The 69865-nt window shown below is 32.5% G+C and overlaps 8 protein-coding genes across 12 annotated transcripts; 5 read left to right on the plus strand and 3 right to left on the minus strand.

Annotated features, from left to right (window-relative positions):
* Positions 1–1026: 1026 nt before the first annotated feature.
* Positions 1027–6150, plus strand: LOC108488346 (protein SULFUR DEFICIENCY-INDUCED 1-like). The gene is made up of 4 exons (XM_017792632.2): positions 1027–1241; positions 5014–5226; positions 5339–5494; positions 5571–6150. Exons 1-4 carry the CDS (start codon positions 1065–1067, stop codon positions 5970–5972), a joined length of 948 nt encoding a protein of 315 aa, XP_017648121.1. The 5' UTR covers positions 1027–1064; the 3' UTR covers positions 5973–6150.
* Positions 6151–6689: 539 nt separating this feature from the next.
* On the minus strand, positions 6690–10089 carry LOC108486927 (vesicle-associated membrane protein 722-like). The gene is made up of 5 exons (XM_017791094.2): positions 9630–10089; positions 7943–8084; positions 7736–7856; positions 7520–7582; positions 6690–7066 (listed from the first exon to the last, which is right to left on the minus strand). The coding sequence occupies exons 1-5, from the start codon at positions 9817–9819 to the stop codon at positions 6923–6925; spliced, it is 660 nt and encodes a 219-aa protein (XP_017646583.1). The 5' UTR covers positions 9820–10089; the 3' UTR covers positions 6690–6922.
* A 365-nt stretch (positions 10090–10454) lies between these two features.
* LOC108487080 (guanine nucleotide-binding protein-like NSN1) lies at positions 10455–13887 on the minus strand. Its single transcript, XM_017791310.2, has 9 exons — positions 13760–13887; positions 13426–13670; positions 13038–13140; positions 12786–12959; positions 12448–12662; positions 12035–12299; positions 11481–11660; positions 11172–11383; positions 10455–11016 (listed from the first exon to the last, which is right to left on the minus strand). Exons 1-9 carry the CDS (start codon positions 13776–13778, stop codon positions 10681–10683), a joined length of 1749 nt encoding a protein of 582 aa, XP_017646799.1. The 5' UTR covers positions 13779–13887; the 3' UTR covers positions 10455–10680.
* Positions 13888–20559: 6672 nt separating this feature from the next.
* Positions 20560–28062, plus strand: LOC108489738 (uncharacterized). 2 transcript variants are annotated; one of them, XM_017794457.2, is made up of 9 exons: positions 20560–20989; positions 21341–21664; positions 21836–22055; positions 22699–22839; positions 22929–23053; positions 24116–24320; positions 25458–25711; positions 26704–26882; positions 27632–28062. In XM_017794457.2, exons 1-8 carry the CDS (start codon positions 20880–20882, stop codon positions 26870–26872), a joined length of 1548 nt encoding a protein of 515 aa, XP_017649946.1. In that variant the 5' UTR covers positions 20560–20879; the 3' UTR covers positions 26873–26882; positions 27632–28062. The 2 variants fall into 2 exon arrangements, with proteins under 2 accessions (XP_017649946.1, XP_017649945.1); XM_017794456.2 differs by lacking the exon at positions 27632–28062 and having other exon boundaries at positions 26704–27114.
* Positions 28063–34154: 6092 nt separating this feature from the next.
* On the plus strand, positions 34155–42000 carry LOC108489749 (uncharacterized). The gene is made up of 17 exons (XM_017794475.2): positions 34155–34390; positions 34482–34592; positions 34707–34805; positions 34877–35036; positions 35136–35274; positions 35937–36030; positions 36963–37097; positions 37371–37471; positions 37990–38103; positions 38511–38734; positions 39102–39160; positions 39246–39431; positions 39528–39651; positions 39899–39957; positions 40998–41143; positions 41230–41394; positions 41510–42000. Exons 1-17 carry the CDS (start codon positions 34330–34332, stop codon positions 41813–41815), a joined length of 2283 nt encoding a protein of 760 aa, XP_017649964.1. The 5' UTR covers positions 34155–34329; the 3' UTR covers positions 41816–42000.
* Positions 42001–43629: 1629 nt separating this feature from the next.
* On the plus strand, positions 43630–45795 carry LOC108488591 (probable serine/threonine-protein kinase PBL26). The gene is made up of 5 exons (XM_053021921.1): positions 43630–44101; positions 44191–44399; positions 44481–44670; positions 44776–45167; positions 45270–45795. The coding sequence occupies exons 1-5, from the start codon at positions 43975–43977 to the stop codon at positions 45639–45641; spliced, it is 1290 nt and encodes a 429-aa protein (XP_052877881.1). The 5' UTR covers positions 43630–43974; the 3' UTR covers positions 45642–45795.
* Positions 45796–47044: 1249 nt separating this feature from the next.
* LOC108487024 (thiamine-repressible mitochondrial transport protein THI74) lies at positions 47045–50282 on the plus strand. Of its 4 annotated transcripts, none has more exons than XM_017791226.2 (4): positions 47045–47350; positions 47529–48357; positions 48457–48883; positions 49774–50282. In XM_017791226.2, the coding sequence occupies exons 2-4, from the start codon at positions 47785–47787 to the stop codon at positions 50088–50090; spliced, it is 1317 nt and encodes a 438-aa protein (XP_017646715.1). In that variant the 5' UTR covers positions 47045–47350; positions 47529–47784; the 3' UTR covers positions 50091–50282. The 4 variants fall into 4 exon arrangements, with proteins under 4 accessions (XP_017646715.1, XP_017646716.1, XP_052876872.1 ...); XM_017791227.2 differs by having other exon boundaries at positions 47629–48357; XM_053020912.1 differs by having other exon boundaries at positions 47906–48357.
* Positions 50283–52505: 2223 nt separating this feature from the next.
* On the minus strand, positions 52506–55701 carry LOC108489105 (deSI-like protein At4g17486). Its single transcript, XM_017793389.2, has 5 exons — positions 55546–55701; positions 54935–55027; positions 54660–54757; positions 53638–53954; positions 52506–53060 (listed from the first exon to the last, which is right to left on the minus strand). Exons 2-5 carry the CDS (start codon positions 54941–54943, stop codon positions 52624–52626), a joined length of 861 nt encoding a protein of 286 aa, XP_017648878.1. The 5' UTR covers positions 54944–55027; positions 55546–55701; the 3' UTR covers positions 52506–52623.
* Between the last annotated feature and the right edge of the window lie 14164 nt (positions 55702–69865).

Here is a 69865-nt window from a genome sequence, read left to right on the forward strand (position 1 = left end):
TAGTATGATACTCGTGAATTAATTTTATCAGTTTTGGTTTAATTTTTAAGCGTTCAATTTTTTAAATGGTAATTTTCAATTGTGTTATTTAATTTTTTATAAAAATAATAAGATAAAAATATTATTATGATAAATTTAATTTTAATAATCTAAATATAGTATAGATAATATTATTGTTTTCAATTGAGTCTTAATTTGATTGGTATGGATATTGTTACCAATACAAGAGGACATGGGTTTGATTACATTGAAGCGCATTATTCTTTTATTTATGGGTTGGGAGTGGCTATAGATAATTTTAAATATTGGGTAAAAAAATAAATATGACTAGAATTTTAATAAAATTGTTAAAAAAACATTATTGATTTTTTCTTTTTGGACAAGATAGCATTATTGTTAGCAAGGAAGAATCTAAGGGCTGGCAAGGGCCGGCTTCCTAAAATAATTTTTTTTATTTTGACAAATTAATAAAAGTAAAATTATACTTTAACTTTCATAAAATGATAAAATTTTAATTTAATCTTTTAAAAATTATATTTTATTATCATATAAATTATAATTTAATTTCGACTTTTTAAAAAATTAATTTCACTTCATCGTTATTGATACAAATATTCATATTATAATACTAAAACGGAAAAATAATTCGTGAAATCGACTAATGAGAGAAAAGAAAAAGAATAATTAGTTGAATGCTTTAAATTATGCAAGCTGCAAATAGATATATTATTATAATATATGTTTTTATAAATTTATTAATATTAAATATTAAACGGTATTGTGAAATTTTAAAATGACATCAAGCACGTTAAATATATATAAAAATTAGATGGATTTGATTGCGTTTGGGTGAAGTGGCGCGTGGCTCCCTTCAGCAATTAAAAGAAGGACGTGGCAGTCAGTTTTGTCGTAGGAAAAGATGCGTGGTAAGTTAAGAACATAGCCGCAAAGTCATCTAGGTACATGATCTTTTCATTTAACCAAATCTTCACACTATATATAGAAGGAAAAAATAGAAACGTAAGATTAAAGGGAAAAAAAAAAAAAAAGGGTGGGAGCCAACTATGAACTCCATCAGTTCCAACAACAATCACAGCCAGCAGATGAGGATAATGAGAACCACCATGATGAAGAAGATGAAGAAGAACAGTAACAGCTCAAGTAAGGAAGAAGATCTTTATCATGTTATTCATAAAGTTCCTCAAGGTGATTCTCCTTATGTTAAAGCCAAACATGCTCAGGTCTCTCTCTAATTCCCTTCTGTTTATTTTGCTTTGCTTTGATTTTCTTTGAATTGATTTGATTTGCTCTTCTTCTTCTTCTTCACTTCGTTAATTTTCTTGATTAGTTTCTTTTGTTTTGGAAAAAATAAAAAACCATTAGAGCTTCTTCAGCTCTATTACAACCTTTTTTGCACCCGGAAAATATTAGTATTTCTTAGTTTTTCTTCTTATTTTTTGTTGAAGTTTTGTTAGTAAACTTGGAATATTAAGCTAATGAAGATAATTTTGATGACGAATTACGTATAACATATATATCCATTTAATATCGTTGTTTTTATGGATTAATTGCAGCTACTTTTTTATGGATTAATTAGTTGTTTGAAGGATAAAGCAGCCAGCTGTTAATTCTTTTCTTTTCTCTTCTTTTTTTCCGGAAAAAAATGGTAAGAAAAGTTTGTAATACGAAGAGAACAAGGAATATTAATGGCATATCTCAAAAAAAAAAAAAAAAACTAAGATATGCACCATAGCTGCATGCACGCATACTGAAGTGATGATTATATTTATATATATTGCTTGGAGATCGATCACCATAAATTTTTTTCTCTAATCAACAAGTTAATAGCAGCGTCTCAATGAACAGTTGACTTTGTTTTGTCTTCCTTTTACTCTCTGCAGATCTACAAATCTTCTGTTAAAGTTCAAATAACCAATTTATGTTTATTTAATTTCTTTTAAAAGCTATATTTATGTTTTTATTAAATTTTGAAAAATAATTAATGCATCAAGTACCCATACCTTTACTTACAACTTAATTTACTTTCTAAATCTTAAATAACCTAACAATTAAATAAACTTAATAAGGAAGAAATGAAAATGTTATAATTAATATGTCGATTACATAAAACTAATTTAATGAACACATTAACTTTATAGATGATGAATGAAGATATCATCGTACTTATCCCTTTGTGTTTGGTCCAAAATTCGGGAGTATTTCTTATCGTTGAAACTAATGTCTTTCTTTGGAGATAGGTCCAATATAGAATAATTAGTCACCGTTTCTTCGTTCTTGTTCTGTCACTTCAAAAGGCTTCAATCAAACCCTCTCATGATTTGACACACACAGTGACATATATGAGTTTATAATATAGGGAGCCAAGTTTATACAGTAAATGAACCTTTCCGTTGTTGTGGCCTAAATTGAAATCTCAAGGGTAAATTATTTAGTAGCATGCTACTAGGTTTCATATAACACCTCTCACCCCACTCAAAATTATCCTTATATCACGAGTAAGGAGTGTTACATTTGAACTCTAATGTTAACTTAATTTGATTTTTAATTTTAAAACTTTGTTTTATCATAAGTTCTTTTGAAATTATTTAAGTTATTTTTAAACTTTCTTTAGAGTTTGGTAACAAATAAAATTAAATTGAGGCTTATTTAAGTTAAAACAGGATAAAGAAGGTTAATGTTGCAATACTAGAAAATGGGTGTCACAACACTGACTAATGTTGTGACATTACTCTTAATGTTGCAACATTGAGAATAGATTACTTTTATGACTAATATCATGATACTGGAGACATATTATTCTATTAACTTTAATATCGCAACACTAAAAGTTGGATGGATGGCATGAGACCAGAGACAAATTGCCCAAAACATAACTTAAATACCTAAAATAAGTCAAAAAACTATTTTCAAACACTTTATAACATATTTAAACATTTTTAGGACTCAATCAAATTAACATTCAAAAACTTCATATAACACCTAAATATATCCTTCTAGGGAAGTACAAAATAATGTTAGATATGCTTGACATTGTTTTGGAACCACTTAATTACTTTACAACAAAAATTCATATGGTTCTAATTCTATGTATATGTGAATCTATTATCAATATTTAAGTTTCATACACGTCACTCCTTGCTTGATGATGAGATGAGTATGAGGATTGCCACTTCAAAACTTACTTTCAAAGCGATCTTTACTTGCGCGTTCAAAACGACTCATTAAACTTGTGAAAACTTAGTAAATACTTAAAATTCCAACTTACCTTTATTCAATAGAGTATATCAGTAAATAAGTATTAAAATGATAAACATAATAAACATTACTAAAATCACTTAAAGATAAGATTGACATGATAATAAAGTTGAATAACATTCACTTATCACATTTTCTTCATACATTATCATTCATTTATCACTTACTTTGTTCATTGTAGATTTGAATGAACAAGAAAGATATACGAAATATAGTTACATAGTACACGAGGATATAAGTGTTAGATTATCATGAACACTAATAGTGTTAAAACATGAGCACCGAAGTGCTAAATTCACGAACACGCTAAGGAGTTCTCAATGGCATACCATTTATATATGTCTCACAAGTTCAAAACTTGTCTACAAAGGCTTAATTATTATTATAAACCAAATATTCATTACAAACACAAACAAGTTTGATAATTTCATAGTCCTATATAACTTTTCAACATTTTTACAATTTAATCCTTTTCTCCACACATATATTCACATCAAACAATAACCATATTCATTTACTACTTTCTTGAATTATTCGCATATTTATTAAGTTACAAATACTCAAATTCATGACATTAACATTTATTTTAGTATAAAATTTCAAAAACTTAATTTAGTAAGAAGAATTCTAGAGTACTTAGAAATATTTATTAGGCTGTGTTTTTTTTTCAAACTTTATCTACTTGTTCTGCCTTGTGTACACTCCTTTCATCTTCTTCCTTATCTTTTTCTTCATTTCATAGCAATTCCATAAAACATGAGAAATCAATATACTTATATCATAACATCTTCATGCTCAAATAAGCATATTACCTTAAAACCTTAGTTCCTCATGATTCTCATGTTTAGCTTAAGCTTAAAACCTTAAAACCTAAATCAATATAGTAAATCATGAAAATATTACCTTAAAACCTTGGTTCCTCACAAAATTTACATTTTCTCTCTCTTCAAACATGAATACTCCACTTCTAGCATGGAAACTAAGCTTATTAGATTATAGCCAACTTGATTTAACTAAGATTTCTGTAAAAATTTAGTGATTTCAAGCTTGAAATGCCCTTTAATGATGATAGAGAACTAAATTGTAAAAGAAAAAAAACCCTTTCTAAAGGCTTGTAACATGTAAGAGAAGAAGATGATGATGGAGAATCTTATGATTCTTATCCATCTTTCTTTTAAAATATCATCATTATTATAATAATAAAATATTATAATAGCAATATCAATAATAATAATTTATTATAATTTATTCATAAAAATCTATCCATCATCATTATTCCCTAGATTTTTCACTAGAAAAATTGTTCTTCATGTCCTCACATATTTCACCATAATTCAATTTAATCTTTTTTATTTTTAATTTTTCACTTTGACCCCAATATTTTGTAAAACATTATAATTTAGTCTATGCCTTGGATTAATATCTCTCAATACATCCGCCTTTTAGATTTTCTTCAGTCTCCTACTACCTTCTCCGCTAACACTTATAAATCACATTTTATTTGTATTGAAAAATTTGACTCATAATTACTCAAAATAGTATTGTTGCAACCAAGGGATTTTTTATTTCATGTTTTAAACTTGGCAGCTCAGAGTTCGATCGAGTTTGTTGTGTAGTTCTTATATTACTTAATGTTCCCTTTTACGAGTTTGTGTTAATTTATAGTGAGCCTTTTCTACTATTATATCTTGAGAGGATCGAACTGCGTAATTCTGAAGTATGGCTTGAATGTTGCAGCTGATAGAAAAGAATCCAGAAGCAGCAATAGTATTATTTTGGAAGGCGATAAATGCTGGGGATAGAGTGGACAGTGCACTAAAGGACATGGCCGTGGTGATGAAGCAACTCGACCGAAGCGAAGAAGCCATTCAGGCTATCAAGTCTTTCAGGTCTCGTTGCTCAAAACAAGCACAGGAGTCACTTGACAATGTTCTTATCGACTTGTACAAGGTGTGTGTATATACATTTTTATTCCACAAATTTTCAATGCGTGGTTGGCTTGTCAGTCATATTCAGTACGTATACAATGACATTGATGAATGATCATAAATGAATTTGGCAGAAATGTGGTAGATTAGACGAGCAAATTGAATTATTGAAAAGAAAGTTGAGATTAATATACCAGGGAGAAGTGTTCAATGGAAAACCAACCAAGACAGCTCGCTCCCATGGGAAGAAGTTTCAAGTTTCTGTTAAGCAAGAAATTTCAAGATTACTGGTATCATTTTGACTTCCTCTACATAGGTCGTTAGTAAAATTAATTAGTGACGAAGGCCTCCACGTTTGCATGACAGGGAAATCTGGGGTGGGCTTACATGCAGAAATCGAACTACTTGACGGCAGAGGTGATTTATAGAAAAGCACAGATGATCGACCCGGATGCCAACAAGGCGTGCAACTTGGGTCTTTGCTTGATCAAACAAGGTAGGTTTGATGATGCAGGTTCGGTCCTTGGAGATGTATTGCAAGGTAAAATTCCAGGTTCAGAGGACGATAAAGCCAAGAATAAAGCTCGGGAATTATTAATGGAAGTTAAAGCCTTTCAGCCACCTTTGGAGTTGTCTGATATTGTGGGACTTGATGATGAGTTTTTCAATGGGCTTGAGCTGTTAATGAATGCATATGCCCCTGTTAGATCAAAGAGACTGCCCATTTTTGAAGAGATCTCCTCATTTAGAGATCAATTGGCTTGTTAGGTTAACACGATGGACAAGATTTGTTCTTTTGGGCGAGTGGTGATTTGTGCTTTTTATATAGTTGGAGCAGTACTCGTAGGAATAGATTATGCTGTAAATAACTGTATTTGGTTCCCAAGAATCAATATTGTATCAATACGTGTATTGTTTGTCTTGATAAATTATATATAATTCTAAATTTTTACGTTTATCAATTTTTCATATATATTTGGAGTCTCTTGATAAATAATATATACATTTAAATTTTTTTTTATATTCTAATTTTTAATTTTTAATAGATTATATATTATTTTGGTAAAAATAATTTATATTATACAAATATATCTTAATTAAATTCATGTAAACATATTTACATCTAAATTTAAATTTTAAAATTATTAATCAAGAACAATAATTTAATTTAATAATTATAATTTTAAATATAATTATAAAATAATTAAAATGGTTAAAATAAAAAAATTAAAAGTTGATATAAAATATTAAAATTTTATATCAACTGTACAAATCAAAATTTGACCGAAACGGGCTACAACCTAAAACACACTGCAATTTTAGTACCGATTTAAGACTGGAACAATATGTATTAGTACTGATTTAAGACTGGAACAGTATGTATTAACCGGTACCGGATTGGCATTGAGTACCATAGTTTAAAGGCAAAAGTAACAAAGAGCAAACCGCTAATCCATGAGCTTGAACAACATGTCCCTAACAAGATCATCTGAAAGTACCTTATTTGATATTTTTATATATTTCAAAATTCAATTTCCATAGTTCGAATCTCAGTATATATGCAGAGAGTCTTCTGATATTAGGCTACAGCATAAAAGGACGTGGAATTAAAGAAAACTGTAACTGCTAACTATGAGGAGCATCAATATTACTGGTGACAGCTACAACACCGATCAATGAGTGGGCAAATGAATAGAATATAGCAACTGAGCGATTCATCAACAGTTGAAGCCATGACAGACAGACAGTACGATGATGAGAATCAACGCGATCAGAATCCCGAGCACGATCAGCTTTATTTTCATGTTCTGTAACCACATCTTTCTCCTCATCTGGGTTCCCTGCTGCCTGAAATCTTGTGCCTAGAAACGTTCAAACAACAAATACCCATTTTAAACCAAGACAAACCTCCAAAATATATAACCTCTAACTTTGAATTAATAGTAGGAAAATTATGTAAAGAAAGTCCCAGGTTTTTCAAGTTGAAGCATTCAGCTGGACCCTTTAAATTTTGGGAACTAGTATTGCTAAATACTTTTATGAAAGAACTGAACAATTGGGTGAATAAGCAGTTATCTTAAAATGTGTTTTAGTACTTTATTTCATGCAAATAATATGCCTGATTTATGGTCTACCCAGTACAGCTTTAGAAAACAAAATTTTAAGATACATGCTGGTAGTTTATTTTCCTGTCCGAGGTTAGCATGGTTTTACCAGTCACAAACCCCAATAATGCCCTAATTTTGATCTAGTGCAGTTTTTAAAAACACTGCCCATGTTTCAAATTTTAAACAATATGATATAAATTTACTAACCTGGGAGCGAAGATTTTCTGATTTATCCACCAAAAGCTCAATTTTTTCACCACGGTCCAGAACCTGCAAAGTTAATTTTTAATGAATCAGAAAAGCATGCCAACAATTCGTATTCATGATCTAGAAATTCGTGAAGCTAGATTCCTTACCCACTTAAAGCCATTACATTGCACTCCATATTATATGTGCATAAGGCAAAAAGATAACAACAATTACCTTCTCAATGTTTTCCATCATAACTCCTTTGACTTCTGAAACTTGAGCTTTCACTTTGGCAATCTTACTAACCTCCTCTGGATGATCAATGCAATACTGCATATGCTCCTTCAACTTTGGCCTATAAGAACAATAACAATAGCATAGCATCAATGCACTTCATGACAACGAATATATTCCATTTGATGGCCAAAGAAAAGATAATACCCAAACTCCTTGCTCAAGCTGTTTGCAGGAGCAGCTGCAGCTTTTCCTCCACCATATCTCTTGGTAAAATCCTCCTTAATTCTCTCAAGAAAGGCAATTGGCACCTGTCGCCCAGCGGATTCAACAGCAACCACACAGTAAGCTGAAAAGCGTAAGAAATGTTAATTCAAGGAAGGACTGATGTAGCCATACTTGATAACAGATGATGCAGCACAAAGCTATGAAGAAACAGTAAAAATCATGCAAGCACAAAAATGCACCTTTGAAATGACCGGCTGAGATTTCAGGTTTTCAATGTATAAGTCAACAGTTTTCATTGTATAAGCCAACCTTAAAGGGCCAAACATGCCTATTCTTCTACAATTACATAATATGTTATTAACTCTTTAAAAGATACACACACAGAAGAAAAGTATCTGGACATGTCATCAGCTAAACCATGGAAAATGCTAAACATTTGAATCATACTTTGTTCTGACCACTAGATTTTCCAATATACTTGGAACTAAGTTTAAGGGAAAGCAAGGATCGCTTACATTGATGAAAGTAGTAAATAGCTATGGAACTTTGGACTCTAACATATCATAAATTGAAAAAAGGCAAATTCAGGAAAATATTTGAACCAAAAAGGTGAATCAGAACCAAGCAAGTTTCAGATCACTCAGCCCCAACTCATACAGGTAATCTAGAGATTATGAATGAGTTGACTTAAAAAGACGATCAAAGCAGAGATTTCATATAGTCTAGATTTGGTTATTGTTTTTGTTACTAGCTTTACTGGTACTTACTTTTGCTAGGAATGACCAAAATTAAAATCATATTTTGCTAAGATGAGCAAATTATTAAAATATAAAACACATTCATACATTATCTTTCATTATAACGTAAATTATTGGTTCCGGTTACTTATAAGGGTTCAAGTAAGTTCTTAGTTTAAAAAGTTATTCAAAATGTATTAGTATTTGCTTTGGCATCTGAATGCAATTAATGTTATTTATTATTTTACATCATTTTTATTAAGTGTTCTTGTCCAAAACCTACATTCAACACATTATCCCAACAATGGAATGAGAATAAAACCCTGCAAGATTCTTCAAATACATTGGAAAAAACTTAAGATACTTGTGTCAAACGCACAACATTGACACCCGAGTTTAAGTAATATACGCTAAGAGCACCTTTGTCACAAGATCTATACGCAGATTTAATTCATTCAAAACATTTCAACCTTTTAGTTGTTACTCCTACTCAGTTTTGGAAAGTTTCAATTAAAAGTTAAACCAATGTATTGAATTAATTAATGAATAAATGCACACTTCATTTTTGGCACATAACCAACTCTTCTCTTAAAATAGAAATAACGTAACTGATTCTACCGCCTTTCCCCTTTCAGGCGCACTAAGTTACGCAGAACACAATTATTTTTAAAATCCTAAGAAATTTCACATAACTTAATCCAGAATCACATTCTCGAAATCATTACCAAGGAAAAATAAGAAATTAAAAAAAAAAAAAAAGCGGAAGCAGCTAACAAAAAATGGATCGACAACAGCTACAACTAAAAGAACTTCCTCGCCGGATCACAGAAGCAGTAAAAATACGGATCAGAGATAGATAAACAAACGAAATGAACAAAAAGGGGGAAAAAAAAGAACAAAAAAAACGGAGGAGAAAGAGAGGAGATTACTAAAGCCGTTATCAACGAGATAGTTAAAGGTATGGCCGTCGCAGTTGTAAGTGAACTTGTTGTTGGAAGCAGGAAGTTTCTGGAGGCACTGAGAAGCAATGGAGGTGAAGTTGCCGGAGAACTCGGTGTAGTCGGCTAAAACGACGGTGCCTCGTGCCACGAAGGCGTAGATCAGCGATTGTTGCCCCATCACAGCCCTTTGACTAAGGAAGATTGAATTGAAATGAAAAGCAAGAGGAAGGGGAAGGGTTTTTATCGTCGGAAGGAAGGAGAGTTGTTTCCTTTCCCCTTTTCGCTTAGATGAAAAGCAAGGTAGCGTGACTAGTTTCTTTCCCCCATTTTTCTATTTATTTTTTTAGGCATCTATCGTGTGTGGAAATTTACGGCTATGCCACGCGGTCTGGGTTTTGAAATTGGAATATTTGGAGATTTGATCTAATAGCTTTGGCTTTGTGTCAGTGTTATGCTCTTACTGTTACTAGCTTAAATAATTTTTTCCTCTTTTTTTTTTTTCTTCCTTCTATGTGGGTTATTATTTATAAATTATACAATAAGACCGACAAAATCTAACATTTTTAAAATAATATAACGTGTATTTTAATATTTAAAAATTCGATTTAATTTTAATAAACAATATTTGCTTCTTAAAAGATCAGGATTAATAATATTATACATCTTAGATTTTTAATTGTTTTATTATTAGTCTAATCGTCAGCTTAACAAAACTAATTGGTCCAATTTGAAGTTTAGATGTGAATTTAAAATATAAATCATAATGCGAACACCTTTGGTGCAATAAACCAAAGAAATTTAAGGGCCTATCCCTTTACAATAAATAAGGTAGTTAATCATATTAATTCACTATTAGTTTGTGGATTAGGAAAACAAATATTCAAATAAAGACATTAAAAAGAGACAGCCTTAAACGAAATTAATAAATTAAACAAAATTTCTTACATCTTGCTTCAATTGAGCTGAATTAGACAGTCAATAAAATAAATAAATGAAAAGATGAAGCATTTTGAGATTTCCAGGTATGTTTAGTTTCTCACTACTCATCAACTTCAATACCTGACATTGGCACCCCACCAGTATTTTGACCCTTCCCCTTCACATAATCCACACCAAAGTCATAGTCGTCTTCATCATCCATGGCATCACCCCCTAATGTTGATTTATTTTTGACTTTTTTGTTTCTCTTATTCTCTGCCCTCTTCGTTTTTGGGTTAAACATACCTTCCACTGCATATAACTTCTCGTTTTGCTTGCCTGTAGTATATTTTGACTTGGCTTTTTCAGCATCATGTTCTTCTGAAGCCATTGGCTCATCGGATATAATTTCTTGGCTTTCATCAACTTCAGTTGATGGCAAGGGCCGCGCATTATCCTGAGATCAACCAAAAACCCAACAGATTTGTATAAGCATGACATGATAAGTTCAAGTTATTAGAACTTTTAACATGTGGCAACCAGACCACCAGCCACTTCGCATATGCTTATTGGTCATACCCATATAGAACTTAGAAAAGGGCAATCACAAACCTCTAGTATAGTCTCATCGAAGTTGAGAGGGTGGCTAGGGGGGACTTGAACAGAATGAAAATCGTCTGCCGACTTGAGGCTTCCAATGAATGAAGATTCTGTGCTGTAAACCTCATCAACATTGAACTCTTTTCCAAGTTCTGTGACAATCCTTGCCTCCGAAGGCTCTTCTTGATTTCGGCCCGGGGGCATGGTGTAATAGGGAATTTTACCTGAAGCATGCCAACGGATAGCAATGGGTTAACTTGATTTTCTAGCAAATTGAGACGGAGATAGAGAGAAAAGAAATTTGATAAATGGCATGCATACCTTCATTCCAATCGTGCAAAATGATCCTTGCAGCAGCTTCGACATCCACAATACCACCTTTTTTGAGCTTACCCCTTACAGTGGCTACATTCTGAAGGAATTCGTCAACTGATTCAAAGCCCGGGATCTTGTATATTGTCACCAACAGTCGCTCTGGACAAAGCTTGAGAATCTCTTTCACTGTGTTGTTGACAAAAGGAAAGTTACAAATTAGTATTGCTAACTAGATTCTGGCAAGACAAGTTAAAATTCCGTCCAGTAGTTGAAATAAAACGATTTAAGTGCACTCGATCAATCTTAACATGGTAGGAAATCTTGATGCCAGTGATATTTCCTTTCAAGAAATGTTGAAGGAAATCTATTTTGTTTTCTTCCAATGAAACTATAATATTAAATAGACACTCCACCAAAACTACGCCTAAATACAGAACTACTTGACCAATGCAGTATAAGTTAAACATCCCAACTCAGCTCTCATATCACCTAAACTATGACTCGATCCCATGGAAATCGTAGTCATATACATGAAACATAAAATTCACAGGTTGAATTACCTGGAGCAACCGGATCATCCAACTTTTCTATTCTTTTGCAGTTTCGAAGAGCTATTGATGCATCATTTCCACTAGATTTAAGCATAACAACACCAGGACAGTCCAATAATTTTACATTCTTGTCCAATTGAACCTCTTGCATTGATCTCGTCAACCCTGGAGTAGCACCAACATTGACAACGTGGCATCTTTTCAAGCTGTTAATTAGGCTGCTCTTGCCAACATTAGGCAGGCCAATAACACCAACAGTTATGGACTTCTTTATCTGCAAAAACAAAGTGCGCAACGAGATGTATATTTGTATGAAAACAACAAAGAGATTCAAACTCCAACAAGAATCAGAACAGGAAGATAAATCAGACAAGTATGAAATCAAGTATCAACATTGTGGTCAGAAAAACAACTAGAATCACCTCATGACTTCTTGAATAATTTTTCAACAATTTAATGAGAGTTTCTGCTCCAAGACAGTCGCTGGTTTGCAGAAGATTACTAGGCTTCATTGCTTTAGAAGATTTCCACCCTAAATTTGACCTCTGATCTTGAGTGCTGCACTTAAAGGCAACAGCCGGTAACTCTTCCCTAAGATATTTGAGCCACTTTTCAACAGATTCTCGAGGAACAAGATCTGAAAAACAAGTTTTCATTAAAAACAGTCAAGGCAGAAAACATAAAGGAACACGGAAAAGAAATAATCAAACAAAAGTTATGCCTTGATATTTACCACAAGATGTATGAATAAAGAACTTACCAATCTTATTCAAAAGTAATACTAGGTGCTTATCAGGGCCTGATTTCATCACCATCGTTTCCATGTCGACACAACGGGTACCAAGCGGATCTCTAGCATCAAGGACTTCCAAAATGACATCTGATGCTTCAATTACCTTAACCAACTCCTTGTAGAAAGCTCTATCTGAGTTATCTGTAAAAAAAAAATGACACATTAAAAATAGGAACCACCACCGACAATGTATCAATCTCCACCTTAATATCAACTTACCCCGGGCATTTACAATTCCAGTAGAAACATCAATTCCCTTCACCTCTTCTATACTTAATTCTTTTTCATCATCCTCTAGTAAACCCATCTTCCTCTTTTTAGCCTGAAAAATCATAAAGGTCCAATATATTATAAAATATAAGGTAAGCAGCTTCATAGCAGTAAAGAATTCACCATATTAATAACCATTATTAAGTCAATCAAATAAAAATGGCAAAGTTAAAGGTCATCCTATAGAGACTATGAGAACAATTTGCCTCAGGCCACACTATCGTTTAAATTTTCCAACCAAAACACTATCCAATAACCAAGACGGTGGTAAAACCAATAAAGAGAGTTCTTTTTTCAATAATGATTTTTTTTTTTTAAAAAGGCATTGTAGCAATACCCTCTCCTTGCGGGCAGCTTTCTTTTGCTCCAGTTCTTCGAGCGCCCGAGCTCGACGAGCTTCGAGAGCTTTGAGCTCTTGTTCCTTGAAAGGCCAATCATTGGGGATTCCAGGATCCTTCTCAACCATCCGCTTATGCTTCAATCCCGACTTTTTGGCTTCTTTAGCTTTCTTCTTATGGTGTTCTTTTACTTTTCTTATAACCTTGTACTTTTGTTTCAGCGAAACTCGCTTGCTCTTGCTCTCTGCAAGAATTATATGACCAGAATTTTAAACCGACACTTAGAGAGTTAAAGAAATAAATGAATAACAGAGCGAATTGGACTTTACTTACTTTTGCTCCTCTTCACCATTGTGCGAAGTTCAAAGATTTTGATGGAAAGTTGGAGCAGCAGCTAACTAGCTAAATAAGGTTTAGGGTTTGGGGAAGACAATAATAAGGTTATAATATGCTGTAACTCCTTATATTTTTTAAAATTTAGAATTTAGTACTTTTACTTTTTAGATTTTAAAATTTAAATTTAATTATTAACACTATTAAATTTATTTTATTAAATTTAGATTCATTAGTTTTAAAATCAACGATAACAAATGGATCTTAATTTTAAAATCTAAAAAAATCTAAAATCCTAAAAACAAAAGTAAATGGTAAATTCGATTTTAGGGACCAAAATGAATAAAATATAAAACTTGAAGGAATATCCAATAAATAAAATTGAGTTGATAATTGAATTAAATTATAATTTAGATAGGGATTTAAACCAATTAAAGAATCTTAGCGGAAAAGAGAAAATTGCAAGTTAATTCCTGATACTTTACCAATTGTTGTTTTTAACAAGTAAGTTCGTATGGTGATTATGTTTAAATCATTATGAATTTTATATTGTGAATATATGCATGTTTTTTTAAACCTTGAATTAATTTTAACTTGGCACAAAATAGTGATATTTTGACTAAATTGAAAAAATGATTAAATATGAACTTACATGATGGAATTACCTCGATGAAACTTTGTAAATGTATCATACTCATGGTTACAAGTTGATTTCCGATGATTCCAGGATCCAACATTTGTTGCGGACTCAAAGATACATGTAACATAGGTTTAGCTCAGACAAGTAACCTGATGTCATTTTAAAGTTTTAGCCCGGACATGTAGCCTTACATGTATATACAACTTTGGCGAACTATTTGATATGTCAATGAAAGTTTTTCCTAAACGGGTAACCTGACACTAATATATATTTAGCTCGAATGAGAAACTTGAGGTGGTTTTAAAGGCTCAACCTAAGTGGGTAACCTGACACAAATAGATATGATAACAGCTTTGGCTAAGTTATTTGACGTGTCATTAAAAGGTTTAGTCTGGATGGGTAACTTGACACAAATGGATATGATTAGCTCAGACGAGCATCAGATGTGATTAGTACCAGTGTATTCGAGTTCTATTACGATGTTTCATCGGGTAACTTACAATATGTGAAGTGTGGAAATTAGATTGCATGTTATGAACTTAATGATCAAATGTGGTAAGTGTGTGACTTAATGACAAGTTTGAGGTCATTTTAAAGTTTTAGCCCAAACGGGTAACCTAATCTGTACTTTACAGCTTTGGCCAAGTTATTTGATGTGTCATTAAAAGGTTTAACCTGGACAAGTAATCTAATCTATATTTTATAGCTTTGGCCAAGTTATTTGACGTGTCATTAAAAGGTTTAGCCCGAACAGGTAACCTAACACAAATGGACATGATTAGCTCGGACGAACATCAGATGTGATTAGTACTAATATATTCGAGTTCTTTTACGATGCTTTATCGAATAACTTACAAGGTGTAAAGCGTGGAAATTAGATTGCATGTTATAAACTTAATGATCAAATGTGGCAAGTGTACGACTTAATGACAAGTTTGAGTAGTGGTGAAACTAGGGGTGCTGGCAGGGGCCCCGGCTCCCCTACAATGAAAACTTTTTCATATGGCCCCCTTAAAATTTTTAAATTTTAAAATTAGTAAAGTTAAAATTGCACTTTGCCCCCTAAATATAAAAATTTGATTTAATTCTTTAAAAATTATAAAGATATAGTCTACCAAAATGGTGAAATTGCATTTTTTTATTGTAAAAAATACAATTTAATTTTACCCCCTAAATTTTTTTTATAGTTTCACCCTTGAGTTTGAGTATACATATGTGATTGAAAGGTAAAAGAATTGAATTTCAAGAATATGAATTGATATGCTTAGTAGTTGAAATGTTATATGATTGAATGTGAATCAAACTCACCTTATTGTGATTGTGTTTTGATATGTTAGGTATATTGAGTTATACACACTAGTTAAACATATATACTTGTTATATGAAGTAAGATAACCTTTACATAATATGATCTTACTAAGCATTTTGTAATGCTTACTCCCATGCTTTTCTTTTTTCATGTAGATTTTGATTTGTGGAATGTGTCGATGGGATCCTCTAAGAGTTCACACTATCCATCTCCTAATTCGATAGACTTTTGATCGTTTGAACTTGGTTATATGTGGCACGTGTTTAGGAGTGTCATGTTATTTGTAATGTTAAGTATATTTTGAAATATATTTGTTATAAACACTTATGCCAATTTGCTTATGTTTAAAAATTGGATGTCATTTTGGTTTATATGTATGGCTAGGAAATCAAAGCAAGTGAAGCATACATGAACTAGTTTGTTAAGATGAATGGAATGAAAGTTGTGATTGGTATGAATAATATAACATGTTGGAATACATATGTTTTGTAACACCCCCTAACCCTTTTCCAACATCGGAATAGGATTACGGAGCATTACCGATCACTATAGTTTATATCACGAATCATATAAAATTAATCATTATAAAGTTCAATAATTTATCTTATTGACTCTTAAACAGACATTCGGGGTCCAATGAGGATATTAGAAATAAATCAAGACCTAAACAGAAGCTTATAAAAGTTTTTTTAATGAACAGTACCACACGCCCGTGTGGTTTCGAGACACGCCCTTGTGAACCTAAGTCACGCCCATGTTGTCACCCAGTGTGACTCACACGGCTTGGACACGCCTGTGTCATCTACCTGTGTACCTCTCTGACTTGTTGCTCATGAACAAACTAGTTTTACAAGGCCAAGGCACACGCCCGTGGGGATTTATTTTCAATTCGAACCTAGTGCAATTTTCACACGGCCAGGCACATGCCCGTGTACTGTGGCCGTGTATTTCACATGGCAGATACACATGCCTGTGTCTCTGCCCGTGTGGCCATACTTGAGCATTTTGTTTGCAAAATTTTTAGATGCAGTGGACACACGGTCTACTCACATGCTCGTGTAAGGGCCGTGTGTCTCACACGGTCTGATCACACGCCCGTGTGCCAAGCCGTGTGAACTCAAAATGAACCTTATAGTCCAAGTTTACCAACCCTGCAAACTTTAATAACAAGCAACTTAAAATTCAATCTTTCAACCAATCTAAAACATGAATAAATACATCCATTTCATATTAAAATCATCAATGTAACGGTCTAACTTGAGTGTATTAGTAAGTGTTTAACATAAACTTCCAGATAGTGTACTTTGGTACTAATTGAATCAATTCAAAATAAACTATATAAATGACCATATTATGAACATAAAATTTGCATTCATGGGTTAACCATTGTCATTCTTACACTATTAACATTCACATTCAAAATGTCTTCCAAAAGACAACCTAGGTACATGTCATTTCTCAAAATAAAATACGTCATCGACTATTTGAGTTCGGGCTTGGCTTGAATGCTGAGTTGTTAGTCGCTTTCGTACCTAACCTGCACACAGAAACAAACCGTACGCTGAGTATACACTCAGTGGTATTTCTATAAACCAACATTTAAATCACTATTAACACAAAATGCATTTAAGCTATTAACTTTAAATCTAATAGCATTACTTATATTCAAAGTTCTTTCTCAATGAAAAATTCAGTTCCATAATATATCAATCAATAACGAGAGGTTTTCAAAGACAAGAGTACAGTCATTCAAGAGTCCAAGACAAGAATTTACCGGGATACATGGATCCAACCAACACACCAGTACGGCACAATGTACCTCATTGGCTTTGCCGAAGTAAACAGTAGCAGTATAGTACATAGTACCTTATCAGATTAAACTGAAGTAATAGAAACAATACGACACACGAAGTGCCTCATCGACACAAAGTCGAAGTAATAGTACGACACTATTAGTACCTCATCGACTCATGGTTGAAGTATCCCTGTACACTTCTAATCCTATGGCATGCCAATTATATCCAACCTAGCCCGACACTGTTAATAGGGTAATTATTTCATTTAAATTTTCAGATAACAGTCAATATACATTGCAATTCAAATATTCACAACTCAATTCGATTCAATACAATAATAACAATACTTACCTCTATACTACTTATCATATATATATAATAAATGCAAAAATAATTATTAAGTTTGGTTTTTAGAAAAACAAACCGTAATTCTCAGTTTACTCTTTGTTAACCTTCTCTTTTCCTTTCTTTGTCGATGTATCCGGTACTACGTTAGCTATGAAAATTAAACAATTTGTACTGTTAATGCAATAACAATTCACAATAAATAATTGAATTTCTATTCAATTCAAAGCTCAATTTCAATTTAATCCTAATTAACACTTTTACTTTTATCACTCAATTCATACTTCATTTCTATTCAATTTTCCTATCACATTCTTCTTAAACATTAATATTCATTATAAAACCCTAATCTCAAGTTTCTTTCAATTTAGTCCCTCAAACATAAAACTTACAGCTTCTTTTATAATTTAATCCCTTAATCAATTCTAACTTGAAATTTATTCAATTAAATCCCTAAATCAACAATTTGTTCAACATAACCCATGCCTAAAAATCTATTAACTTTCAAAACTTCCACTTACATCAAGTAATATTTGTCCCTAGGACTCCAAAAACATCAAAATTATAAAAAAAGAGACTTAATTGACTTACCAAATTAAACTTCAAGCTTTAAAACCCTAATTTTTCCCTTTGCTTTTCTCCTTTCTTTTTCTCCCAATTCCTTCTCCGTTTCGTTTCTATTCTTTTTCTTTTTCTTTATTTATTTCTTTTATTTCTTTTATGTTTTATTATATTTTAATTTATTATATTATATTAATATATTATTATTAATTTCTTAAATACTAAATATATAATATATGTATATTATACATACATGTATATAATATATGTATATTATACATACATATGGAATAATATTTTCCATACAATTGGCACTATTCTCTTTTATGGGTTATTTGCTAATTTAGTCCTTTCAATTTTCTTTAGTCTATAATTAAACTTTTGCACTATATTCAATTTACTCCTTACACTAAATTAACCTTAATTCAAGCTAATTTACTTAACTAAAATCTAATTAATCACTCAACTAGCTTCGTAAATATTTCTAATAAATATTTACGAACCCGATTTTCTAAAATAGTAAGCCAGAAACACAATTTTCGATACCCATAAATTTTAGGTCATTACAAGTTTAGTACCTATAGATGCATGGATGAACGTGTTTGAATTGAGAAATTGAATGGTTGATTACATGTAATGGTATACATAGCTCTGTTGTGAAAATGGTATCCTGTGAGACATATTGGGTATTAGAATGATAGTGTGTTAAAATGTTATGCTTTGGAAGTGTTTTGGCATGGAATTGGCAGATTGTGATGTCTTGATGTTGATCTTCCCTCGTCACAATTTTGGTCAACATATTGGGATGTCTTGACATCAAGTGGTCTAATGTCATGATGTGACATGCTGTTTGGTGACGTCACGACGTGGAGAAAACTCGTTATGACGTCAGTCTTGTATTTTTTAAACATTGCAACTTTAGAGCTCATGTAAGTTTGTATTAAGCTTGGGAAATATTTAAATTTGTTTTGAAGGACTTATATTACGATATATAATATTTTCAATTCACATTGTTTGATAAAGGTCTGTAACTGTTCCATTTTGTACTGTAGTATTCAATGACTTAGTTTTAGCGATTAGGACTGACTAGGGTTTTACTTGACTTGCTTGAATTGGTCTGAATTATGAACTCATGGAGAAGCCCATCTATTTGAAGCATTGGTGGCCCAATGAAACACTCTAGCAAAACTACAGTTACTAGAGTAAATAGTGTAAATCCTAAAGGGATAAGATTGTATAGGATTTAAATCCCTTAGGACTCTTAATTGTAAATAGACTTTAATCTTGATTGTTGATGTAACTCAATTTGTACTGTTGGATTTAGGGGAACTCAACTATAAATAGAGGCCTCCTTTTCATTTGTAATTATTATCTCATTGATAGTTAAAGAATATATTTGAGGACATTTACTCAAACAAATTGTGTGATTTTTTAAATCTCTTGTTACTTTTCGAGTGTTACGCTAACTTAGGTAGATTTGAAGTAAAGAAATCACCTAAGACCACACGGTTTGTCAGACTAAAGTTCTAGTCCCATGACACTAGTCCATATTATACATTAGCACCCAATGGCAGCACAAAGGGAACTAGCAGGAGCCAAGATCCCTTTAAAATGGAAAAAAAATATAACATTAGCCCTTTTATATTTTATAAAATTATAAATTAGTAAATGAACAAATTGCACCTTGGCCCTAAAAGATAAAATTTTAATTCAATTTAGTAAATATATTTTAAGTAAAAACAAATTTTAGTTTTTTTGAATTTATATATATTTATTTTAAAGTTCGTATATCATAGTTTATTTCCATTTTATAAGTTTATAAAATTATATGCATGTTTATGAATTTGTATATATATATTTATTTTCATTTTTATAATTTTTAAGGTCTATACATATTTGATAAAAATATATTTTATAAAACGGTTCAAGTGTTTTTGTAACCTTAAAATAGGGACTAAAAACATAACATTAGCATACTTCAGGATTAAATTATAAAAGAAATTTAGGTACCAAAACAAAGAAATAAATATACTTTAAGGGCGAAATTATAAAGTAAGCCTAAAAATATATTACATTCGTGGCGAGCCGAGCTGAGCCGAGCCAAGTCAATCTAGGTTGGCAAAATAAGTACAAAGAAAAAAAAAAAAAAGAGCGAGACGGATAGAACTAGGGTCGCACATTTCCAATCTATCTATTTATCATTTTATTTTATTTTGTTCCCCCTCTTTTCTTTCACACCTCTCCTTCCTCCCCCCTGTCTGCATTCAAAACACACGAAGCAAACACCATTAACCACCTATTATTTTATTTTATTTTACGTTGGTTAAAGTAAACCCTAAACCCTAACCGCCACATTGCTCTCACTTCAATGCCCTTCCCTTTCGTGTAAAATTTATTCCGTAAATGCTAGAGGAAATGTGGTGATTGCTTCGGTGGATACCGCGCTTTTTTTTTGTTTATTTTAATCAAATGGCGGAATATGTGGCTTCACCGTCATGCATCAAGCTGCATTTGCACCCAAGTTTTCTTAGGCAGAGAGGATTTGTGAATCGGAATTCCAATTTCAGGACGCCGCCAAGGTTAGTCAACTCAATCTGATAATATATTGAGGAGGGGGATGTTCATGATTTTTCTTGAATAACAATTGGACTTTCAGATTGTAGTTAGCTTCTTCATCCTTTACAAGTATGCGGTTTCTTATTTGATTGTAAGAAGTTTATGAAGTTTATGAAGTTTCTAAAGATTCACTACGTTTCAGAATTTGGGAAGCATGTACTTGGTCAAACTGGTAGATATTGTTATGGCGCAATGCTATGTTTTTAACTGTGAATGAGTGTAAAATCACATGCTTAATTTTCTCCCTGCTGTTAGACATTGCGCTAACCATTGGAATTATAACCTCATTATCGCATTTGTTGCTTTATTTGTAGCAAGTTTTCCTATGGGAGCTGTAAAGTATTATGGCTTTCAACATGGAGAAAATGGAAGGTTGATAATCCATTTTTCTCAAATCTGAAAGTAAGTCCCTGCTTCATGGAAACTCCCTTGAGGTCTACTAGCGTGTGGTCATTTGTGGATTCTGATAGTATAACAGCCTCTGATTGGATAACTTTCGGGGATCAATTACTCTTGATGACTGGTATATTTCTCACGTATGTGGCTGGAGTAGTTCCTGTCCAAAAGTCCAGTTCCACATCTCCAAAAAGCATAGCTGACAATGATGCCTTTCCCCAAGGTTCAACCTCTTCTGGGAGGTAAGGGTAAGCGCATCAAATATTTATAGTCCTATGACTGTTGCCATTACACATGGTTCACGAAACAGTAGTGCCTGTATTTCTTTTTCATTGAATACTTAATTGCAGCTCTTTGGCATGCGTATGCCATGTTTATCTTATTTGTTGAGGACATTTACTTTTTAAATGCAGTGCCAGGAGAAACAGTGATCAAAATGATTTGAAGCCTGTCTGGGATGTAGTAAGAGGAAAACTTTTAGATTCTCTAGATGTTATTGAAAGTGAGAATGATTTCAGAAATGTGGTCTTTGATGAGCAGCAACGTGCAAAGCGACCCTTGAGTTTGTACGCTTTATCTGAAGGTCCAAAGATAAGATTGCTTTGGGCTTCTCTTCAGCAACTTGAGGAAGAGGCAGGCACTGTCTCTATTGGTTCCTTTGTCTATAGCTATTTTTCTTATTTCCTTATGCTGAATTTAGTTCATATAAGTTCATTATTTCCAAAGAAACTGCATGTTTTAGTTAAATATTGTGAAATCATTCTTGCTTTGCATCATATATATACAGAAAGAAAAGGTCTTTTAGATGTCAATGTATGAGACAAAATTCTTTGTTCGCCAAAAACTTGTGGCACGTCTTGTTTTTTGAGTTCTAATTTAGGACAAACAAATCTATGACCTTGAGGGAAAAAAAGAAGCTCTTATATTTAGATATCTGATAAAGTGATAATGAGTGAGTTATTGAGTTGTTTATTGCATCCACAGACCTTGAAATAGATTCGTGTTTGCACGAGAAAACTTACTGTTGCTCTGAAAAGTTGAGTTTCTAAATCCAAAGATGCCAACTTGTGCTAATAAGGGATCATTTTCTGGGTTCACAATAAGGAAACACTATAGTATGGACCTTCTAATAAATTTATGTTTTTGGTCTTATTAAATAGAAATGTCTCAGGCCTTTTCTAGTAAAATTCCTAATGCATGCATGGTTGGATGAATTTCGATTTTCTTGTCTATTAAGTTTGTATTTGCTTCAAGGTCCCAAGTTTTGTTTTTTCAGGTAAAAAACAATGTTGTTACTTCTGATACCGGCAATATAGATGATTGGTTGATAGCCTTTTCCAGAATTATTCAAAATTCCTGTAAGCCAGCATGCTTTGCTTGGCTGAAAAAGGAACTTGGACTTCAAACCAATAATATGGTACTTCAAAAATCTCATTGTAACTGTATGGTTTGTTTTGCTGCTAGCTTGTTAGAATGAGACATCCTTTTCTTTCCCTCTCCTGACAGGAACTTGTTTCTTTGATAACTGAGAAGTTAAATGGAGACAACACAGTTTTACAAAATATTACAAAGTCTGGGAAGAAAAACCTGTATGCAGAATTGTTGTATTTTCTTAGATTTGGTTCTCTAAGGTAAATAAACTGTCACTTTCTCTGTTTCATGTGTGTGTTTTTTACAGTATGTTCGAAGATTATTGTTAATGTGTTTTATATCTTTAAAGATTACAAGAACTTTGTATAATATGAATTTCTAATAGTTGCTTTTAGTGCACTGCATAAATCTTCTAAGTTACTAATCTTATCACTTGTTGCATTCGTTATCTTGTTACATGTTTCTTTCTCTTTGGAAACAACTTTTAGTAATTTTTTATGCATCAATTTTCCTAATATGTAAATTGAGAGTAATGACAAGTTCTGTATGTACTAACATATGTATGTACACAAGGTGGTTCAGAACAAAGGAGGCTGGATGTTTCTAAGATGTGGGATTTAGATGGCTAGAATTGCCCTTTATATCATGTATTAAGAGAAACTTTTGGAACACAAATGTTTGAACTTTCCAAAGTTTTGGATCCCTAAACTATTGGACTTTGTAAAGTAGAAGATGTTTAATCGACTTGGAAACCTACGCATGTGTTTAGTCCCCCCCCCCCAATATCCAGTTTCTCCTACCTTATCTTTCTTTCCAAGAGCTTGATTACTCCTGTTTCCTCCCTCTACTTTTTCAGAAGTTTAAAATCTTAATAGATATGATTCTAACAAGTAGGCCATATTCCCTTGACCAATCCATTGGTTGACTATGGTACAGACCCTAATCATATGGCTGTTAATGTGACCTTACTTGGTTTACATACTATAGTTGTTTCCAGATAAGGAACCAAATGGAGGTAACTTGCCCTGATGGTTGTCCAAAGTAGGATTATTGAAGAACCTATAATTGTGTCAGGTATCATCATCACTTGGCAATTGGCAGAATAATCATGCCAGCAACAAAATGATATCTATCTCTGATGGTTGCTGAATTCATAAATGTTTGCTGCTAAATGTTATATATTGTCGGAGGATAACTTGCTCTTGGCTACAATATATTTAGGCTTTGACAGCTGCTTTTTCTTTTAATTTAATTTGATTCTATTGTCAAAATATATTTAATATTTGTTGGGAAACTTATTTGTTCATTTATCTATTTTGTAGGAAAGGTTGTTGTTACGACCAAAGCTTGTTTACTTTATATGGGGATTCCATATTGGAAGATCTGGTGATAACTATAGCAGATGGGATAGCAAGCACTTATTTGGACCTTATTTCTGTTGATGGCAATTTGTCTGATGAAGTGAATGATCTGGGTTTAGCCATCTGTAATTTATCTACTCGTGCACTCCAAAGGTTGCGTAATGAGGTATGGCTGTTTCCCTTTTTGAGTTTAGTGGTAGCACATTTTTGTCTTTAACTCATTATGTTCGTTAGCATATTACTTCTGCTTTTCTGGAAGTAAAAGAATGAGGTTCTTATTGTGAGGTTTGATGAATCGACTGATTGAGCATGTTGACATAGCGCAGGCCTTTGACATTGCTTATGGAAGAAATCATCAAGGCTTTTTATCTTTTTTCCGTCCTTACCTCTTTTGCATGTATTTCAAGCTCCTCATGGATACATACTATAAAATTGATTCACGTTATGTCTCTGAATATGTATATCCAGATGCAACTATAAAGCTAACATGACATATTTCTAAAGTTGGAACACTTCAATGGTGTCTATTTTCTGTTCTCATTTTAGATCAGTGATGTAGTGAGGAGGGAATTGTTTCTCATATTTGAAAGACTAAGGCTTCTTTTGGTTTCAGGAAAAAAAAGGCAGTTTTCATTTTATGAGAAAATGGAGAACAATAAAAAAATGTGTTTAGTTGAAAATTTTTAAAAGGATTTTTGAAAAATGAAAATATGTGAAACTTCAATATGTTTTCACTGGAAATGCTTTGAAAAATTGAAAAAATTTGAAAATAAAGGGAGCTTTTTAACTTCAAATTTAATTAATGAATTGACCTTGGTTCAAATTAAAAACACAATTCTATTCATTTTTCTATGATTTTTAGATATCAAATCTCTAACCCTGGTTCAAGTTTGTTTAAATGGAGGATTTTTAAAATTTTATTCTCATATTTTTTTTATAGGAAGATAGGTATCAAATGTGTTTTCATATTTTTATTATTGAAAAAGAATTATTTCTATTTAGCAAATGTGTTTTTCAATTTAAGAAATAGAAAATGAAAATAGAAAATACAAACAGAAACTATTTCAGAAATTAGATGGAGCCTAGGAATTTAAAGCTTTCATGTCATATCAGTGCATTTCATAAATGTGTATTGTTCTTCGGTAAAATAATACAGCGATGTTTGGTTAATGGGATAATAAGGATATATGCAATATGTGAAGCTTTTAATTTGTTAATATTAACGCACTACAGATTTTTGCACTGAATATCAAGACTTCTGGTTATATTTCATCAAGGTTTTAAAGCATATGGTTGTTAACAGGTGGCTTTAAACCAGTGGTTGTATCAAAATCTGGAGGCTATTGTATCAATGTATGAGGATCGCTTTGACCTCTACACACTTAAGAGCCAACTCATTGAGGAAAAAAGTAGTGATTATGCTGAAACTTCTAGTTGGTGGAAGAAGCTTATGCTAAGAGAAAACGAAAGTGTGCTTACTTCATTGCAATATGTTGTGATAAGCCATTTCTCTATGTCTGTAAAACGCACCAAGGAATTAAGAGCCTTGATAGGGTGGTATGTTTTTGATAACTTTTGGGCCATAAATATTTTTCTTTGCTTGATTCCATTGTTATTAACTGAACTTTAGTGGATTTAGATTATCTTGGAATAACTCTGGAATTGGTTAGATATGAAGCAACACTATGGCACTTATGTTATTGTCATTTTTAATTTCTGTGTCTTGGATATGCCCCACTTATATAATTTTGTCCTGAAGCACTTAAAATTAGCTCTACCGCACTGGATTTGTGCTTGAATACCTTTTATTATCTCAGATAGTGTGGGCAATTATAAAAACTGTGAAACCAAACATGCTTTGGTGGACTGGATTCATGGTGTGGATAAAAAAAATCTGAAGTGGTGATTTCTTCTTCATTATTAATAACTAGCCTTTTCGATGACATGGACAACTGCAATTGGATGGCATGAAATAACTGTTGTTTTTAGATGGTGGCAAAGGTTGTTACCTTGATGAAAGCGTACTGTTGTAGATACATGAAAGAAAAAATATGTCTTGTTAGCTGTGGTGTCAGTGCTTGTCAGCATTTCCATATATGGATTTTGTTTTAATGTCTCAGCTCAAAAAATGTTCCTCAATTTGGTCTGTTCTATCTATGAGAAGTGAACATTGAAAACCTTGTGACCTCACTGTAAATGTGTACCTTGGCAAATCAGTGAATTGCCATGCCTAAAGTTTATTATTCTACTATTACCGAATCTTCATAGAACAGTAGTTCCTTCTAAAGTTAAGCTGTGATTTTTAGGGAAAGAAGATGCATGGTCAAATGAGTAAAAAGGTTCTTCCACTCTTTTTTACATGTAAATATAACGGTAATGATTGGTTAAATATACACAAGGTTTAAGAAAATCTATGTTTCTTCATTTAGATCAAACTGAATACCATGAATTTGTGTTTTATGATCTTGCTGCAGGTTTCAGATATTTTCTGATTCTTAATGTTTGTGAACATGGATATAGTTTTTAATATGATATTCTCTTTGTTACAGGAGATACTATTTCAGCTTGTTCCTCGAGTTCTCTGACATTAGCTTGCCTATGGTTAGAGTTGTCATCGACAAAGTTAGCAATGCAATCTCATTTTTTCTAGTTTGCTTGATTGGGAGGTCATTAGGACTCATATATACGGGAATTAGGCAGTCCCTCAGATGGAAGTGAGATGTAAACGGTACATTACTTTTGCTGTTTATTACAATTTTCTATTATATTGATTTTTGCTTGTTGTAGCAGTCCAGAGAAATGTGATCTGTGCATTGTTACTCTGGAATGTTTTTTTTTTTTTTGCCTCGGTGCAGCCTGATGCTTCTCTAAATCTTTTCGTCAATAAATTTTGAGAAGCTGCTTTAGTTCTATGTTAACAACACTTTTTATTATTGATTTTTAATGTTTGATTTTAACCAGATGGTTTCATTTCCATTTATTTTGGAATTTGCCCTTATATTTAGCTGTCTGCCCTTTTCTTTCGTGCTTTTGGTTTGTGGATAGAACCCACCCTAGCTTTAGAACCATATCTGTTCATCAAATTGCTTTTTACGTGTGCTCATATGTCAATTGAGTTGTGTTTGTATTTGAGTTTCAGTCTTTTTCGATGCACACATGCACCTTGGGCAGTCTTTCTGAAATCAAAATTCGGAATAGATGGTATGCCTTAATAAGTTGAGAGAATTTTCAAGATCTGGTTGAGGTTCCACTTAGTAACTGGCGCTATTTAGCCAATTGTGCCCACCCATAGGCTCCAACTATAGGTGTTTAGTTAAGCTAGGTAAAGTTCCTCAACTGCTTTTGCTGTAAATGCTAATTGATTTAGTTAAAGATACAGGTTAAGAATTATATATTTAATATATTTAATTACATCATTGTTTCATGCTTGATAGACTCCGATTTTGCATGTCTGTTGAATTTTTAATGTTCCTGAAGGAAATGGTGGGAGCACAGGCATGTGGAAGTGACTGGCACAGAGACTAATGCTTTTGAAAAGATGGGCAAAAGTAAAAATGTACATTTCAGAAGATAATTTCTCTCTCTTTGTGCCCTACCATCACTTCCCATTATACATTAGTGAATTCATGGTGTCGAGTTCACAATCTGAAACTCTGAATTAAGCTTTCCCTGGTAAGGAGATCTGTTACTGAGAAAAACTACGGTTAATGAGATTAGGGCCGAGAGCTGTACTTGCTCAATCAAGATGAACACATATTTGTTCTAGGTTTTTACTGGTTGGAAACGAGAGCCTTTTTATTTTACCCTTACTATTGTATAATCTTAATTATATCCATGCAACCTTTTTGTGAACTAGCATTGAACAACCATGAAATATTATGAAATTAGTGAGGATTGCTGTCTGAGAACGAGATTGGTAGCATCAAAGATAAAGCATTTGTGGATTTAATTGCTATCAATTATCAGGGAAGATCATGAATATCACTTGGCATCAAGCATGCATCAAAGATTAAGCATTTGTCCCCTGCTTCTGGTACGAATGCTCTTTATCTTCTCAATAGTGTAAACCTTTATCAATCATGTCTTCCTAACATTACATTCCCAAACCAATGATTTACACTTTTAAAACATCTAATCAGATTTGAATTATCTTACTCGGTTATTTCTTTTATTTCCAACCTACAAACATATATTTGTGGTGTATTTTATACCCAATGAATAATTATGTTCATCTCAAGATTTAAATATAGAAACTTTTAGATTTAACTTCTTTAACAATAAATTTAGTATGTCGAATGAACCACTGGTGGAGTAAGTCTTCAGGAATATTTCAATTAGTTGATAATACTGCTTCCTAGCTGATAATTTTGCGTCATTGTTTGTCAATAATGCTCACTCACCTTGACCCCATTATTATGTATCTTTTTCTCTTTCCTTGATTATTAATTTGGTCAATAATTGCCACTAAAAATTTCTGTAGATGTCCATGATTTAACATTTGAATGACCTTGATATGTTGCTGAAACTCTATCTTTTAGTTTCATGATAAATACCTGCTCACATTGATACTTAAAGATACGAAAGACAATAACAACAAAAAATAAAGGCAGAGTGAGATATGGAGGTTGAGAGCTGAGCTCAATTGTTGACATTAATGATCAGAACAGTATGTTCTTGGATTCATTTCTAACTGCCATACTGCTTACCTTTAAGGTGTTGAAACCATTCCTGATTTATAACCACTCAGCAAACAGGACAGCAACTAAAAATAAGGTTTTAAAAATTTCAAGGTCCACAGACAACACTGACTTTTGGCATCATTCTTGCCTGCATGGCAATGGCATCCCATGCAGTCCCTTGATTTATGGTTGTTTCGTTTCATCAATGTTTTGTTTGATTAATTATCCCTAACAAACATTATTTTTCATCTTAATTTCCTACATTTACTCACTTTCTCTTTGATTTAATCAATCTTGCAAATTTATGATCAACATGACATCTGAATATCCTTCCATGCTTATGTAAAATATTCCTTAGCTTTCTATCTATACTTTTAACCAATAGCAAATACAATCTATTTTTATTTTTTCATGTAGGGTTCATTAAAGTAGAAATAAGGGAATAACCTCAAAGGGTTTTAAATCTCACATTAATTGTAAATTGTAGTTGGTCCAAAACAAGTAAATATTGCCTTTTTCCGTTCTCTCCACTTAATTCCATTAAGAAAACATTAAAAACAAAAATTAAAGTATTAAACAAAGAATATTTGGATTCAAACATTCACCCTTTGTTTTGCTTTCCACCTGACTGGTGTAGCCCCTTTTCACTTTTCTTTTTCTAGGGTTTCCCAAAATTACCAATCATGTTTTTGTTGTTTCAGATCAGCACTACTTTGAACGCCTTTGCCATCACTCTCTTTTAAGACTACAGGAGAATATACTTAAACAGCATAGGAAAGATGAACAAACCCCGAAAAAGTATGGTATGGATACAAAACGGATGTGTGGGACTCTATACGTTTCATACTTGAGTTTTATTATTTTGGTTTAAGTCTTAATATATATATTTTGATGTATTTTCTGTTTATTAAGTTTATTTTTTATTTAGTTGATAAAAAAATACAAAACATAACTATAACAATTAAAAATATTTCCATAAAATAATTAAAAATATATTTGATATGTATAATTTCAATGAATCATAAAAGGTCACTTGATAAAATTACAATAATTTATTACTAATGTGTCTTGATGTGAACATCGAGAATGTGTGATCATGTCTGAAATTTAAAAGAAAAGTAATAAATTATATTATTATTAACGAAAAGAAAAAGTAAACGCCAGATTTTTGCAGAAGAAAGCAAGCAAGGAATGAAGATAATTATCATATATTTTACCCTGCTTAGGGTTCATCAAGTCAAAATAAGATTTCTTGGGAAACTGAAAAGTCTCCCCCTCCATTCCTTTGTTATTTGTGAGCCACTTTCCATATATCTTACATGATTCATTAATTTATTCGATTTGCAGGGCAGGACCAAATTAATCACCAACTGTTGCATTTCTAATAGTATATATGTTTTTAACCCAATTTCCTCTTTTTATTGTTTTGATGAAAGGATAATTAAATTCCTAACATCTGGCTATTTGATATGTTTACCAATATTTTATCTCATCAACATATTAAACTTTTTTTATCCAAGCTTTAATGAGGGAATTTTCAATTATTTTCCCACAAGTCCCTGACTTTCATTAAACAGTTAGTATCTAAGTTGGACTGAGGACTCAAATCATTACTAAGAAAGTATGTTATATTAATGCTATTAATTTATTTTCATAATTATATTTTAATAAAATAATAAATTTTGATATAAATTTAAAATTCCAAGTAATCATTTTAAATAAAAACTTTCAATCATTTAATAATTATTAATATATATAATATTTTAGAACTATAAAATAGAGATATTACTTTGATTCATGCAAAATAAATATCATTATATTAATAAACTTAACAGTTAGATTACTTTTACAGTAATGTTAGAATATTCCTCTCCATAATTTTTAAATAGTTTTTATTATTTTATTAATTTGATCACTCTTTCCAATATTATTGTGAAATCTAAAATTTTCTCTGATATTCGTTATATTATCATTACTAAATTTGATAAACTAAACAAAATTCATCACTCATATTCCAACATCTCTCATATAAATTCCTCCTTCCTTTAACTTGGGTTCTTCTAATAAATTTGTATAGAATTTCAAAACTTACTTTCCATTCACCATTGGCGAAGCTTCTTTTCTTTCTCTTTCTCTTATTCATTTGCTTTGCTTTCTCAGATTTTTCACTGATTTGGGTTCCTTTCTCTTTTCTCTCCCCCCATTCTCCTTCAGGTGCTAGCTTAGCTGGCTCATGGATATTTAACCCTTGTGTACTCTTATGGGGAGGGTTGTTCATTTCCTTTGCTTAATATTTTATATGGCAGCAGCAATTAAACCTCCACCATCAACACACTCAAAAACCAATGCAAAATCCCAGTTTTTCATCGTCTTCCTCACCCTTTTCTTCATTTCCCTTCTTATCTTTAACCCTAATTCAAACCCCATAAACTCATCACCCACATCTTCCACCATGGAAATCAACCAATCCCCAAACCCTCACACTTCTTCTTCATCATCATCACGTGGACAGTTTGGAGGCGAAGCTCACGAAGTTCCAAGCGGTCCAAACCCTATTTCCAATAGGTAATAAATTATTGGTTGGTTGAAGATATGATAGGCGTCGAGACCTACGTCAAGAGAGTTAATGTTAATTTGTTTTGAATATCTTTATGAGTTCCGCCATTGATATATTGCTTGTCTTTTGTAAGAGGAATTTGTTACCTTTGCCGTCATCCTTATAATGATCATGGACATTATTTTGGTTTATTTATTTTTCCTTTTTTAAAGAAATGTATATTAAGATTTAAGAGAGATACTATGCATTTTTTCTGCATGTATGACGTATGGTATTTATTTCATGATCTATATAGATGATGGTGATGATGATTGGTTTTACTTATTTACTTTGATTTTTTGTATGGTTTTATTAAATGAAAATGTTACTCATTTTTATTAAGGGTAAACTCTTAAAATAATCATTTTTATTTCTCTCACATTACATTTTAGCCACTTACATTATTGTATTGTATCATTTTAGTCATTGAGCGTTAATTGTCGTTAACGACATAATAGTAATCTAATGTGGCATGTTAAATCATCATTTTAAGTGAAAAATTTAGGTTAAATTATACAATTGGCCCGTATATTTTTTTTTGTTTTAAGCAATATAATTAATTTTTTTATTTTACGTTAAAAGAGATAGAGAAGGGGGGAAAATAGAGGAAGAAATAGAAGAGATGAAAAATAAATAAAAAAAAAGGAAAGTTAAAAGAACATAAAAGAATTCGCTCAAAACAGAAAATATGAGGATCAGTTGTATAATTTAACCTAAAATTTTTGTTTAAAATAATAATTTAGCGTGGCACGTCAGTTTATCGTTACACCGTTACCGACAATTAACATTCAGTGACTAAAATGTTACAACACGGTAATGTAAGTGACTAAAATATAAATTTCAAACATAAGTGACTAAAATATAATCAAAGGGAAAGAAAAGTAACTATTTTGATAGTTTACCCTTTTATTAATTAAATTAAATTCATGTTTTTCCAATGATTATTACTTGGTGGATACGGATCTCCTTTTATAGTATTTTTCTATTAAGCTTAAGTGAAGTGAGACTCCTTGGTGAGTTTCTTTCTTTGGCTTAAAAAACTATTCACAAACCCTAAAAGATTAAATTTTATTGATAATAAAATAGATATGAAAGAGACTTGATTTAATAAAACAAAATCTAAACTCTAACTTCATCTATTTAATTACTACAATTAATTTAAATATTTAAATTATATAAAGGTACTTTCAAAAATAATTATATAAAGGTTAAAATATGTTGTTATTCTTCATACTTTGACAACATTTGAGATTTAGTTATTATATTTAAAAAAAGTTAAAACTTAAGTCCTACTTTTTTTATTTAAAATCTCAGTTAAGTCATTACAATAGTAAATATTTTCTATCAAAATTTGTTAACTTAGAATTTGATTAGGCTGTCTTCATATGACATGGCATATGATTGACAAAAAAAATAACCTTGTTAAATTGACACATTTTGACAAAACTATCTATAACCATAATAATTGGATTAGAATTTTCAAATTGCAAAAATAGGAGGCTTGAATTTTTAACTTTTAAAAAATACAAGGACCAAATCTTAAATTTTATACAAGTACAAGTATTAACAGCAGATTTTAACCTTTTACAATGATGAGTCTGACAGTGCATAGGTTTCCCTTTGCTTCCATTCCTGTTTATTGGGGGAAATTGCTTGGGCAAAAAATGGCAACAGTGTCAAATCAGACATATTACAAACAAATCAGTGTCATATCAATGGCAGTGCTTTGAAACATTGCTTTTGTCTTGTCCAACACATAACTCGAGAAAGTTGGAATGCTTAAAAGTCTTTAATTATTTCCTCATCATTTTTCTCCCTTCTTTGAACTACCCAATCATATGCTTTTTTATTCACTTAACTTTTTATCAAATATTAACTTCATAAAAAAAATAATTACGTATATGACAAGGACAAATATCCCGTAAAATCTAAAAAATCTTAAAAGATAAGTAAAATTTATAATCCTTTAAAAGAGAAAATGGGTTTTGAATTAACTCCTTCGATAAGTGAGAGCAAAAAGAAATCTAAACACATGTTTATGATACTTTCTATCAAAATGCTTTATAAGTAATCAATAACGTAAAATGGTAAATTTTTATACAAATCTTAACTATCGTGACATTAAAAATGTCTTTGACTTGAATAAATAAATATAATGAAAACCCAAATAAAAATGAATTTTGACAAAAACTAGATTAAACCAAGTTACCGAAAATTAGAGAAATCTAATCACCACAAAACTTAAGCCATGCCATGTTGTCACATGTGTTTTGTAGGTTAGAGGTACTCCCCCTTGTTAGCAATCAATTAAAATAAATGTTAGAAAATTAGATATTGATATAGAAATGGTTTAATTTGAATGTTTCAAAAGGTTAAATAAAAATTTAAAATGTGACACAACCATGGAAAATGGAATTAAAATATAAATTTATGGTGAAAATATTTGAAATTTTTTATTCTTCAAGAAAAAATGGAAACATTTCAGATGGACCTTCAAAGTGAAATTGGAATTAAACAATTACTGGAGTTTTTCCATCCATTATAGTTTTTAAACAAAATATTTTAAATGAAAAAAAAACACTAAAATAAAATGTAATTACTTCTGGGTTGGTAAGAGCTCAAAACAAAGAAAGGCTGAAAATATATAGTTTAATGGGTTTACGGTGCAAGGCCCAATGTAAATTGGCCCGACCTGTTTACATTTTCCACAGTTGCACTGAACCCCGGATGGCAGACGGATAGCTTAAACCCTACCCGGAGTCTGAAAACCCTATTTCTTAACTCCAAATTTCCAGTTTAGAATTGCAGGAAAAAAAGACAAAAAAAAAAGGGGGGGGGGAGTTTTCAACTCGTTAAATTCCAAAATCCCATTTTACTATCCTGCAAAATTTTCTTAGAAAATGTCTTTGAGACACCGTCATCTCAGGAAATTCTCAAGCTTTTTGCCCCATTTATCCTCAGGTCTTATATATGTAGTTTAGTACCCTTTCCTGGGTTTTTTTTTATTAAATTAATTATATTTTGGTTAAATTTATGTTTGTTGTCGAATTAGGCTATCATTATCAGCCGTCTAGACGATTACTCAATTCAGTAGCTTCCTCATCGGGTCATTTGCTTCAGCAATGCAATGGAATTGACACTAGATTTTCCGAGAGGTTTTCAGGTAATCCTTTTTTTAAAAAATATTTTAAAATGACCAGATTATGACTTATGATCTTAATGTAACATTAGTTTCAAGATTTGGGTCACTCTGACTCTCCTAATTTACCAAAGACAGTCTCTTTCAGGCATTCAACAACTTCACAACTATCTCAAGTTTCTCTTTCTAAAACCCAATTATTGTCTTTCCTTAAATCTGCTCTTGATCAGCTTCAAGGTATTCAAATCTACTACTTTGTTTTTGTTTCTTTGAATTGATGTTAACTTACTGATACGTCTTCGATTTAGGTCCAAACCATTGCTGGTTGAATAAAGTTGATGAAAACAAAGAATTTTTGAAGAAGGACGGGACTCTTTTAGTTGTTGCTGGAAGGTTCTTTCAGAATTCAGAGAAAGTAGGATGCAATCCAGCTGTTATATTCGAAAAAGTGAAGTTGCTTCAGCAGAGGTAGGGAGAGAGAGAGTGGATAACTTTTTGCTCTAAGCTTCTCGAATATTAATTTTTTTTCTTCATGAGTGAAAAAAAGTTCATGCTTTGTTGTTGTAGGTTCCCTTCGATACAGGTTATTGGTTTCCAGGATTGCAGTTCAGTTTGCTCTGCTGATGATCGAAGTCAACTTATTCAATTGATAATGGAAGAATACATTAGTTTTCCTGTTTTGTTTTCAAACAAAAACTTTTCTAAGGTACAGTTTTAAAATGGAACTATTTAAGACTATATAGCAGCAAAGCCATACATTCCCATGAATAAAATCCTTTCCCATAATCTTGTAAGAGTTGAATTTTACTTGAAAACATATTCTCACAATTAAGTCATCGCCATAAAATACGGTTCCCTCAGTTGCTCAGAAGGAATCAGTGAGATCTTCTTCTTCTTCTTCTCTTTTCTGCTGACATTCAACATACGTCAATCTTTGCTTATAAGATGCTATTTTCTGCCAACTCCTCCTTATATGTATTTATACATTATAACAAGTGATAAATTTATTAGAAAGCATTTGAAATAGGGAAAAAAAAGGAAAGGTATCAAAGTAGAGTAGAGCACTTTTCCGATCTTCCATTGACAACTCAGTGTAACTTCAGACTACAACATAATCAATCATGGATCTTTTGCTATGAATTACTCTCAAACTATTTAATGAATTTTTAAAGCTGTAGTACCATTTATCAGCATACTTTTTTGTGTTGCCTTTATGATTTTAAACATGGTTTAGAAATTACAATCAGTCTACCATTGTTGACTAATTTCTTTTCTTCACAACTTTCTGTTCTGTTCTGTTCTATTTCTCGACATTATATGTTCATCAAGGAGATTGATTAAAATTTCTTTTTCTCTCTATGTATTTAGTTGACAGAGGAGGCATGCTTCATTTTGTCTAAAGATTTTAAGAACTCTCTAGTTTTCCATGAGAAGGACCTGGATATAGCAATGCTTAACAAAGGTATGTTTATTATTCAGGTATAACAGCAAATCTATTCACTTTGATGTAGACGTTTTTACACTAAGGATCTTTCATCAGGATTGAAGTTATTGCTTCTGTTTCCATTACATTTTAGAACAACCAAAACATTTCTTCTTATACAAATTTTACACCTTTTAAACTACAAACTTCTTAGTATAATTAGCGAGCTTCGAGCTTCTTAATTTGCACATTGAAGCAATCATTTGAGCTTATTTTGCACATTTGAAAAGCAAGCATTTGAGGGATAACTTTTGAATTTGGGCTTGTTAATGTGAGTTTTGAGCTTCTTGATTTGCACATTGAAGCAATCTTTTGAGGGATAACTGATAAAAGTTGGCTATCTATTGGAGTTAGGATGGTTGCCTTCCCTTTCAACGCTTTATCCTGAGTACTGCTCGACTGATATTATCAGTTGTATTTTGTTGTTTATCAATTATTGCATTTACTTGTTAATGTTTTTCACTTGAAAAGAATGTTGAAGCTTTTTCTTCTAAGTATTTGATCTAGATTAGTTGCTTCAATAATTATGACCAGCAGAATATGTATATGATTACATTGTAGATAACTTATAAAGCATGAAAATGAGATGGTGGACCTATAAATGCATTGTCCTAAGTTGTTCTCTATCCCCCCTTATTTTCTTCTTCTCTCCTCCTATATGACTGTTTGTATGTCCTAAGCTCCTGCATCTTGACATGCTCTTCCTTTCAACGTGGTTGTTACCATGTCGGAACATTTCTTCTTTTATGGCTTTTACAACCGTCCCCCTCTCTTTGATTTTTATGTCTTCTCAAAGTAATTATCAACTAGATATTTATGCACTTGCATGTGCACATGTTGGTACTCAATTTCCATGCATGTATGTACACTTACAGCTACCTTTCTTATCTTTGATTCTGCTTCCTTTGCAGCCATTGAAGAGTTAAGTGTACAATACCATGTCAATAATATTGCACTTCATAAAAGTTCGTGGTCAAAAGAAGCTGAGATCATTAAGGAACCCCATTTTTGCACTGTCCTGCAGAATTTACTTCTTTACTTCCCTGGTATAGGTCTTTTATGGCACTGTTTCTTGCGGTTTTCCATATGGTATTTCAGCTCTTCAGCAAATTTTGTAAGAGGGCCAAATGAATTTGAATAAATAATGACATAAAGCTCTGCTCAATTCAAGAACTTTGGTTTATCTAAAACTGAATGATTAATTGAGTACTGATCTAGTTAATATCATTTTCAAGAATAGTAATGGCTTGTCCCTTTAGTTTAGAGTGATGGGATGAAATGAAAACTGCAGTATTCTCAAAGCTTTTTTTTTTTTACAGCATGCATCTCAACAGATGAAAGTGGCAAGCGCTTGTTCCTTTCTGACAGCAATCATCATCGGATAATTATATTTGATGGTGATGGGACGATTTTAGACTGTGTAAGCACTTAAACTTATAAGTTGCAGTCACTGTTTTAAGTTCCTATCTTTGGCTGGTGATTATTCTCAACTATGTAATATTTGACAGATAAATTTAGTCTATCTGCAACAAGTAGAAATAGAATGCAGGACAATTGGGTACTTTCCCAAACTACTGAATTTAGCAAAATGAAAAAATCATAAGGTTTCCTTTTTTTTTTTTTGGTTTGGGGGAATTCAAATAGATTCTTTTATCCGTTTTGGCTACTTAACATCAATGAACTGAAATAGGTCAGGACAACATCTTTTTGGCAGTTGATTATTATTGGACCTAGTATATCTGTTGAATAGTCTCCAAAAGACAAAACATAAGTTTTTTGCTTAATGAACTAGTAATAATTTCTGGCTGGCGATGTGAAATTTAGGTTCAAAGATTTCTCATATACTTGTTATCCTTTATTCAATAATTTTCTCCTTTTATATAAGCTGAAATAAAAGACAAACAGTTTAGATTCAAACTTAAATTTTTTATATGTCAGATTGGTTCTTGCCCAGGTTTTGAGGATGGTGAATTCGAGTCTGCAAAGCTGCTTCGCCCATCTGCTTCCTTTTATCATGAAACTGAAGATTGCCTTTATATTGTAGATTCGGAGGTATGGTCTTAGGATCTTAACATGATTTTGCATTGCATCTTATATTTGAGGCACTAAGGTCTTGGGGTTTAAAAATCTCCATGCTATAGGGGTTATGATTATGGAAAGAAACGAAGTTTCAATTTAATGCTTGTCACTCTCTTGATATATAGTGTGCATTTTAGGCTCTAACCATTAGGTATCCTTTGTTACGTGCTTATTTCTAGATAAACATAGATTGAAAATAAGATATGAATTCTTGGCAATTCTATCCTATAGTCACTCGGAACTTTGTTACTTACCTTCTTTGTGCTGGTTGGATTTCTTGTTATATAATCTTTTGGCAATTTGTCTATTAGCATGTCATATGCCGGTGGTATTTTAAGTAGGGTTTAATTAATATTTTTGGTTTCGACTTTTCTGTTAAGAATCATGCCATCAGAAGAGCTGATTTGGACAGGAGGGTTTTGGAAACAGTTTATCCGACATCTAGCATCCACAAGAAAAGTACTGGTTTGTGGACCTGGATCAGGAATAAGCTGGGTTTTACCAGTGATGATGATGTGAAATTTGAAGAGCATGATTCCCCTTCACTAACGTGTCCTTGGCATCTGATAAAGACTGAGGATAATTTTTTAATTATCAGTCGAAGGTAAATCTTCTTATTCTATTTTTTTTGTAAAGTATATTCTTATTCTATTTCTCTTATCAACACTCTGGGTATTCTTTCCCTAGAATTCTTACCATACTCCTTAAAGCTCCATGGTTGTCAAGCAAATTCTTCTTGGCTTTTACTTTTGATTTGTTTATTGATTTTTATAGTTTCATTAGTTGCTTATGTGCTGTTTTAACTTCAAGGTAACAAACATAATCTTTCTTCTGGTGCCAAGCTAGCAATATGACTTGCTAACAGTGCTCCAGCACCAATCCTTGTTTTTATTTATATTGTAAATGTCTTCAACCAGTAGGCTGCATAACTGATGCCTATAATTCTACTTAACGGTGGTATCCTTTTGCAGCTTTGAAACGTTATGGGTTATGGATTTTGAATTGGGAGAGATTAAAGAAGTTGTCAAAGGTTTAAAGTTACTTTTCTATATGTTTATTATTTGTGCTTTAATCAGTTGAGTCCATCTAATATTTCTTCTCTCATTTCTATGAAGGATTTCCAAATACTTTGGAGTTCTGCAGACACTTCATCTTGGAGAAAGTATCCCTTTTGAAAAAGATGCCAGACTATCTGTTGCAACACCAAAGAGATGCCAACTTAGCACGAGAGGGCCTTCCATATGCTGGCCTTATATCCTGCATTACAACATTCGAAAATCACATAATCATGTGTGACACTGGTACTCCATTTTTGCGTCTGTTTTATGTTTTGCCTCCTTAATCAGATGTATTCTGAGGTTTTCAAGTATTACTCATTTCTTAATGTGTATTTCAAGTGGGTCAGGGAGTTCTTAAACTAAATAGAGAATCTGGAATCAGTTCAAGTTTCCAGTTTTCTAATCTCGGGATGCTTGGACTACCTTATTGGCTGTCCTTCCCTCTGGAAAGCTTTTATGCTGTGTGAGTATTTTTTTCCTCCGTAAAACTGGACGTGTTCTCCCTGAATTCCTTTGATCTTCTTTCATCCGCTTCCCTCTTTCAATTTTTTCACTTTTTTTTATTCTCACATTGCTGGATTGGTGCCAAGTTATTATTGTCTTGCATGCCCTGCATAATGACAGTATTCTTCTATTTTCTGTAGTTTAAGTGAGAACTTTATTTCATTCTAACACCTCTGAACTTTTCACTTTTCTTGGCTTATTGATAGTGCCACTGGACTTTCTGTCAGACAAACCGATCATATTCAGCAATTCAGTTTGTTACCAGGTAGTTTACTGGCTACAGTTAATATCTTGCTCTCTGCATTCCCTTGCACAAATAATGTTTAGTTGCTATTTCTCTTTCGATGACCAGAGTATTTGACTCAGTGGTTGGTGCATGATCCTCAAGCTTTTTGAAAAATGTTTGAATCCACCCCTTTCCTCATATCCATAAAATAAAAATACTAAATGTAATAATAATCAATCTGCCGTCCATAATTTGGTGTTCAGTTATGATGCTGATTATATGGTTTTATTTTTGGCTGCTGTATATTATTTTCTTTTTGGTTCTTCCTTCCAAGTAATTGCACAAGATGTATTATATACTATTGTGGCTCACGTTGTCAGCACTGAATTATGAAGGTAAGACTTATTTTTCAGTTCCATGCTTCTCTTGGTTGTTTCTAAGGTGCTTAGATGTATAGCTGCATTTCTTTCTTGTGTCAAATCAAGAATTAAATCCATTTTACGTCTGGCTCTTAACTGACATAACTTATTATCTCCTCCCATTAACATTAAGGGCTTTGGAGCAACTGATCTCTAGAATATGGACACAAGACTTGTTTATTCATTTTTCTTTGTTAGAATGTTCATTTGGAAGAAATTATGGTCAAACTTGTAGTCTGTATTTCAAGTAAAAAAAATGGGAATCTTTCATTATTTAGCAACCTTATGGTAATGGGTGGACCATGCATGGCATCATCTTAATAACATGTCAAAAGTGAATACTTACAAATGTCAGCATGTATGGTTGATATTAACAGGGCTTATATATCAAGAATTTGAGTCCCCTTGAAATTTAAGACCATGTAACAATTCAACAAACAAGCCAAAAGTATTTTGTTTTATCTGATGCTGATGCTCGAGCTACCTTTTTAGCATGCAGCAGGGCACCTTAACCAGCTATTCCCCTTTCTTGTCACCAAATGTTTCATGATACAACCGAAAAAGAAAGTGAAGTTAGCTTAAACTATCATGCACTGGAGTAGATGCTTGCGTGCCATTGTTTGGTTCTTTTTTCTATGCCTAAAATGGGTTCTCTAACAGGTAGGGTTGACATCCGGTTAAACATAGACATCCCCACAGACACTGAACTTGTGGAACCTTTGCATGAAAGTTGCATATGGTGCCAAGCAAGGGGCGCTGCTACTGAGTTATCGGTGGTAGAGAATGTCGCAGGATCCTCAGAGAAGGTTTTCACCTTGCATTCGTGTAATTTTCCATGTCTAGTTGTGTAATAACTGATAATGAGCTCAATTCAGTTATTGGGTTTATGCAGGTTGGTGTTGCTCAACAATGGTATGATGAACTCGACAACCTTGCCTTTTGGGCACCTGAATCAGAACTGGTAGTCGAGGATGAGAATGCTACTATGGACACAAATCCTGAAGATAAGAGGATGCATATTGATTGTGTTGTTAATACAAGCCCCGGAACAAGCGAGGTATATTTACTCGCTCTGCCTCTTCTAGTGATTGATGCAAAGCTTATGCCGTCTATTATGTTGTTCAGCCAAGATACGACAAGACTGATTTTGTTCTTTTCCTATCGCCACACAGGTTATAATTTATGCAGCACTATATCTAAAACTTAGAAGAAATCATGTTTTACAAGATGACAACGATCAAGAGAAATTTGCAGCAAGGATAGCAAATTTTTTGAACCCTAAGGAAAATGAAAGTTTTGATGGCAAATCTTGCACCAAGTTCTTGCTAAAATCTAACAGAGATTTGAGAGACCTCTTTTTCATAAAACCTTTGCATGTAAGAATAAAGTTGAATTCTCAAGATCACCCAAAAGCTGATAACTCAAAGGACATTGTCTTAACAGACTCTTCCCTTAATATTGATGTATCCTTGAACTGAAGGCCATGATTGTTGATGCTGCCATATTGTTGTAATTTACCATAGAATTTTGGTTTGGAAATTTAAGCAATAATCTCTTCATATTTTTTGACACCTGTAATTCTTTATCATCTCTCTGGAAATTTCACTGTTTGGTATGAAGGAAAATGGAAGGAAAATTATCTTTCATTGTGTTTTTTTATGAAGACTGGAAAATACCAATGAATTTCTGGAATAATTAGGGTGATCGGTTCTGCAACATTGTCCTTGTAAGATAGAAGATGGATCAATCAAATTTTTATCCAAGTTTTTAAAAAGAAAATTGGGTTTTTTTTTTTCATCAAAAGACTTGTTGAATCAATAAACTACTAATTACTCCGAAAAAAAGCCACGTTGAGCTTACAACCTTCAAAATCATGAATCCCCTGTAAGAACTCTAAAATTAATATAATATTAAAATAGTATTAAATTGAATAATGTATAATTGATTTTTTCGGTAAAGTGAGAAAATAATGTAAAGATGATAAAAGAAAGGTTGAATGATACCAAGAAAAAAAAATTAAGAAGCATGTTGTGATTCATTAATTTAAAGAAAGGACTAAATTGTAAATATATAAAAAATTTATGGCTTAAGTGTAATATTCAAGATTTGAGGTGTCAAAGTTTAAAAATGAGTAAGTTAAATGACCAATAATGAAAATAATCCAATTTTTTATGACATTGAATGGTCTGCAAGGATTAAATTGAATAAGTATAGAAATAAGAGGACTAAAATTGAAATTTTACCAAAAGTGAATAGTGACTCTAAGGATGGAATTTTAAAGAAACATGGAGGGTAAAATGGTCAATACCCAAATTAGTTATAAAGTATAATAATTAAGGATGAAATGTGTTGAAATTTGATTGGTTAAATGTTTTATTATTTTATAAGATATTTTAATAGTTAATTAAGATATTTTAAAGAAAATGTAAAAATTTCTCTATCCATCTATTGCTTCTCACGTTGGTTATGGTTTTCATTTTCTAACAATTTCGTCATTTATCATAAAACTTATTTTTCTCTCAAATTCTTTTAAAGTTTTCAGTCATTTCAAAGGAGAAGTGAAATAAAGATATTAGAGAGTTAGAATACTATCTTGGAAGAAAGAAATTGGAGTTGGAATCGAAAAAAGTTGAGGAAAAATTGAAGAGACAAGAGTTAAAATATGATCGAAAAAGAGTTTAGATAATTGAATTTAATCGGAATTACTTCGGTGCTTAAATGTAATATTCCTATACTTGACTGAATACTCGAGCTGGGTATAAAGGTCAGGGGAGAAGCCAGGGGGGCTGGCATGGCTCCGGCCTCCCTAAAATGTAAAATTACTATTTATGCTCTTAAATTTTTTTAAAAATTTTAAATTAATAAAGGTAAAATTGCACTTTGGTCTCCCTAAAATTATAAAAATTTGATTTAATCCTTTACAAATTATAAAGATATAAACTATAAAAAATTAAAATTCCATCCGGCCCCTCTAAAAAGTTATTCTGGTTTCGACCCTGATAAATGTGTTATATCCCTTCTATGTCCTAACACGAGATGCATGCCATTGCTGGCCAGTCTCTATCTTTGCTTCAAGGCTGAAAGAATTTATTACATAATATGTCCGATATAATGTCCACACAGACACAGAAAAGAAATGATCCCACATTTGTCTCCATTTTCCACGGACCTACATAAAATTACAAGCTTCTTTTAACCGTTTCATTTCTAACCAACAATACATAACAGTACTAAGAACATTTTTGCTTGTTTTTGTTTCAATTCTAAGGTCACTATTTCTTTCATTCACCCCACTGTTTAATGAAGGTTTTTTTTTTTTTTTTTCCCTTTGATCTGAGATTTTTTCCCTGGAACCTTGTATAGTTAATTTGTTACTAGTCTGGGTAAGATTTTTTTTTTCTTATTTTTATTTAGGAAGCTTTAGTTTTTTCTTCTTTTTTATTTGTTAGGAGTTATCATAGGATAAGATGTTATAACATTAATCCAAGTTGTTAAAGAAAATGTTTTAGAGGCATTTTGTGATTAAATAGCAGCACCTCCATGGGGTTACCTCGCCAAGTTTGAGATTCAATAGCTTTGTAAACATTTAAAAAAAGGGTTAAGCAAAGGAGTTGTTTGATTCAGAATCCAAAGAAAAATGAATTGTTTTTCATGTTTTAATTCAGAAAAAAAGGCAGCTAAAAGGCAAAATAGTTCCACCAAAAATAATCAGGCTTGTGATAATGCTACAACTGAAGCTTTTCTTCCCCAGCAACATCCCCCAGGTAATGTCACGTTCCACGAATAAGCCTTTCATACATAATGATGATAATCATACATAATTTTAATGTATGATCTTTCTTTTTTTGGGCAGAGAATATTCCTAAACCAAAGACCACAGCAACGGAACCTGCAAAGACTACTGCCGATGGCACTAAAGACAATGGTAACAATAACATCGAGGTGGAAACTTTCACCTTCCGTGAATTGGCAGCCGCGACCCGAAACTTTAGAAAAGAATGCTTGATAGGGGAAGGTGGATTCGGTCGAGTTTACAAGGGAAAACTTGAAAAAACTGGCCAGGTAATGCATAGTTCTTCCATGCCTTTCATTGAAATATCATTGGTTTTTTCTTTTCGTCACATTGGGTTTACTTCATTTTAGGTAGTAGCCGTAAAGCAGCTTGACAGGAATGGATTGCAAGGGAATAGAGAATTCCTTGTTGAGGTATTGATGCTAAGCTTGTTGCACCATCCTAACCTAGTCAATCTTATCGGATATTGTTCCGATGGTGATCAGAGGCTTCTGGTTTACGAGTACATGCCATTGGGATCTTTAGATGATCATCTACTTGGTATACTTCCTTTCTTTCTTCTTTTTTCCTTTGTTTTTCTGTTGGATCATATGGCTTTCATAAGAAGGGGATGCATTTATGAATGTTTTACCTTTGGAACTTCAGATATTAGCCCGAGTCAGAAGCCATTAGACTGGTATGCCAGAATGAAAATAGCACGAGGTGCTGCTCAAGGCTTGGAATATTTACATGATAAGGCCAATCCCCCGGTCATCTACCGCGATCTGAAATCCGCCAACATCTTGCTGGATCATGAGTACAATGCCAAACTCTCTGATTTTGGATTAGCCAAACTCGGACCTCAAGGGGACAAAACACATGTATCTTCCAGGGTCATGGGAACATACGGATATTGTGCTCCGGAGTATCAAAGAACAGGCCAGTTAACCGTGAAATCCGACGTTTACGGTTTCGGAGTCGTCTTGTTGGAGTTAATCACTGGAAGGAGAGCCATTGACACCACGAGGCCAAACAATGAACAGAATCTAGTTTCATGGGTAAAGCTCACTTTTTTTTTTTCACAACATCTACCCTCATGTTTCTTTCAACAATCAATGTCTTTTTGGTTCTTTCTCAGTCTAATCTTTAACCATTTCCAGGCTCAACCAATGTTCAAGGAACCAAGCAAGTTCTCGGAACTCGCTGATCCACTCTTGGAAGGCAATTTCCCCGTAAGAGGCTTGCAACAAGCCTTGGCAGTGGCGGCCATGTGCCTGCAAGAGGAAGGTGAGGTGCGTCCCTTGATTAGCGACGTGGTGACTGCTCTGAGTTGCCTCGGAAATGATCCAGATGCCAACATGAACGCCGCTGCTTACAAGAAATCCGACGAGAAAGCAGGATATTCATTTTCAGATAGTGGAAGTTATGGTGAAGATAGCAGGGCAGAACGACAACGAGCTGCTGCGGAAGCCATCGAGTGGGGTTCAAATTCAGAACACAAATCGGCGCAAACTCATAGCGCATCGCTGTAAAATTTTCGCAGACATTTATACAAACACGAGAAGTGCATAATACTACTGTAAAATACTATTGTTTAGTTTTGCTGTTTTATTTTATAATGTATTTTTGTGATCATGCACAGTGTAACAAAATTTATAAATTTGAGATATATAAATATATAATAAACCTTTACTCTGCAGTAAATCTGTTTATTAGCCATATTATCCATCCAAACTCTAACTTTTGCATGAAATTTGAGATGCTTAAAATAAAAATATTAGATATAAAAATGAATTTCGACAAAAAATATTAAATTTAATTAAAATATGGTTAAAATTGGGCTTAAATATTCAGTCTAATAGCTTTTTATGGATTGGTACTATTGTAAATTTTAGTCTAATCTATCCAATAGCCTGATCCAGTCCTTTAAGTTTTTATAAATTTTTTATAATTTTATATTAATTTTAATACATTTTTATAATATTTTATGGTTTTATATTTTTATAAAATTTTAAATATGTTTTGTTAATTTTATAATTTTTTATAATTGATTAGAATTTTGAATTTTAATATTTTTAATAATATTTATAAGTTTTATTTTTATAATTTTATAAGTTTATATAACTTGAAATTTTTCATTGAATATTTTAAATATTAATAATTTTTAATTTTTAATTTTTTATAATTTCTAATGATTTTTATGAGAAAATATTATATACACCTAACGTCACTATCTGATTTGATAATTTATTTTAACGTCAACATAATCAATCATAGGTTCTATTACCGAAGAAATTTAATTGGTTATTTTAGTTAGTAGTGGTTTTTAAGTTGTTTTTAACCTAAAAATCATAAAAAAAAATGTAAAATAAGAGAAGGTTAAATTCTGTTATCAGTCCCTGTACTTTTGTGAAAGTTACAGATTTAATTTCTATACTTTAATTTGTTTATTTTAGTCCATGTACTTTTCAGAATTTAAAATTTCAGTACTTATCAAATGATATTATTAAATTTATTAAGTTAATTTCTGCTATTTTCAAAATGACGCTAAACTTATTATCATATATGTAATACTATGTTGGCTTATTATTTCCATATATTAATCACTAAAAATCTAACTAATGGGTTAATTACTATCACTTGCATCAAAATCAAGATTTCAATTTTTAAAAAGTATAAGTACTTAGAATGATCCAATTTGAGAATATAGACCAAACTTACAAATGTACGCATAGTACAAGAGTAGCAATTAAATTTAATCAAACAAATTTAACTGATATTATTTGGATTAAAACTAAAATTTTAAAATTTAAAAAGTACAAAACTAAAATTCACCGATTTGAAAAGTACACTGACTAAATCTATAACTTTCACAAAACATAAGAACTAATAAACTAATTTAACCAAAAGAAAATAATAAAGCAAGATCGTGGCGGGGTTGAAAAAGATTTTCAACCAGCTCACTGTTTGACATTTTTGTTATAGAGATTTGAGATCAACAACGAATGTAAAAAGACAGATCAAAGGATCAAGAGAAGACAAAAATCTTAGTTTGGGCCATAAGGAGCTAATAAATTGGGCCAGAAGCTCCCTGTTTGGTTCTCGACAATCATTCTTCTTCTATACAACTGAATCTGAAAAACAATTCAGAATCAGAAAACCTGGGATAGAAGCAAATCTGTTAGACACTGAAAATATAGAACATATATATATATAAAGCATTCGATTCTTGGGGGGGCAGGTAAATTATTGTTCCGCATCTTATTTATTAGGATTATCATTTCCTTTTTCTAAAAAAATTTTGATTGCATTTTGATGTTTGTTCTAATCTGTATTTCTAATTTTTCTGGCATGATTGGATAACTACTCACCCTGATTTGATGAACTTGCGAATGGGTTCTCCTTTTAATCTCTATCAGTTTGTTTTTTCTTAATCTGATTTTAACCTTAGAATTACATTCTGTTGCAATCTTCCCCACTGTTTGCTTATTTTCTTTTCTTTTTTGTTTTTTACTCCAGGCAAGCTTCAAACTTTTATATGAATTATTGATATTTGGATATTACATTTTCAATAGCTCCCTCCTCTATGGAGATTCTAGAATTTGAAGTTCGGTGATTGGTTTTTGATATTTTTTCTGGAATGATTGTGGCTTTGGGAGGTAGTTTGATCCATAAATGACTTCGAGAGAAATGAAAAGTGAAGCTTGGAGGTGGGGCTTAGGTTTGTTTTACATATTGGCCGTCGCGTCTATATGGATATCTGCTAGTTTTGTGGTACAGTCTGTTGTTGATGCAGGTGTTTCACCATTTCTTATAACATACATTTGCAATGCCTTATTCCTTCTTTACATTCCCTTGGTTGAAATTGGACGGTATCTGGAAGATAATTGTGGAAGTTTAATGTTCCGGAGACATAGACGAAGTCATTTACAAGAGTTGGGAGGATCAGAGCAAGCTATCCTTCTTGCAGATGGTGTTTTAGGTACAAGAGAGGATGGATCAAGTCGATTCTCACTTGCGGAAGAGGGAGAAATTGGTCACGAGATCCCAGATGGTTCACAATCGGAAAATGATTCCATCGAGCATATTAAGACTTTGCCTGAACAAGGTGAAGTTGCTGACATGGGCTTAGATGCAAAAGGGCGATGGACACGTACTAGAGTGGCTAAAGTTAGCCTGTCAATAAGCCCATTTTGGTTTCTTGCTCAACTGACTTTTAATCTCTCACTGAAGTACACTACTGTAACAGTAAGCATAATGCATGTCTTCAATGTTTTTATTTGTTCAGGTTTCACACATGTTCTTTTCATGTTTGTCGGATAATTTACTTTCATTTGTTGTCTGCAGTCTAACACCATCTTAAGCAGTGCGTCCAGCCTTTTCACGTTTTTGGTATCTTTGGCATTCTTGGGTGAGAAGTTCACTTGGATAAAGCTTGTGAGTGTCCTCCTTTGCATGGCAGGAACCATTATTGTCAGCTTGGGTGACTCTAGCAACTCCAAGAATCTAAGAATAATTGCTTCAAACCCTATTCTTGGAGACATTCTGGCTCTTCTCTCAGCTGCTTTCTATGCTATATACGTTACACTTATTCGTAAACAGTTGCCTGATAATGATGAAAAGAGTGGTCATGCCAGCATGGCACAATTCCTGGGATTTCTAGGGCTTTTCAATGTATTAATATTCCTTCCCGTGGCTCTTATACTCAATGTCACCAAGCTAGAGTCTCTCAACACATTATCCTGGAAGCAGTTTGGCCTGATTATAGGGAAAGGTTTGTATTTTACTTTGGCTTTCAGTTACTTTCTTTCTCTTAACTGATGAAATTATTAAATTTATCTACCTAATTTGTCTGCATATATAGGAAAAGATGCCTGACTTTATGTATCTGCATATGTAGGTGACATTTTTGCTTGGTGTTTTTTGGCTAGGTTGTATTTCACTGTTTTTTAAGGTGATGCCTTATCAGATTTATTTGTATACTAGGAAATATTTGTGCCTTTATGGGGTTTGCCTACCTTTTTGTCATCATCTTTCCTTTTGAGAACCTTTTTATGGATTTCTCCTTTCCAAACTGCTCGTTTATAATTATATGGGAGCTGATGGGTCACAGAGCATTTATTGTGTGGAAAACTGTGCTTAACTTGCACTAATGTTGTAAGAATTGGTTGGATATGAAACTGTTTGTGCACGAACAGCTCGAGTCCTAATTGTCAATCACATTGCGACACTGATGGCTCAAAATTATGTAAAGAGCGTATTGACACTGTTTGTGCATAAATAATATGCAAGTTACATAGGGTATTGACTTTCTTATACATCCCTGAATTATATTGTTGTTTCAAGTCTTTAATCATTTAAAAGTAGGCATAATCGGAAAAAGAAGAATAAATGTGGCTGTATGCCATATCAAAACTTTGCCATAATCTCATGTTCCTCGCTGCCTTTCATGACTGCACAACATCATGGGAACCTGCACATGTTGCAGAAAACAATCATGTATGCATTTAGATATAAAAGGCAGTTTGATGGATCATTTCATTTCACTTCCTTGATAAAGCGATACAAATTTCATTTTACCACTATTATCGATTCTCTCCTAGCAGATTAACTGTCTTTTGCACTATGATGCCCATACCTGATTCATGTCTTCATCATGCATAGGTTTGTTGGACAATGTGCTGAGTGATTATTTATGGGCGAAAGCTGTTCTTCTTACCACAACAACAGTAGCAACAGCTGGTCTTACTATTCAAGTGCCATTGGCAGCCATCGTCGATACGATAATCGGCAACACTCCTCATCTCATGGATTACCTGGGAGCTGTGGCCGTGATGATTGGTTTCGCAGGAATCAACATCCCTTCTGATTTTTTTTGTAGATCTAAAGAAACTACAATTGAATTAGAGAATGAAAATATTACTTTAGCTAATCAAGAGCATACACCATTGCCTCTCCAAGAAACAATTCCTATTGACTAACGCGTCATTGTTGTTGTTATTCCAGTTGCTGCTGTAAAGTTACCACAAGGTAATTATTTTGAGCCTATATTGTTTTCTTAGGTTAAAATTTGAATCTTTACTATTATAATACTACTGATTTAGTCCTCTCTATTCCCATTTAAATGAATTTAGTCCTTTTATTTTTTATTAAAAAATAAATTTTAGGGAGAATTGATCATTGTTTTATGATGTTACGTTTAAATTGGATGATGTGGATTTTAGTGGGTCCCTGATATGTCGAGGGTGAACTTAATTTTTTGACTCACACAGATCAATCCAAAAAGTATCATGTTTATCGTAATTAAAAAGTAGTTAATATTTTGGTGTGTTTAGTATGATAATTAAAAAATACAGATCAACAAGGAAATAGGGTTATTGAAGATTGAAAGCCAAGCAAAGAAAAGCTATGCCCCTCTCTTCTGTTGAACCATCCTACGGTCTATTGTTTACATTTTCTATATTCTGCTGATTGGTAATTAATAGGCAGTGACTACCATAAAGAATTTTAATTGATCATACTGGTTGATAAGAAGACTGTAATTTGTATTTTTTATAGCATAAATTGTAATTACGTAATTATATAATATAAATTAAAAAATTAATTATTATAAAATATGTATTCATAATACTTGGAAAAATTCTTTTCTAACAAGTAATTTGTCTAATAAAGTATTTAACATTACGATTATTAATAAAGTTAATACTATGCAATTTATTTTTATTACTTAGCATTTTTGGTTGAGCTATACTCTTTCTAACATTAAACATATACTCCTTTGACATTATTGTTTGGTCATTTGTCAATTATCAATAATAAATAATAAATCCTATGCAATTTAGTTAAAATTAATATAAATAATTTATAATAAATCCTACGTAATTTGGCTAAATATTTAGTATATCAAAATGTATTGAAAATTGTTTTTCAATACTTTTAAATTATTTAAACTAAACTAGTAAAATAAAAATAATTATATTTAAAAAATGAAGTTTATGTTCTAAATTAAAATATTATTGTTGTTGTATAAAATAATTTCTTAAATTTAAAGGATACTAAAATTACACATTAACTTTGATACAATTTGTAATATTAAGCATCAACTTCAAATTTAATTTGGTGCATTTGTATACATCAAACTTTAATTTTAGTTTAATTTTCACATTTCACTAACTGTTATATTTGAGATATAATTTTCCATTAAATCATGTGTAAATTGCTTACATGAGATTTTATTAGGTTAAAAATAAACAAAAAAATTAAATTATTTTTATCTAGATTAAAAAATATTTCTTGGGAAAAATCTTAATAAATTTATTAGGTGAAAATTATGCCATATAGATAATGGGATTCGTGAAATATGAAAATTAAACCAAAATTAAAATTACTATATAAGATTGCAAATTGTATTAAAGTTCATGTATAAGTATAATATTTATCCCTAAATTTAATCATGTATTTGTTTAGAAAACTATAAGATGATTGGATTTGAATTTAATTTATTAAAATTACTGACATTATAATAATTACCCAAACATATCATTATATGTTATTATAACTAAATCTAATCACTAAATGACTTACCAATTCTTACTATAAAATTAAAATTATCTATTCTTATCCATACTATTAATGAAAAAGTTGAATAAGTTAATTCCACGAGTTAACTTCAAACAAATATGGAAAAACTAATAAAGATACGTGATATTATATAAATTTAGGAAATTTTAATTTATTTATTTCAAGAACTTATAACTATTTCAATTAAGAAAAGAGTCCACTACAAATGACTTCGTTAAAATAACTTTATCTGGAAACTTTACAATCTTTTATTTTATTAATTACATTTTTATGTTATAAATATTTTTAAATATTATTTTGTTTCAATTTTCAGCTAGTGTACAGTATCGTTATTTTCCTAATTAATCTCTATTATTTAGTAACTTCTCATCAATTAAAAATCTAACCTTTTTTAAGATTTCTTTAAAATATATAGTTCTAAATATAAATATATATTTAAAATTTTAAAATTATTTGTCTAACAAAATTTTTTTCCTAATGTAACGTTACATTTAATGTAAAAGTTCCAATAAATTAAAATATTCTAGTATTTATTTTTGTAATTCTTTTGTACTTACCTTGGTAATTTGTTTATGTATTGTTTACATTTTAACAACACAATTCTTATTTATAAAATGTTTGATTTATTCCATTAGACACACAAGTCCAATGGATATCGTTTATATAGCTGGAAACTGGTGCACTACTCAAGAGTAACATGGCGCCCAAGAAAGTCCCAACAAATGTGTTTGTTGTATGCAATACAGTGCAAGCAAACCTTACTGTCTTTGACATCTTCACAATTCCAATGATTTAATTTAGGAAAATTCAAGTCATTTTTCAAAAATAAGTTGAATAGTTATCATAAAATGATTTCATTTTTGTCCAGATCCAGATTCCCAAAGGTAAACGCAGGACTTACAAAAAAAAATCGTTTTTTTCTTTTTCCTGCTTCTAACTTTGTTGCATAGCAACATTCAAGTGTCCATATTTCTGCATCACTTTCCTAGTTGCTAGTGCTGCTGCCTCACTAGCTCGCAATGTTCCACTCGCCATGATTGCGGCAAATTCACGGGTTATCTCCTCTTGGACCTTGGCTCGAGCATCTCCAAGAGGGTCTGCTGCAGCTCCATTGTTTTTTGATTTTTCCTGTGTGCCGGTTGGTTTAGAAGGTGGTATTGTCTTTTCTGATGTCTTGACTTCTTCAGATTTTGGTTGCTCCCCATCTTTCACCTTATTGTCTACCTCTTTTGGCTGACTACTAATGGAGGACCCGTTCACACTGATGGTTGTGGACTGGGATGACTGAGCAGATACAGAAGGCCTGAATTGGGGAACTTGAGGAACAGCACCAGCCCTCAAAGTTGTCTCCAGGTTCTGTATCATGGGCACTGTATAAACAAACTTGCCATATTAGCACCACATATTAAATAAAGTTTCATAACTCAAGGAGGATGAAAAGACAAATTTCATACAATCCTACGCATACTCCATAACCTGAAAAGTAGCTCCTAAAACTTTGAACTAACCAGCAATGTTCATTGACGAGGCACAACAGTTAACAAGTCTGGTTCCAGAAACCATTCAATTAGACCATGAAAGAAAAGGAAGCATCTGTTTTTGCAGAAAACAAAAACCGTGGTTGGGAGGTCCAGGTATATTTACTATGCCTCTTGTGAGGAGGAAAAGACCAAAAAGAAAATGGATCACATTCATCATGGAATACAATTTTATCCATCAACTATCAAGCATGTTAGTTTAGCAATTTTCGGGCAAGATGAGAAGTTTCATTCAAGGAAATAAAAATTCACAATACTGGATGGAAGGTACTAGTAAGCCAATTCCAATTAGGAAAAATACTAACCACTATAATCTACTATGATTAACATGAAAAAGGTTAAGATGTCCCTACAGGATATCTGCCTCGGGGCTTCATCAAACAGATACAATGAATGAAGTAAAACTTACTTAAAAGTGCGCCCATCGGACTGCTCATAACTTCATTAGGTAGCTGCAAAATATAGTCTGGAATGTTGGAACCAACTAAAAATTGGGCAACCTCATTACTGAAGTTGTTGCAATTGTGGGTGAGCAAACTATAGGTCTCAGCAGTGTAGCGGGGACTAATCTCCTGCAAATACATCTCAAACACATCCTTAGGCACATGGGTGACTCCTAAATCAATCACTCTAATTGGTGTCCCATATGGTGTCGTCCCAGCAGGAGAATGTTGGATTCCTCCGCCAAAATAGTATTCATTGCCATAAGCCACAACTCCAGTGTGCCTATCAAGCAAACAAAATTTAATAAACCCAAGTAAGAAAATGTGCATCAAGCAATGCAACTGTAAACCCCATTCAATTTCCAAGTCTGCAATGGGAAATAGAAGACTTCATGTCACAAAGATAAGTAAAATAACTTCAACTGAAAAAGAGCAAAAGAGTATATACAAACCATCGAAACATAAGTTTCAAGCCTGGCTTAAGTTAAGAAAATAAGGTGAGAAAAACAAAAGAAAAAATGCTAACATTCACTAACAAGGCCCAACATATCTGATATTGAAATGAAGATGCAACAGGTCACAAGCTAAAATCAGATAAAGTTGACAAACTGCCGGACTCAACAATTTAAAACTGGTAAAATAAAATAAAAAAACTACCTACAAACTCTCACGAATAATGAAAGGAATTTTTAGTCAAAGTTCGATAAATAGTATGAAAAATAGGCTCTTCCTATACAAGGAATTAGTTTATTAATTTAAGTTGTTTGCTAGTTTATAATATATGCTTCTAAACTTTACCAGCAGATGGAGGCTCTATTTGTTTATTCACTGACTCCATCAAATTTGGAGTTCTTTTTATTTATTTAACAATATTAAAGTGAGCTTATGCGTGGTTGTGTATTTACAGTACACAGTTCATTGAAACAATCTGTAGCTTTTGTGAAAAAAGACATGACAAATTTCTTTCCCCTTCAAATTAAATGCTTACCATATTCCCTCAATAGGCTTCCCTAATAAGGTCATGGAAAGCTGCCGAGCAAGTCCTTGGCTCAAGTCATACACATTCAAGATAACTTTTTGACCCTCCTGTCACCGGTTCGAAGTCACTATTAGTCCACAGATATTGATAAAACATTTACCAAGCCAAATAAAATCCTCAAAAAGCGTACTGTAAAACTAGGTGCTAAAAGGCAAAGAAAATATAACAGAGCAAAGGAAAGAATCAAACATAAGTCGAAATAAATGGGGAGGAGAATTTGATACCTCAGCCATCCCTGCAGTTCAATGTGATAGCTCTTGGTAGAAAAGAGAAGAAAAAGAATTATTGCACCCTCGAACAGAACTGAGGAAGATGACCTGTCCAAACAGACCAGTGAGACAAATTTACAAGCAAAGAACTGTTTATATCATCCAATGAAAAACAAATATATGACTTTGCTTCTCAAGGCTTTCCGTAGATCAAATAATTTTCAAGTGCCATTTTAACAAAGATCTCAATACATTCATTCATGTCATGCAAAGGCAAATATCCCGTATTTTTCTACGAAAAATTCAAAATTTTAGACCTAAAATAGCTACTTACCCAGATAATCACACATCTTAAATTAAAAGCCCTAGAATTTCACTCGAGATAATTCAAATGGATTTATATTTCACAATCACTCCAGAATTCCCTCATTGCAGATCAGGAAATCGACATTTACTGCACATTGCAAACACAGGATCTAAAATACCACAATATCGAATCGAACGAACCCAAACAAATAAATATATAGTCAAATTCCTCAATTTCAAACCGAAAACACATCTAACTGGTAAATAAGTGTTTGAAATTTCAAAATAGTTTGGGAAGGAAACAGTACGGAGAAGCGTACCTGAGAGGAAAGAGCGGAATCACGGTAAGTTATGTTCTTTTCCCTTTCGGCCCGTTGCGCGAGACTGGGAACCGAACGTGAGAGCTTTTTTTTATAGTTGGGCGGTCGGGTCTGGATTCTCAATAACGATCTCGGATTTCGGGTTTGCGGTCTTCTATCACCTTCTAGAAATTACTAACCACTCAATTTTCTACACGTATTTAATTACTGTTTAGAGACGGTAACGGTTGGTCATACGTGGCAAAGAAAACCCGCTGTGGCCAGCGAACTTGTATTTGGCTTTACTTTCCAAAAATTCCAAGTTGCGTTTTTTGAAAATATAATATGGCAATAGTAATAAAATTAAATGGTTTTTGTTCTGATCTGACGCAAAGTCACCGTCACGATTCCAAATTTAGGATTTTTAGTTACAACAAATTTAACGGAATTTTAAAGAATGAAAAACCGGAAAAGCCATTTTTTAAAATAAAAAGTAGAACCAAGATGTGAGATAACAATCCTTTTGTAGTTAATATTATATGAATAAACTTATTAATTTTATGGAGAGATAACCAATTTTAAAAATATATATAAATATATAAACAACTAAAATTTTATAATTTTTAAAATAGATATAAAATTACTAAAAACACGCCTAAAATGAATCGGATAAATAATTATTCAAATCTATTTGAATTTGAAAAATTCCTGCCCAAATTCATTATTGGTGTAAACTTTTACTAAATTTATATATTTTAAATTTTAAATTTTTATATTTTAATTTCAAAATAATAATATATAAACAAACTAATATTTATATCCAAATTAAAAATATTTAAACTTCATAAAAAATATATCTCATATAAATCTGGATAAATAGTTGTTTAGATTCAAATGTAATGGACAGCTTATTTGTTCGTGTTCTTTCTTGATGTAAAAAATTATATTTTTATTAATTTATATATGTTAGAGTTGTCTGACCCAAATTTTAAGAGATTGCTTGCAAGTCAAAGTTAAACAAAAATATATTTTCCTTTTAGAAAATTTAATATTTATTAGTATAATATATTTAACATTTATTAGCATAGTTTATTTTACTTACAAATTTAGCCTATAAATAGGCTCTTTTACAACCTTAGAATATACACACATTAGACATTAGAACTAATAACACATTTAGAAAATTTTGTGTTTACGTTTTGAGGGTTCTTTGTTTTCGGGTTTTCGAGGTTTAGTTTTTTTATCTCCATCTTTTATACTCTTCGTTCTTTTGCCATTATAGTAAAATTATCTTTGCCCGTGGTTTTTTATCCTCTTTGGAGGAGTTTTTTCACGTTAAATTTATGTGTTCAATTTCTCAATTTATTCCGCTATTTTTCTTGTTCGTTACTTAATCGGGTCGATCCTAACAAGTGGTATCAGAGCTAGTTCAATTTTTTTTATAGATCAGCCCATTCAGAGATGGCAGCAACAAGGTTTGAAATTGAGAAGTTCGATGGTGAGACAAATTTCAATCTATGGCAAGTTCGGATGATGGCAATTCTAGTTCCAACAAGCTTGAAAAAGGTTGTTACTGGGAAAAAGACTGAGAATCTAAATCAAACAGAATGGGAAGAGCTTGATGAAAAGGCCTTGTCTGCAATCCAGTTGTGCCTCGAGAATACGGTATTGCAGGAGGTATTGATGGAGAAGACCTCATTTGCATTGTGGAAAAGGTTAGAAACTCTTTATGCGACTAAGTCTCTAGCTAACCGTTTAGTGTTGAAACAACGTCTATTTACGTTTCGCATAAACGAATGTGAGGTTATTAGAGATCATATCAGTCAATTCATTACTCTTTTAAATGATTTAAAGAACGTTGAGGTTCATATTGACGATGAAGGTCAGGCTATGCTATTATTGTGCTCTTTACCCCCTTCATACAAGTCTTTCAAGAAAACTCTGATTTATGGTAGAGGCAAACTCTCGTTCGAATATTTGAAGGGTCATTTGTTAAGTAGAGACAAACTCGACAATGAGTTTGATTTGGATAGCAAGGCAGATAGGCAAGCTTCCGTTTTGGTAGCATCAAAGAAACGAGACAAAATGTGTCGCTATTGTAAAAAGTTAGGTCACGTCGAAGCAGATTATTATAAACTATGAAATAAAAGAGCTGTTGAGAGTAACGAGGAAGATGTAGCTGGTGCTAATTTGGCCGATGAAGGTGGTGATGATTTCTTGTTACTGTCAACGAGTGATAACTTCAAGCTTACGTCCAAGTGGATCCTAGATTCAGGATGTTCTTTCCATATGTGTCCCAATAGAGAATAGTTCTCCACATACAGTTCGGTTGAATCCAGTAAGGTAATTGGTATTGGTACTATTAAAATTAGGATACACGATAGGACGATTAGGACACTCTCAGATGTCAGGTATGTACCTGATTTATGAAAGAATCTCATCTCTTTGAGTATTTTAGACTTGAAAGGATGCAGAATCAATATCAAGTCGAGTGATATTAAAGTATCTCGTGGAGCTCTCGTTTTGTTAAAAGGTAAAAGAACCGGCAGCCTTTATATTCTAGAAGGTTCTATAGTGACCGGTGAAATCGGACGTCCCTCATCCGTTACGGAGTCGAAGTCAACTAGTTTGGAGCGGAGGCAACTTGGTCATAGGAGGGAAAAAAGTATGACCTGTAACGACCCAAAATTTTAGTGATATCGGAATAGTGATTTGAGATCACTAAATCCGACATGTGAGTTTAGATATTAGTAAGTAAAAGTTAAGTGTGGTTTTAGAAATAATTTTGAATTAGTGAAATTATGAATTAAAAGAAATTTGTAGATTAAAAGAGATAAAAACGAGGTATCGAGAACTCAAATTCATGAACTGAGCCATAAATATTTTTAGAAATATTTATGGAGTGTTAGTAAGTTAGTATTAAAGTTTCGTTAAGAAATTTTAAGGTTTTGGTAGTCGATTGGGTAAAAAGAACTAAATTGAATTAAGTGCAAAATTGTGAAATGTGATTAAATAGCTCTAGTAATAATTAAAGGAAGACTAAATAGGAAATTAAACACCTATTGTTGGGCTGGACGTATGAGTGTGCAGGAAAAATAACAATCAAGTGTGAACAATGGGCAAAATTGGAAATAGGGTAAAAATTAAATTGTAAAATATGATATATTAGGTAAAATCTAGAGTTTTCTTCATTTTTCTTCATCCTCTCCAGAAAAAACACCATTGAAGGGTTCTTTTAAGTTGGTCTCTCATATTTTTACTACATGTAAGCTCAATTCTTGATTATTTCTTGTAAATTTTGTGTTTCCGAGACTTTTACAACTAGGTCCACTTGTTTAATTCATTAGTTTTTGAATTCATGGGTAATTTTGAAAGTTTCCATGAATAAGTTCTGAAATTTTATGATTATTTATCATGGAATTAAGGTTTTAATTTCATTATATGATGATTTTATGAAGAGATTTGCATAGAAATTTATTTTAGGACCTAATTGTGAAAATTGTTGAAATTAGGGTTTTGTGTTGAAGCTTGGAATATCAAAGACTGCGAAGTAGTTTGTAGAGTTTAGATAAAATGATATTTGAAAAGAATTAGTTTAATTTATGAATGAATTGAGCAGGGACCAAATTGTAAAAATTGAAAAGTTTGGGGTAATTATGTAATTTTGTAAATTAAGGGCATAAATTGTGAAATAGAATGGAATTGAAATATATGCTAATGAAGGAATGATTTTATAATTATAGATCAAGAAAATGAAGTGAATAGTAGAAAGGAGAAAATTCAAGAATAACACCTGAATTTCTACGACTTTTGCAAATTGTAAGTTCATATGGCAAAAATTTCAATGTTTGATATGAAAATCTTATGATTGTTAAAGTATTTTATTGTAGATGTAAACTATCAAATTGTATTAAATAATAAATCATGTATGACTAAAAGAACAAATTAGTTGAAACAATGGTTTTGAGTGCTTTCATTTTATAACCATAATGAATTGACGGAAAAGATGTGATATGTACTTTCGTATAAAACCATATCTGGTATATGACATTGATATGATATGTGATCCGTATAAGACCATGGAAGGGCTATGGTTTCGGTGTGTGATATGTGACAATGAGAAAGTCCATAGTTTACTATGGCAATATGATAATGAAGCACTCAATTCTATTATTGTTCCCTAATTTGACAATGGAAATAAATAAGAAATGGGCCCAAAAGAATTAAGTTCGTGAATTGCATCATGAAAATTATTCAAATGAGTTTATTAATGAAGTTGTGATTTGCAGGATGAAATAATTTAACTAATACATATATAATTGTGTACAGTGTTCGGTAAGATTTGTGTTATTATGCCTATGAGCTTACTAAGCTTCTATAAGCTTACTTGTGTATGTGATTTGTTTTGTAGATTGACTTATATACATACGGAGGATCGGATCTACATCAAGGGTCACACTATCCAGATTTACTCCGGTAGATTTTGTTAATCAACTTTTTGGTTTATATGGCATGTATAGGAGTTGATTAGATAATGTAATTGTGTGAATGACTAAGTATGCAAAGCATATTGAATGTGATGTTTTATGTTTGAAAATGAAATATACATGTTTTGGTTTGAAATAAATGATTAGATGGATTCTATTAGTGTATAGTTGTGCTTAAGTACAGGAAATGGATAAATGAATGTTATTTGATCAACATTTTATAAGTCAATGTTTTGGGCATGATCTAGGTGTGTTTGATATGTGAAAACAGCTTAAAAATGGTGAAAAATGAGGTTTTCACACGGCCAAGTCACATGGGCGTGTGCCCAGGCCGTGTGGAAAAGTTAGAATCTGTCCATGGGCAGGCCACACGGGCATGTTCCAGGCCACACAGGCGTGTCCCAGGCCACATGGGCATGTGCCCCTATCTTCAAGGAAAAATTTCTAAAGTTGTCAGTTTAGTTCCGAATCACTTTTAAAATATATATTGGGCCCCGTAGGCCCATATTAAGGACTTTAAGATGAAATTTGATAAGAATTTATTTAGAATATAAAGCTTATGACTCGGTTTTGTATAAATGTTAGTATATAAGTCCGATAATACCTCGTAGCCCTATTCCGGTGATGGCTTGGGGTTAGGGGGTGTTACATGACCATTTCATTGAAGAGAGATTCTCTTTTGGATGTAGTTTTTGAAAAGTTAGGGCGCTGTATTCGTGAAAATCAGACCCGGGTAAGTTTTGATTTGGTAGTGCACAAGTCGAAGGCTAGAAGTCTTCCAGCTTCTAAGCATAGATTCGACTCAGTTAATTCCCTGCATAATTCAAGATAGGCCCGTGGCGAGCTTTGACAAAGATGGCATTGACAGAATTCGTGTCAAGGTGGAGATTGTTAGAGTTGTGCGACCCAAATTCTAAGAGATTGCTGCAAGTCAAGTTAAACAAAAATATATTTTCTTTCTAGAAGATTTAGCATTTATTAGTATAATATATTTAGCATTTATTAGCATAGTTTATTTAACTTGCTAATTTAGCCTATAAGTAGGCTCTTTTACAACCTTAGAATATACACCCATTAGATATTAGAACTCATAACACATTTAGAGAATTTTGTGTTTACGTTTTGAAGGTTCTTTGTTTTCGGGTTTTTAGGGTTTAGTTTTTTATCTCCATCTTTTGTACTCTTCGTTCTTTTGCCATTATAGTAAAATTATCTTTGCTCGTGATTTTTTATCCTCTTTGGAGGAGTTTTTCCACGTTAAATTTGTGTGTTCAATTTCTTAATTTATTCTGCTATTTTTCTTGTTCGTTGCTTAATCAAATTGATCCTAACAATATATTTTTAAATTTTATTTATTTATGTTTGTCACATGACATGTTGAGAGGCTACCACATAGTATCTTTGGACTCGCTATGAATACTGTAACGGCCTAATTTTCAGTTGTGTCGGAAATGGTGATTTGAGATCACTAAATTCGACAAATAAAATTGAACAAGATAGTAATTTAATATTTATGAGTCAAGTAAGAATTTAGAAGAATTTGTGAAATGGTGAAATTAGTGAATTAAAAGAATTTATTAGGTCAAACGGGTCAAAAATGAGGTATCGAGACCTCAAAGTTGAAAATCGAGCTATAAATATTTTTATAAATATTTATGGAGTGTCATTGAGTTAGTATTAAAATTTCGTTAGAAAATTTTAACGCTTGGATGGCTAATTAATTAAAAGGACTAAATTGAAAATAGCGCAAAATTTGTTAAATTGTGAGTAAATAGCTTAAGTATTTAAAAAGATGGATTTAAAGAGCAATTAGACCCAAAGGTTAATGGCTGGACGGTTTGGGTATGAAATAAGCAAGAAAACAATGTGAACAAGGGGCAAAATTGGAAATAGCATAAAAGTTAATAGTTAAATAATGATGTAATTGAAAAATCTAGACATTTCTTCATATTTTCTCAGCTAAAACGTCATAGAAGGTCTGGAGAAAGCTGGTTTTCATATTTTACATCATGTGAGTTTAATTCTTACTTTTCTTGATAATTTTATGTTTTTATGACTTTTACAATTAGGTCCACTTGTAGAATTCATTAGTTTTTGATTTTATGGGTGAAATTGGAAGTTACCCTGGATGGATAAGGGAATTTTATGATGAATTATTAGGAAATTTAAGTTTTAATTTTATATTAAGGTGGTTTTATTAAGTGATTTTGATAGGAAATGATATTTAGGACCTAATTGTGAAAAAGTTGTGAATTGAAGGTTTCTGTTGAAATTAAGAATATAAAAGGTTTTGAAATAGTTTATAATGATAAAATAAAGTGTTAATTGAGAAAAATTAGTTCAATTGATGGGTGAATTGAGAAGGACTAAATTGTGAAAATTGTAAATTTTGGGGTAAAAGTGCAATTTCGAAATTTGAACAGCATAAATTGTGAAGTGAAATAGAATTGAAATGGATGCTAATGAAGGAATGATTTTATAATTATAGATCAAGAAAACGAACTGAATCGTGGAAAGGAGAAAATTCAAGAATAGTCCCTGAATTTCTACGACTTTTACAAATTAGTCCAGGTAAGTTCATATGGCAAAGTTCAATGTTTTGATATGAAAATATTATGATTGTTAAAGTATTTTATTGTTGATGAATACTATCAATTTGCATTAACTAATGAATAATGTGTAACTAAAAGTACAAATTAGTAGGAACAATGGATTTGAGTGCTTCTATTCTGTGACCCTGATGAGTTGACGAAACATATGTGACAAGTGTGCCCGTTTAAGACCATAGCTAGGCTATGGCATCGGTGCAATGTGATAATGTGACTCCATATAAGACCATAGCTGGGCTATGGCATCGGTATAATGTGATAATGTGATTCCGTATAAGACCATGTCTAGGATATGGCTTCGGTATGATATGTGAACCGTGTAAGACCATGGCAAGGCTATGGCTTCGGTGTGTGATGCGTATCAATGTGAAAGTCCATGGTTTACTATGGCAATGTGATAATGAAGCACTCAATTCCCTTATTGTTCCCTAATTTGACAATGAAGTAAATGAGAAATGGGCCTAAGGGAGTTAAATTGTGAGTTGCCATATGGAAATTATTCCAATGAGTTATTAATGAAATTGTGATTTGGAGGATGAAATAGTTAAACTAATAGATATATGATTGTGTACGATATTTGATATGATTTGTGTTTATATGCCTATGAGCTTACTAAGCTTCAATAAGCTTACTTGTGTGTGTTTAATATTTTATGTAGATTGACTTGAAGTGAAGTGGGTAGATCGGATCAACACAACAGGCACGCTATTCAGATCAATTCGGTAGTTTTTGTTTTATGTTTAAAGATTTATATGGCATGTATAGAGTTTGAATGAATTGAAGTAAAGATGTTATAAACTAGTTAACAATATTTGTACTAAAACAGTTTTCGTAAGTAGCAGTAGTTTGACTTTGAAAAATCACTAAAAATAGTAGAAATGGAATTAAATAATTAATAAATTATGGAATCGAATCTTGATGAGTCTATTTTCATATGGAAGAAGCAAAACAGGTATATGAGCTATATTTTATGAGATGTTTAAATTTTGTGAAACAGGGACAGAGCGATTTCTGGATCCCTGTTCTGAATTTGGAAATTCACCATAAATTTTACAAAGATAATTAGAAGTCATACTTTATATGTACAGATTTTTATTGAGTCTAGTTTTATTAGAGACAAACGGCATAGTCATTGAAGCTCTGTACAGAGAGATATCTGATTCGTAATACACAAAGGTCAGAGTAGTCAAACCCTGAAACAGGGTAGATTTTAAATAATAAACTGTACTAATTGGCTTGACCAAAAATTCTAGAAAAAATTGGTAAGTATATATATGAGTATAAATTCAGAGAAAATTTACGGATTTGGATTTGAGTTTTATAACTCGAGATATGAATTATTTAGCAACTATGACACAGTTGGACAGCTTGTCTGAAAAGTATTATATAAATTATCTAAATTTGGTTAAGTGCTCAAATAAGTTTAGTAGTGCATTGTGCTCGACTCCGCAATGGTCTCGGTAAGGGCGTTACATTTATTGGTATCGAGCTTGGTTTAGCGATTCTCGGAATATGTATGATGTGAAAAGTGTCTAGAATTACATGCCATATAAATCTGTGATAGTGTCGTGTATGATCCGATCTAATCCTTGTTTTTATTATAGATTATCTTCGATTTGAAAAGATGTCGATAGACCGAACAAACCGAGCAAGAAGAAGTTAATAGCAGAGTACAAATCTCGAACAAGGAACAAGTAGTGAAGCTCGATTTCATTGATGCGAGAACAAGAACTCAAAATATGATTTATGGATTCATGAATCGGTGGTATAATGAGAATGTGCGAGAAAGAAATCAGACTCGCAACCTCCTCCCCTATCTCAACATCTGTAGTACCCCGGTTGCTCCTTCACCTCCTCCGACAACCTGAATCGCAAACGTTCTCCATTTGAAAAGCTCGAAAACATGGGGTGAAGAATTTCGGGAAGAACAGACGATGACCCCGTTAAAGCTGAATATTGGTTACAAAGTATAATGAGGGTTTTTAAGCAAATGGCGTGCTCACCAGATGATTACTTAATATGTGCCGTGTCATTATTGAAAGAAGAAGCTTATAACGGTGGGAAACAATAGAAGTGTTAAAATTCTACCGAGAAGATCACTTGGGAATTTTTTCAAAATGAATTTAAGAAGAAATATGTCGGTAGAAGATATCTAGATAAGAAGAAAAGAGAATTTCTCGACTTGCGATAGGGAAACAAGTCAGTGGCTGAATATGAAAGAGAATTTGTTTATCTGAGCAAATATGCTCGAGATATAGTACCCACTGAAGAAGAAATGTGTATCAGATTTGAAGAAGGGCTTAATGATGATAGGGGGCATTGAGATATGAGAATTTGTTGTTCTATCAGATCGTGCTCAGAAGCTTGAAGAAGTATATAATAAAAAGATGCAACGAGATAGAAGAAGTAAAGAATCTTTCAAAAGAAGTGCATCTAAGTCATTTTCGGCTTTACCAGTGAAGAAATCTAAAGAGGAAGTCAGTCGAGCCACTTCAGTACCAGAAAGATCAGGAAAAAGTAGGCCAAGACAATCTGATTACAAAGCATCTGACAGACCTGCTGTTAGTGTGGGTAGTGTACAAAATACCCAAAGGCCCAAGTGTCAACATTGTGGAAGAAGTCACCCCGGTGAATGTAGAAGTAAATTAGGGGCTTGTTATAAATGTGGGGCCACTGATCACTTTATTCGTGATTGTCCCCAATTACAAGTAGAAGAAGTGGAACAGAGGGAGAAACCGAAAATTCTTCCTCAAAAAGGAAGACGCTCTGGTCAGAGCAGTGCTACAGGGGCTACTCGTTCGGGTATGAAAGATACTGCTAGCCGATCAGAAGTTAGGGCTCTCGTCGTACTTATGCCATTCGAGCGAGAGAAGAAGCAAGACTCCGGATGTAATTCTTGGTACTTTCTATCTTTATGATGTTCCTGTATGCTTTAATAGACCTCGGTCTACTCATTCATATATTTGCACTATGTTAGTATATGAAAAGAACTTATTTGTTGAGCCTCATCGATTATGATGTACAAGTTACAAATCCGTTAGGTCAAAGTGTGGTAGTTAATTTAATATGTCATAACCGTCCTTTGAAAGTTAAGGTCGTGATTTCCCGTGATTTGATGCTGCTACCCTTTCGGGAATTTGATGTTATCTTGGGCATGGACTGGTTAATGAAACATGACGCAATAGTGAATTGTCGAGAAAAACGAATTAGTTTGAAATGTCAAACAGGAGACATTATTTTGGTTGAGTCTGGAAATTTGGATGACATGGTTAGAATGATTTCCTTTATGTCTGCTCAGAAATTGTTGTGTAAAGGAAATGAGGCTTATTTAGCCTATATTCTTGATACTCGAAGTTCTGAATCAAAGTTAGAGCAACTATCTATTGTAAATGAATTCATGGATGTATTTCCTGAAGAATTACCAGGGTTACCACCCGATAGAGAAGTTGAGTTCGTGATAGATGTGCTTCCGGGAACAGCTCTCATATCGGTGACACCGTATAGAATGGCTCCAGCAGAATTAAGAGAGTTAAAAACGCAGTTGCTAGAGCTGTTAGACAAAGGGTTTATCAGACCGAGTATGTCACCGTGGGGTGTACCTGTCTTATTTGTAAAAAAGAAGAATGGTTTATTGAGGCTGTGCATAGATTACAGGCAGCTGAATAAGGTAACAATTAAAAATAAATATCCTTTGCCTCGTATTGATGATTTATTCGATCACTTAAGGATGCTACAAGAGTTTTCAAAAATAGATCTCGGATCCGGTATTATCGATTAAAGGTAAAGGAATGTGATGTACCGAAAATGACTTTTAGAACTCGGTATGGTCATTATGAGTTCTTGGTTATGCCATTCAGTTTGACAAATGCTCCTGCTGCTTTTATGGATTTAATGAATCGAATTTTCCAGTCTTACCTAGATAGATTTGTGGTTGTGTTTATTGACGATATACTGATCTATTCAAAGACAGAATCCGAGCATGCTCAAAGACTTGAGAATTGTACTACAGATATTAAGGGAAAAACAGTTGTATGCAAAATTTAGTAAATGTGAATTTTGGCTTCATGAAGTGGGATTCTTGGGTCACATTGTGTCAGTTGATGGTATACGGGTAGATCCGAGTAAGGTGTCGTGGTGATTAATTGGAAAACTCCAAAGAATGTTACTAAGTGCGAAGTTTCCTTGGATTAGCTGGTTACTATAGTCGATTTGTGAAAGATTTTTCACCGATTGCTTCACCGATAACTAAATTATTACGAAGAATGTTGAGTTTGTATGGTCCGATGAGTGCCAACAAAGTTTTGATCAATTAAAGAAAATGTTGACAGAGGCTCGTGTTAACTCACCTGAATCGGTGTGCCATATGTAGTATATAGTGATGCGTCTTTGAATGGTTTAGGTTGTGTATTGATGCGATCAGAAAAGTTGTAGCATATGCTTCTCGACAGTTGAAACCACATGAGAGGAACTACCCTACACATGATCTTGAGTTAGTGCCATAGTATTTGCTTTAAAATTTTGGAGACACTACCTATATGGAGAGAAATGTTATGTGTATACTGAGACCATAAAAGTTTGAAATATTTAATGTCGCAGAAAGAGCTGAATTTGAGATGAGGCGATGGTTAGAGCTGTTGAAAGATTACGATCTTATCATTGATTATCATCCGGTAAGGCAAATGTAGTGGCAGATGCACTTAGTCGGAAATCATCATTATTTGCTCTTCGGGCGTTAAATGCTCATTTGTCTGTTAATGAAAATGGTTCTATGTTAGTTGAATTAAAGACAAAACCAGATTCTTTCAACGAATTCGGAATTGCAAAATGAAGATCCGAAGTTGGTGTTGAAACGACAAATGGTTCGGGATAATTTGAACTTAGATTACTCTATTGATAATAGTGGTATGTTATACCATCGTAATAGAATTTGTGTCCCGAATAATCTAGAATTGAAGAAGGATATCTTATCAGAGGCTCATAGTAGTATGTACTCGATTCATCCGGGTAGTACGAAGATGTATTGTGATTTGAAAAAAATGTATTGGTGGCCTGGTATGAAACGGGAAATTTGTGAATTTGTGGCAAAATGTTTAATCATCAACAGTAAAAGTTTGAACATCAAGTGCCTCTGTGTTTGTTACAACCCGTAATGATTCCGAATGGAAGTGGGAACATGTGACGATGGATTTTGTATCGGATTGCGGTGACTCAAGAAAAAGGATTCGATTTGGGTGATAGTAGATGATTAACTAAATCGGCGCATTTTATTCCGGTCGTAACAGCATTTTTCACTTGATAAGTTAGCGAATTATATGTGTCAGAAATTGTGAGATTACATGGGGTGCCGACATCAATTATTTCTGATCGAGATTCGAGGTTTACTTCAAGATTTTGGAATAAACTACAGGAAGCTTTAGGTACTAAGTTAAAATTTAGTATGACTTTTCACCCTCGCATGATGGACAATCGAGCGAGTGATTGATTTTGGAAGATATGTTAAGGTGTTGTATACTCGAGTTCAAGTGGTACTGGAAAGGTACTTACCTTTAGCTGAATTTGCTTATAATAACAGTTATCAAGCTAGTATCAAAATGGCACCGTTTGAAGCTCTGTATGGAAGGAAGTGCAGAACCCCGTTGTATTGGTCAGAATTAAGTGAATCGAAATTAGTGGAGTGGATTTAATTCGGAAACTAAAGAGAAAGTTCAGATTATTCGGAAAGTTTGAAAGTCGCTTCCGATCGTCAAAAGTCGTATGCAGATTTGAAAAGAAGAGATATAGAGTTCAATGTGGGTGATCGTGTGTTCTTGAAAGTTTCTCCGTGGAAGAAAGTTTTACGGTTTGGTAGAAAAGGAAAGCTTAGTCCACGATTTATCGGACCATCTGAAATCATTGAGAGGATCGGTCCGGTAGCTTATAGATTGGCCTTGCCTCCGAACTTGAGAAGATCCATAATGTATTTCATGTATCTATGTTGAGACGATATAGATCGGACCCTTCACATGTGATTCCTCATACCGAGATAGAGCTACAATCGATATGACTTATTCGGAGGAACCGGTGAAAGTATTAGCTCGGGAAGTTAAAGAACTACGGAATAAACGAAGTACCGTTAGTAAAAGTGTTATGGCATCGACATGGATTGGAGGAGGCAACCTGGGAAACAGAGGAGTCAATGAGATCACAATATCCAAATTGTTGTGTAACAAATTTCGAGGACGAAATTTTTAAAGGGGAGAGTTATAACTACCTAATTTTTAGTGGTGTCGAAATGGTTATTTGAGATCACTAAATTCGACAAATAAAATTGAACAAGATAGTAATTTAATATTTATGAGTCAAGTAAGAATTTAGAAGAATTTGTGAAATGGTGAAATTAGTGAATTAAAAGAATTTATTAGGTCAAACGGGTCAAAAATGAGGTATCGAGACCTCAAAGTTGAAAATAGAGCTATAAATATTTTTATAAATATTTATGGAGTGTCATTGAGTTAGTATTAAAGTTTCGTTAGAAAATTTTAACGTTTGGATGGCTAATTAATTAAAAAGGACTAAATTGAAAATAGCGCAAAATTTGTTAAATTATGAGTAAATAGCTTAAGTATTTAAAAAGATGGATTTAAAGAGCAATTAGACCCAAAGGTTAATGGCTGGACGGTTTGGGTATGAAATAAGCAAGAAAACAATGTGAACAAGGGGCAAAATTGGAAATAGCATAAAAGTTAATAGTTAAATAATGATGTAATTGAAAAATCTAGACATTTCTTCATATTTTCTCAGATAAAACGCCATAGAAGGTCTGGAGAAAGCTGGTTTTTCATATTTTACATCATGTGAGTTTAATTCTTACTTTTCTTGATAATTTTTATGTTTTTATGACTTTTACAATTAGGTCCACTTGTAGAATTCATTAGTTTTTGATTTTATGGGTGAAATTGGAAGTTACCCTGGATGGATAAGGAATTTTATGATGAATTATTATGAAATTTAAGTTCTAATTTTATATTAAGGTGGTTTTATTAAGTGATTTTGATAGGAAATGATATTTAGGACCTAATTGTGAAAAAGTTGTGAATTGAAGGTTTCTGTTGAAATTAAGAATATAAAAGGTTTTGAAATAGTTTATAATGATAAAATAAAGTGTTAATTGAGAAAAATTAGTTCAATTGATGGGTGAATTGAGAAGGGACTAAATTGTGAAAATTGTAAATTTTGGGGTAAAAGTGCAATTTCGAAATTTGAACA

This window comes from Gossypium arboreum, chromosome 11, assembly GCF_025698485.1.
Source record: "Gossypium arboreum isolate Shixiya-1 chromosome 11, ASM2569848v2, whole genome shotgun sequence".
NCBI lineage: Eukaryota > Viridiplantae > Streptophyta > Magnoliopsida > Malvales > Malvaceae > Gossypium > Gossypium arboreum.

What these genes read in the sequence shown, in the direction of transcription:
- LOC108489105 (XM_017793389.2), bottom strand. An exon ending in AAGCCTATTGAGGGAATATG is followed by an intron (nt 53,955 to 54,659) that starts GTAAGCATTTAA and finishes TTTGCTTGATAG; the next exon opens with GCACACTGGAGTTGTGGCTT. An exon ending in TCCGATGGGCGCACTTTTAA is followed by an intron (nt 53,061 to 53,637) that starts GTAAGTTTTACT and finishes TTGTTTATACAG; the next exon opens with TGCCCATGATACAGAACCTG.
- LOC108488591 (XM_053021921.1), top strand. Translation starts at nt 43,975, where the DNA reads ATGAATTGTTTTTCATGTTTTAATTCAGAAAAAAAGGCAGCTAAAAGG. An exon ending in TTTAGATGATCATCTACTTG is followed by an intron (nt 44,671 to 44,775) that starts GTATACTTCCTT and finishes TTGGAACTTCAG; the next exon opens with ATATTAGCCCGAGTCAGAAG. An exon ending in AACAGAATCTAGTTTCATGG is followed by an intron (nt 45,168 to 45,269) that starts GTAAAGCTCACT and finishes AACCATTTCCAG; the next exon opens with GCTCAACCAATGTTCAAGGA.
- LOC108489749 (XM_017794475.2), top strand. Translation starts at nt 34,330, where the DNA reads ATGTCTTTGAGACACCGTCATCTCAGGAAATTCTCAAGCTTTTTGCCC. An exon ending in CATAATCATGTGTGACACTG is followed by an intron (nt 39,432 to 39,527) that starts GTACTCCATTTT and finishes GTGTATTTCAAG; the next exon opens with TGGGTCAGGGAGTTCTTAAA. An exon ending in CAAGCCCCGGAACAAGCGAG is followed by an intron (nt 41,395 to 41,509) that starts GTATATTTACTC and finishes ATCGCCACACAG; the next exon opens with GTTATAATTTATGCAGCACT.
- LOC108488346 (XM_017792632.2), top strand. Translation starts at nt 1,065, where the DNA reads ATGAACTCCATCAGTTCCAACAACAATCACAGCCAGCAGATGAGGATA. An exon ending in TTAAAGCCAAACATGCTCAG is followed by an intron (nt 1,242 to 5,013) that starts GTCTCTCTCTAA and finishes TGAATGTTGCAG; the next exon opens with CTGATAGAAAAGAATCCAGA. An exon ending in TTCTTATCGACTTGTACAAG is followed by an intron (nt 5,227 to 5,338) that starts GTGTGTGTATAT and finishes TGAATTTGGCAG; the next exon opens with AAATGTGGTAGATTAGACGA.
- LOC108486927 (XM_017791094.2), bottom strand. Translation starts at nt 9,819, where the DNA reads ATGGGGCAACAATCGCTGATCTACGCCTTCGTGGCACGAGGCACCGTC. An exon ending in AGCTTGAGCAAGGAGTTTGG is followed by an intron (nt 7,857 to 7,942) that starts GTATTATCTTTT and finishes TTGTTCTTATAG; the next exon opens with GCCAAAGTTGAAGGAGCATA. An exon ending in TGATGGAAAACATTGAGAAG is followed by an intron (nt 7,583 to 7,735) that starts GTAATTGTTGTT and finishes TTAACTTTGCAG; the next exon opens with GTTCTGGACCGTGGTGAAAA.
- LOC108489738 (XM_017794457.2), top strand. Translation starts at nt 20,880, where the DNA reads ATGGCGGAATATGTGGCTTCACCGTCATGCATCAAGCTGCATTTGCAC. An exon ending in GACTTCAAACCAATAATATG is followed by an intron (nt 22,840 to 22,928) that starts GTACTTCAAAAA and finishes CTCTCCTGACAG; the next exon opens with GAACTTGTTTCTTTGATAAC. An exon ending in TCCAAAGGTTGCGTAATGAG is followed by an intron (nt 24,321 to 25,457) that starts GTATGGCTGTTT and finishes GGTTGTTAACAG; the next exon opens with GTGGCTTTAAACCAGTGGTT.
- LOC108487024 (XM_017791226.2), top strand. Translation starts at nt 47,785, where the DNA reads ATGACTTCGAGAGAAATGAAAAGTGAAGCTTGGAGGTGGGGCTTAGGT. An exon ending in TGAAGTACACTACTGTAACA is followed by an intron (nt 48,358 to 48,456) that starts GTAAGCATAATG and finishes TGTTGTCTGCAG; the next exon opens with TCTAACACCATCTTAAGCAG. An exon ending in TGGCCTGATTATAGGGAAAG is followed by an intron (nt 48,884 to 49,773) that starts GTTTGTATTTTA and finishes CATCATGCATAG; the next exon opens with GTTTGTTGGACAATGTGCTG.
- LOC108487080 (XM_017791310.2), bottom strand. An exon ending in TGGAATTGTAAATGCCCGGG is followed by an intron (nt 12,960 to 13,037) that starts GTAAGTTGATAT and finishes TTTTTTTTACAG; the next exon opens with ATAACTCAGATAGAGCTTTC. An exon ending in GGATGATCCGGTTGCTCCAG is followed by an intron (nt 11,661 to 12,034) that starts GTAATTCAACCT and finishes TCAACAACACAG; the next exon opens with TGAAAGAGATTCTCAAGCTT.